General features: G+C 38.2%; 3 protein-coding genes across 3 annotated transcripts; 1 reads left to right on the forward strand and 2 right to left on the reverse strand.

Annotated features, from left to right (window-relative positions):
* Positions 1 to 1,523: 1,523 nt before the first annotated feature.
* LOC115949645 lies at positions 1,524 to 4,022 on the reverse strand. The gene is made up of 3 exons (XM_031066933.1): positions 3,935 to 4,022; positions 2,686 to 3,315; positions 1,524 to 2,198 (listed from the first exon to the last, which is right to left on the reverse strand). Exons 2-3 carry the CDS (start codon positions 3,028 to 3,030, stop codon positions 1,680 to 1,682), a joined length of 864 nt encoding a protein of 287 aa, XP_030922793.1. The 5' UTR covers positions 3,031 to 3,315; positions 3,935 to 4,022; the 3' UTR covers positions 1,524 to 1,679.
* A 3,977-nt stretch (positions 4,023 to 7,999) lies between these two features.
* Positions 8,000 to 32,027, reverse strand: LOC115950570 (phosphatidylinositol 4-kinase beta 1-like). The gene is made up of 17 exons (XM_031067760.1): positions 31,613 to 32,027; positions 29,716 to 31,404; positions 21,623 to 21,814; positions 21,454 to 21,502; positions 20,010 to 20,142; positions 19,369 to 19,888; positions 18,206 to 18,286; positions 17,993 to 18,112; positions 17,412 to 17,481; positions 14,773 to 14,870; positions 14,584 to 14,688; positions 12,664 to 12,717; positions 10,056 to 10,199; positions 9,859 to 9,912; positions 9,672 to 9,746; positions 9,078 to 9,161; positions 8,000 to 8,997 (listed from the first exon to the last, which is right to left on the reverse strand). Exons 2-17 carry the CDS (start codon positions 31,387 to 31,389, stop codon positions 8,896 to 8,898), a joined length of 3,555 nt encoding a protein of 1,184 aa, XP_030923620.1. The 5' UTR covers positions 31,390 to 31,404; positions 31,613 to 32,027; the 3' UTR covers positions 8,000 to 8,895.
* Positions 32,028 to 62,237: 30,210 nt separating this feature from the next.
* On the forward strand, positions 62,238 to 62,822 carry LOC115950080. Its single transcript, XM_031067331.1, has one exon. The coding sequence runs from the start codon at positions 62,238 to 62,240 to the stop codon at positions 62,820 to 62,822; it is 585 nt and encodes a 194-aa protein (XP_030923191.1).
* The last annotated feature ends 9,267 nt before the right edge of the window (positions 62,823 to 72,089 follow it).

Raw genomic sequence — 72,089 nt, forward strand, 5'->3', positions numbered from 1 at the left:
TACCAAATTTAGTAATGATAAGGGAAATTCGTATATTACTAATTAAGTAAGAGAAATTATATAGTCCTCTAGTAGATTACGTTATTTGTCTATTATTCTACTAAAAAACTCACGCTTGTTTAAAATTGCTGAATCAAATCCCACTGGTTTAAAATTATTGAATCACTAATCAGTTTCTGTTTAAAAAAAAAAAAAAAAATTTGGCTTAGCAATTTTAAACAGGTGTGAGTTTTTTAGTGGAATGGTAGACCACGTCATTTGTCCACTATGTGGACCTTATAATTTCTCAATTAATTAGGGAGTATAGCTTGATTAAATATATTAGTTATTTTTTAAGGAGTGCAATTAATCCTAGAATCCATTTTTCCATTTTACCCATTTTGCATAACTTCTTTTGTTTTAAGGACAAACTTTGATAACAAACTTAGTTGTAGACTAAAGGCTATAACGCCACTTAATACGTTTTTATTGAATGTGAATTTTGACAAATTCATCATTAGATTTTATTTTTTTCTTATATTTTTCATGTTTGCAAAATTTCAAGGACATAAAAAATCAAGAGTTATGTCATCAATTAAATATTTAAATTTCAAGTTTTTGTAGTCTAAAATTATACATAAAAAATAAGTTTATAAATCGAATAATAGATAACATCCGATTTGCATGAAATTTGATATGTGTTTTAAGAATATAAAGAACATACAATCCAACTGTTAGATTTTCAAAATATATATTTTTTTATAGTTGTGGCCTAAGGTTTCAACTAAGTTTGTAGCCAAACTTTGTCCTTATTTTAATTCTTTCTTTACATTTTTTTTAAACATACTTTAGATGCGGAGGATCATGATAATTTTGACCACATTTGTAAAAATTGCTAACAATGTCAAGCAATTATTATATAAATTTTCAGTATAATCAATTTACATCATAACCATATTCCTCTATGGTAATTTACTTACGAGTTCATATCAATTTTTTTTTTTTTTTTAGTTTCTTTTTAAGATAGTATATTGGGGAAAAAAATGAAAAAAGAAACATGAGATCTAAAGAAAAATGACACGTATCTTCTTCTTCTTCCTTTTTTTTTTTTCTTTCTTTTTTTGCATAATGTTACTATTTTTTTTTTTTTTTAAGAGTAAAATATAAAAATCACCCATAAGGTTTGGGACTAACCTTAGATACTATCAAGACTTTTCAAAAATATCTATTTTTTCTCATTAAGGACAAACAACACTTAACATTGTTTTAAAGTTTCCTAATTCTCAAAGTCTACTACTTCCTTTTAATAGCTTGTCTTGACTACACAGGTCTCATGATGATTGCATTATGACAATCATAAGCGCAAAAGACTGTGTGAGTAAGAAATTGTAAATAAATAGCAGCCAAAGATGGAAACAAAACCAAAGGAGTAAGACATTTTTCAAGCGGTATTGAGTGGTGTTTGTGGTCTAGGTACAAATTGGATTTATACTTTTTGTGTTTTATAAGCAATCAAAATTGTCATATGACCAAAAAGAGAATGATAAAGATAAATACTACCAAAATTTGTTATAAATTCGAAACTTTTTCACCATATACAAAATTATAAGATCTTGTATGTAATAGATCAAAAAAAAAAAAAAAAAAAAGTATGGGCAAAACCGTAAGGATTTTAGAGCTACTGCACTTCTTTGTAAATATCAATTTCTTTCTTTCCTTTTCCTTTTTCTATCTTTCTTGGTTGAACAGACCGTTTGTTGAGATTCATCAGCTTCAGCAAGGCAATTCAGTAGCTTCTCGAGATCCTCTATGTTAATACAATCATCCAGAGAACAAGTGGAGAAATTATGTCCAAGTCCAGAGGTATTGCAAAGATCTCCCCACTCTTCTAAGATTTCAGATACATCAAATGGTGATGCTGCTTCAATAGTTCCATTATGAACAAGTACAGATGTATTTCCCAGATCTCCCAACTCATCAATAATTGCAGATACATCAAAAGGAAATGCAGTGTCAGCAGTTCCATTATGATTAAGTCCAGATTTATAGCCTAGATCTCCCAACTCTTCAATAATTTCAGAAACATCAAAAGGAAATGCTGCATCAGAAGTTTCGTTATGACTAAGCCCAGATGTATTGCCCAAATCTCCCAACTCTTCAATAATTTCAGATGCATCAAAAGGAAATGTGGCTTCAATAGCTCCGTTATGACTGACATTCTGCAAATTTGTAAAATTCTACATTAGAAAAGATTAAAACTTCAAAGAACATTTGCTAGCAAAGCTTCAGAAAAATATGTTAAATGCAATCATAGTAAAGGGAACTCAGCAGCTTCAGCCTCCCAAATTATATTATAAATTAAGGTGAAGCCGTTTAGTTCAACAACTTTTCGTTCATAAATGATATTATCAACTTTCAGGGGCAAAGTACACCTTCTCTCCAATTGACAAATGTTTTAAAATGTAAATTCAAATTTTATATGGAAAATAGCACATCAAAAGTATAGAGGGTCAATTAAAGGAATTCTTGCATCAGAAGCTCTTTTTCTGGAAATACAAATTCAGAACCTTGATAACCATTATTTGTTTATTCACAAGCAACACTCTTTTTATTGTTCAAAAATACAAGTGAGGAACAAGCAAATATGGGAATGGAAAAGATATGAAGCTTTATGTAAAAAGGTCAGTAGAGATTTCAAAAGCTCACCATAAACCCACAAGGTCTCTGTGGCAGTGGATCAGATAGATCTGACAAAGATATGAGCTGAGCAGCACCACAAGGATTGCTAGGAAACAGCTCTGCATCAGTATAATCATTGTATCCAGCATAGAGGCCATTACTTGGAATGTGATGAGATTCACCAGCTTCAGGAGCAAAATTCAGAGGCTTCTCGAGATCACTCATGTAAAGACAATTGTCCGGAGAACCAGTGGACAAATCATATCCATCTTCACTTGGTCCAGCTGCGTAGCCCAAATCTCCCAAGTCTGAGTAAATGGTAGATTCCTCGACAGGGAATTCAAAATCCAAACCGGAGTTACTTGATTCCATAACTTTGATTCGCAGTATCCAATTTCCTCACGAGGAGTGAAGAATAATAATTCGTAATCTGCTGTACCTTAATCAACAAATAGCCAATCCCTTTTCCCAACAATGCAATGAGAATGAAGCTAAAATTGACACAGTAACAAAAGAAATCAGTCAAGTCCAATGCCGAAACAATATCTTCCAAGAACACCAGAGCCTCCCCCGGTTCACGAAGTTAAAATTGCACCAAATGATTGATGCATGCTTGTTCTTGAGATAAACTGAAGGCATTTGGTGCAGAATATAAACCTGAAATTTAGCCACACACTGTTAATAAACAGCCCCATAAATTTAGAAGCAAAAATAAAAACCCAAAACAGAAAATGATAAGGGGAAAAAAAAAAACAACAATCATTAACTGATCATATCTTAGTAAAGAAACCCCCCTGAAAAATCTATTTACATTAAAAGGATATAATATTAAACAAAACCCAAAACCCAGGTAAAGTGAAAATTGAAACAACTAATAGATGTTTGACTAAATCAAAACGGACCCAGATAATTATTTGATAAATAAAACAGACCCAGATAGTTAATTTCTTGATAAATAAAAGAGACCCATATATTTATCCCAAAAAAAAAAGAAAAAAAGAGAGACCCATTAAATATTAACACGAAAGAAGAAAATAAACCAGAGAATTAGTAATAGAACTAACCCAAATCGCCCACAATAAGAACCATATAGAATGAAAAGCAACAAAATTTCCCTTTTGTTTGGCAAATTAAAGCAAACCCAGATAATAAAACGATCAAGGCTACCCTAATTCTGATCGCATAAACACAATAAGCGTAAAAACCCTAAATTTGAAACTCAGATGATATCATCAAGCAAAAAAAAAAAAAAAAAAAAAGAGCGAAAGAAACGTACCTGAACAGAACTGAAGCGAGAGAGAGAGAGAGAGAGAGACACCGAGACTATTTTTTTAGTTTGAAAAAAGAGCGAGTGAGTGTGACTGTGAGAGAAGGGTTACCGTTATATAGTAGTACGATAATGTGCGTTTTTATTACGCGTTTTTATTTTTATTTTTATTTTTAATTGTACTTTCCCTCTTAATTAATTAATTATGGGTTAAAATTAAATTAGTAATATATACAAATTGTCCCTAATCTTTAGAAAATTAGGTTAAATTGAATTTTTTTTTTAAATGTATATTCTGTTTCTCAAATTAAGATGCTCAAACTCACTTTCAGTAATTAAAATTACACAAATATTAATTTTAATTTGAGTTCTAATGGATCAAATTTAAAAATAAAAATAAACCAAAAAAAAAAGGAAAAAGGATTTTTTTTTTTTTTTTTTCATTCCCTTTTTTATGCCTACATTCATATAGTATCAAATGAGTCAAATCCCCCAGGCTGAGGCGGCTCCCTATGAAAATTGGTTTTTGAGTCGGCAATCAAAGGAGTTGGTGAAGTTGATTGATTGGTATATTTGGCTTCGGTCCCATCAATATCATTCAAAAGAATACCCTACCCTATCCACCACATCACTAACCCTAATGTCCCCTTTCTGTCTAACAACACGTATTTGTGATCTCACGTTTTTTTTTTTTTTTTTTCCTCATCACTTTAAGATTTTTCTTGGGGGGGATTTTTCATTTATTGAGGAAAAAATATATATTTCACATGAAATAAACTAACGCTAAAGGCACAATTTTTTATTGATGATCTTGATAAATTTTTTGAATTTTCACGGTCTGATGGGTATTACAATATGAATAGTGCACAATTTTTAAGAAAAAAAATCTGTTAGATTTTTTTATTTTACCGAATTTAGTAATGATAAGGGAAATTTGTATATTACTAATTAAGTAAAAGAAATTATACAGTCCTCTGGTGTACTACGTCATTTGTTCATCATTTCACTAAAAGACTCACACTTGTTTAAAATTGCTAAGTCAAATCTCACTTGTTTAAAATTGCTGAATCAGGTTTATGTTTAAAAAAATTTTCTAACTCAGTAATTTTAAACTGGTGTAAGTCTTTTAGTAGAATGATGGACCACGTCACTTGTCCACTATGTAAACCTTATAATTTCTCAAATAAATAGGGAGTATAGCTTGATTAAATATATTAGTTATTTTTTAAGGAGTGCAATTAAACCTAGAATCCATTTTCCCATTTTACCCCTTTTGCATAACTTCTTTTGTTTTAAGGACAAAGTTTGATAACAAACTTAATTGTAGACCAAAGGCTATAACGCCACTTAATATTTTTTTATTTTTTGAATGTGAATTTTGACAAATCCATCATTGAATTATATTTTCTTCTTATATCTTTCATGTTTGCAAAATTTGAAGAACATCAAAAATCAAGAGTTATGTCATCAATTAAATATTTAAATTTCGAGTTTTTGTAGTCTAAAATTATACATAAAAAATAAGTTTATAAATCGAATAATAGATAACATCCGATTTGCATGAAATTTGATATGTGTTTTAAGAATATAAAGAATATACAATCCAACTGTTAGATTTTCAAAAAATATATATTTTTTATAGTTGTAGCCTAAGATTTCAATAAAGTTTGTAGCCAAACTTTGTCCTTATTTTAATTCTTTCTTTACATTTTTTTTAAACATACTTTAGATGCGGAGGATCATGATAATTTTGACCACATTTGTAAAACTTGCTAACAGTGTCAAGCAATTATTATATAAATTTTCAATATAATCAATTTACATCATAACCATATTCCTCTATGGTAATTTACTTACGAGTTCATATCAAAATTTTTTTTTTTTTGGATTCTTTTTAAGATAGTATATTGGGGAAAAAAAAAATGAAAAAAGAAACATGAGTTCTAAAGAAAAATAACACGTATTATCCTCTTCTTCTTCTTCTAAATGAAAAAAGAAACATGAGCTCTAAAGAAAAATGACACGTATCTTCTTCTTTCCTTTTTTTTTCTTTTTCTTTTTTTGCATAATGTTAGCTCTTTTTTTTTTAAGAGTAAAATATAAAAATCACCCATAAGGTTTGGGACTAACCTTAGATACTCTCAAGACTTTTCAAAAATATCTATTTTTTCTCATTAAGTACAAACAACACTTAACATCAAAAATATCTATTTTTTCTCATTAAGTACAAACAACACTTAACATTGTTTTAAAGTTTCCAACTTCTCTACCTTCTTCTGTCAAAAAAAGGTTTCCTACTTCTCAAAGTCTACTACTTCCTTTTAATAGCTTGTCTTGACTACACAGGTCTCATGATGATTGCATTATGACAATCATAAGCGCAAAAGACTGTGTGAGTAAGAAATTGTAAATAAATAGCAGCCAAAGATGGAAACAAAACCAAAGGAATAAGACATTTTTCAAGCGGTATTGAGTGGTTGTTTGTGGTCTAGGTACAAATTGGATTTATACTTTTTGTGTTTTATAAGCAATCAAAATTGTCATATGACTGATTCTCAAAAAAAATTGTCATATGGCCAAAAAGAGAATGATAAAGATAAATACTACCAAATTTTGTTATAAATTCGAAACTTTTTCACCATATACAAAATTATAAGATCTTGTATGTAATAGATCAAAAAAAAAAAAAAAAAAGTATGGGCAAAACCGTAAGGATCTTAGAGCTACAGCACTTCTTTGTGTTCAAATTTGCCTAAGGGCTTAAAAAAGAAATAAAAAATAAAATGAAAAACTGGCAAACCGAATGGATCGGCCGACTGCCCGAACTTAATCTTTTTTTCTTTTTTTTTTAGATTTTTCTTGGTCCGATTCGGTTTCGGTTTGTATTTTTGAAAAACCGAAATTAGTCAGTTTGGTCTTGGATTCAGAAAATATTAAAATGGAATTGCACCAAAACTGACCATATTGAATATTAATATATACAATTTTTACCAAGATTGTATTGGTAGGATAGTGGTAAGGACACGTGAGTTGCATGCATTTATCCTAGGTTCGACCCTGCACTGTTCTCCCTTTCTCTCTCTTTTGTTTTGGTCACGCCACTCCTCACCTTCTCCATCGTTCCTGCCTTTCTCTACCTCCCTCCTTATCACCTCTCTCTTATTTTGGTATGTTCTTTGAATCTCATTTTCTCCTTTTTGTTTAATTAATTGTCACTTGTTTGTGTTGATTTTTGTGTTGTTTGTTTGCTGAAAATACATGATTTTTAGTATATTTTTGTTGTGTTTGCTTAGTGCTTGGCATTTGGGTGCAGAGAAAATATGGGAAAACAAAGGGAAATAGGTTTTCTTTTCTTTGACTTGTTTGGTTTTTAACAAATGAGAAGAAACCGAAAACTGACCGACCCGAACCAATTGAAAACCAATTAATTTGGTTCAATTTTCCTTACTACGGTTCGATGTCTGACAAATACGGCAAAATAAAAAATTTCGGCTTGGTGGAAAAATTGCCCTTCTGCTTGACCGATTTCACCCGTAACACCATTACTTCAATAGAACTGCATTTTTTGAGCTAAGGATCTTTTCTTTCTCTCTTTTTTTGTTATGGGTAAGTATTACATGGATGATGTGTCTAGAGTCTAGAACCCCCCACAGCCTTACCCTTCATTCAGTACTTTGGGAGTCAAGGATCTACAAGATAAAATCTTTAAAACCCTGCTCTTAAACATAATGTATATAACCATCCCACTCAGGCTACAGTTTATACCACCTTTTTCAAATGTTCTTCTCAGAGTCCGAGCAACTTCTACTGTAATTCCAGGTACAAAACAGATTTCTGTTCATAGCCTAATATCAATTTTTGAATGAGTTGCGTTCTCCAGGGCCAAAAAAAAAAAAAAAAAAACCCTCTGCTCTGCCCATATAACAGTTTTTTTGGCCCCCTTGCATCCGTCACTGAGTCTGTGTCACTTGCTAAACCTCCATCCACAATGCACAATCCCATAGGAAACAGCGCACCTGGGCTGGTAATAGCAACAAGATTTTATAAAAGTATCCCTTTGGATTTCAGCAACAATTAAAAAAGACGTCAAAAATTATATTTACAAAAAATAATCTTGTACATACATGCGCACAGCTTTTGCTCAGTGCCACTCATAAAGGGACACAAAAACTGATGAAATCAGTGCCACAAATTTCTTTTATATTTGAAGAGTTTCAACCGAACAAATTTCACTGTAGAAGACAACTGGATCAATTATACATGATTCAATCATATACCATCTTAGAATAACTTTTCTTGTAACTTCATGATGAAATGATAGAAGAATAACGACTCCAGGAAGACAGATACTAGCAAATAGTGGCGCCCAAAAAGGAACAGCAGGTCACCTATCAAATGCTGAATCTTGTCTACGCTCTTATCAGAAGAATATAACTTCAGATGGAAATGAAGTTGTAAAGAACCCAAACAAGTTGGATGCTTCCGAACACTTGGTGCAAAATCTGTAGCAATCAAAATCTCACCCAGCAAACATGGTCTCTGTAGCTATTTCATGTCTGATCTGTTTTCTCCATTGGAGACATCCTGTACAGTGTGTGCTCCCCGACGATGGGTAGGAGGGCTATACATCTCCAAACAAGTTAAATTGCCCACCAGCCAGCAGAGTTCCATATTACATGAAACAAGGGGAAAAAAATAAAAATAAAAAATAAAAAAGCCCGCTGAAGTAAAATCTGCATGCTTGGGAAAGAATTTCTGCCGATACAGTTACAAATCTCTTGCATTGAGAAAAAGCATGCCATAAATTGCTACCCCATACTCCTTTCTGCCTCCAATAAAACTCCAAAGCCATCCAACAGCGGCCAAATGTCCTCAAATCACACAGTGACTGAAATTCAATTTTATTTGAAGTGCCTAAACTGGGCTGGCTTTGTCAAATGGAACATCCATGTAATCAATGAGATTCAATTTCACAATATTCCGTTCAAAACCCTCTGATAATAATCATACTGCCTTGTCCGCCATGCATCTAAGCTGCTGCTTATTAGCGAAAGCACCAGTGACACACATTGCTGCACAAAAGATACCAATATGAAAACAATAGCAACGAAATGTTGTACAGTTAAGAAGGGTAATCAGATTAAAATCAAACCTCTTCTGTTAAACTTAAATGGTATCGTTTTCTTAAGTTCTGTATTGTCCGAGGACCACCTTTAAAGCAGGGGAAACCAGAGTCCTGATCCATACATAGAAGAATAGGAGCTTAGTAAACCAGGCATCATCAATACAGACACTTATAGTAAGTTATCTACACCCTCTATCTCACCATGTGCATGATCACACGATTCACACCACATGCACCAACCCACCCACGTACATGCACACAGGTATATGAAGTGTAATCTAAAGTTGGCCAACAAAATGAATCAGAGCATTCCAATTTGAGGTGGCCTTCAAATTTATAGTTAAATGGTATTGTTTCCATGCCATTATCCGTACACAAGTCCTTGAAAACCTTAGATGTCTGAGTTGTGTCCAAACCAGACATGAAGAATGGTGGTGAAACTAGGGTGCAGGCCAAAGAAGAATTTCAACCTGACCATCCACAAAACTACTATACCCACCAGAGGATTGTACACTTCATTAAATGCAAGCCCTTAGGCCCATAAATCACATAAACTAGGTTTGTAAAACAAAAGTAAATATTAGATGATATTGGGGTGCAGAAAGCTAAAATTGGTTTTACCTGCAACATCTCAACAAGAAGAATAATGCGCTCAGCATGCTTACGACAAGTAAGAAAGCCTTGAATGCATAAAACCTGAATTTGAAGGGCAAAGACCATAAGTGAAATATAACCCTAAAAAATTTGACAAGCTGATTTGAAGACTTCTAAAAAAACAAACCCAAAAGTTTTTTTTTTTTTTCAGAACCTTAAAATAATCAAAGAACTCGCTTGGAACTCCCTCAGCATCAGAATCCATGACCTAGAACAATCACAAGATTCCAATCACTTCAGAATTAAAAGATAAATTTATAATAAATCAAGATAGTAATAATAAGCCCAACAAAGATTGTTACGAAAAACATAAGGAAAAAAAATGTACGTCTCGCAACACCAACGCCTAACCTCAAGAAGTTCACGCGTTAATTTAAAAGGTGCACTCTCAAAATTGACGCCTCCAGGTGAATTGGAAAGCATGAAGCCAAAATCAATATGTATGATATGACCTTCTTCATCCAATAAGAGGTTGCCATTGTGCCGATCCTTCACCTGGACATGGTCTAATGAGAAGCAGATACAAAACAAGCCACTTAAACAGGCATATGCTATAGAAATTCCTTCACTGTAACCTAATAAGTTTCAAACCAAGAGGATGGATGCACAAGCATATTAAGTGCAAATAGAGACATTTTGCTGGTGATCATCTGTTTATGGAACCACTTCTGCATGGCATTATTTGGTCCAAAATAATCGATTGTTATTTGACCAGTTGGTCATCAGTGTCAAACAGAGTTGTATGTAAAACGTATGTACAATTACAGATACTGCTGTTCACTCTCAAGATGCAAGCTACTTGTTACAAGACTCACAAAAGAATAAAACTTATTCATGGCAATTCAGTACCATCCAAAGAATTACAACTGACTAGTCTACCAATAAGAAATAAATGAGAAAAGTACGTAATAAAAAATGTTATAAGAAATTTTCATGAACAGAAGAGAAATTCAATGGGAAACCTAAAAACACAGAGACACATCTGACATCTTAGAAAGGGTAAATTATGTCTAACTATTGGTAGAAGTTACTTCAGCATTTCCTTTATTTAAGGAGTTAAGTGTAATGGCAATGCGTGAAAATTTGTATTCTAAATTTCTTCCTGACCCACATTTTACTAAGATCCAATTGTAAACCTTAGGATTGACAATATCAATGTGAAGCCTCAAAAATCAATAGATATACAACATCATAGTTCTGTATCACATTTTCTCCACCAAAGCAGACAACTCTCTCTCTCTCTCTCTCTCTCTCTCATGTAAGAAAAGTCTATCTATAACAGGATCATATCATTAATACATTCAAAGTGCTGTATTAACTTTCCAGTTCCCATTTGGCTCAAGTTCAAGTTGTAGTTTCAGATTTAGTATATTAAAATTTGTATCTCCCTTATTTCACTTACAATGTCTCCTACCATACTTGTTCCTATTATCTTAGTCTAATCTTTCATGAAACTTCCGCTTCCTCTCCCTAAACGAGAGACATGGATTTGTTGCTGGTTGGCTCATTTTTTGAGTCTTCTATTTCTTTTGCCATGCTTCACCCCTTCAATCTCTGATTATTCTTTCCCCACTTATCCCTAGCCATTGGTTATGCAACCGAGCCCTTGATCATGAAGGTAGGCGAGATGGCAATGGGCAAATGTGATTGTCTTGTCAAGTTTTGGAGCTTTGGCTGACAAATCGCCATTTGACCTCCACTAAATCATTTATCACATTGTTAAAAACCTTTCCAACCCCTACATATCATCCTTCTAGTACAATCACCAACCCACAGACTGCAGTTGCTCTTCCCTTCAAACACGACCGTGTATAAGTACTGACCCCAACCATTACTGCATTTTGGATTAGAAAAGATTTGCCTAATTCCCTCAAATTTCTGATGAAAAATTGTTTCAAGGGCATAACAATTAAATCTGAAAGTGTTGAACAAAGCCGAAGTGCTCCTTCTTGCTCTAGGAGCATGTGATGCATAATTCTTTCCCCCTTTTTGATAATTGCAAGCCCATAAGCCTTACCTCCTTCTAAGACTATTTCGAACAATTTAGATTTGATTTAAATTATTTTTTTTCCTCCCATGGGTTCTGATTAATTGCTGTCCCCACCAGTTGGCCTCCTAGTTTTGCAATCAATAAAATTGCTGAGGAGGTCCAGTGAGATGCTACCTACACAGAGAATTTAAACCCACAAGTTGACACTCCATGGAGGGGAGGAGGTGCTATTTGAGCTGGCTCAATAGGTTGAAACCAAAAGAATATATATGATATAATACCTATTAGGGGTTTTTTGCCCATTATACCCTGAGCAAACCAGTGTAGGGTAAAATAACAAGACTTATAGGCTAAAAATCAATGCATTAGCAATTTAGCATAGATATGATGTATACAATATAAATCAATCCCTTAGTTTAAGCAAACAAAAAAAACGTGGGGAATTATAGTTTTATATTTAAGTAGAAATTTTTTAAAATAGACAATAAGCTATAATTCCTTACAAACAACATCCAAAGAGATCAATTATCTAATATGTTTCTTTTCTAAAAGCAACTAAAAAACAATTTGATAAGTAATAAAAAAATTTATTGATATGAAGACTACTTCATGCAATAAAAATCATATCTTAAACACTATAGTCCCTCCAAATCATTGAAAATAATTTACTTATCAAAATAAATAGCTTCATAATCTATTAATTGCATTGCAGTGGAAAAGCTATCTCCTCACACCGCATTATTTAAGAAGAGTTTATTACATGCAAACAAAGCATAAATAGCAACTGTCACAAATAGTATTGTAAGTTCACAATGCAGAAGAGACCTACATAAAACCTCCAACATCAGTATCCTAATTCATGACACATCATTTCAATTTGAGAATGCTACTCTGAACAACTCCCACATGAGCATCCTACTTATGTGGGGTATGCATGTGTGTGTGTGTGTGAGAGAGAGAGAACAATACCTGCAGAAGGTAGCACACAAGGGAATATCCAGCCATACTCTCAACAAAATTCCTCTGCAGAAAAAAAAAATGGAATGATATAATCTTTAACTGAAAATAAAAACTCAATTCTACTTCTTCATCCTTCAAAATAAAGTTTTTTTTGTATAGAGTAATAATGAGCTAAATGAGTCAATCAAGTGAGGAATCAAAAAAATTCATCCAAAAATAAAGCTTTCCAGGATGCTCCCTCTTTCTTTCTTTTTTGGACAAGTAAAAGGAAATTACTACAAAACACCAAAAATCATGAGTGCAACCAAGTGTTGGTATTTTGCAAGAGAAAAAGCCAGAAAATTGTTTTAAATGATATTTTGCAAGCCAATGTTGTTAAAAGTGAGCTTAAAACTCAAAGCTTGAAGCCCCAAGGTCTCAGCACTTCTCTTGGCCAAAAAAAAGGCTCTTTTAATGAAGCGCGGTTTTTTATTTTATTGCTAAAAAAGATATTGATCATCAAAATTAATTGCACTGAATAACATGGACTAATGATTTATTATACAACCACTATTCTTAAGGTGCTGCACTACACAAACAATTTTTTTTTTTTTTTTTTTTAACACTTTACATCAGAAGATATAAAAAAGATTAATTTCCCATTCTTGTGCTTGTCTTCAACTTTTAGAAATATTTTGATTGAACCATTCAACCATATACATCATTTGATCACAACTATCATGGTTATGTATTTGATAAAGTACAAGAGAATTATATAAATTGCAAGGCTTAAACTTTCTACAACTAGATTTTTATGATATTTTCCACTGATAATTGTTTTCAATTTACTACATAAAAAGTTTAAGAATTGAAATAAGTTAAGTAAAATTTGAATAAACATTATAATTTTTTTTTTAATAGGTAATAAGACTTTTATTGAGAAAAATTGAACATCATGTTCACGATGGTGAACACTTTGAACAAGAAAACAAATACAAAAAGATCAAGAGCTAAAGCAAATAGAAACAATAAAATCAGATACAGCAGTACAGTTCATACACCCCCAAACACGAGCCCAAAGAAACAAAGTATGAAAAAGGAGACAAGTTATACAATTGCACTTACCTAATAGGTAAAAAATATACAAATTTTGAGTTTTTATATATATTTTTATTATATGTTACAAATATTTTTATTAAATGTTGTTAGATATTAAATTTGAAAACTGTGTGCTTTACTTCAATCAAGCGTGCACTTGCATTTCGCACCTAGCCTCCAAGAGGCCTATGCGCTTAAGTGCGCTTGATGCTTTTACCAACACTGGATCAACATACCCTATCACCCTCAAACATATAGTTATCTGCTCTAATCACTTCTCAACATCAAAAGAAAAAGGTCCAGTGCCCCATGCTAAAAGACTCCTACATTCCTTATATCTCCATTTCCTGCCTTCTAACAAAAACAACACCAGTAAGGTATCCCTATTTTACATACATACATGTATATAACTCTCTCTCTCTCTCTCTCCACTTCCAGCCTTCCACCAAAAATAACACCAATAAGGTATAATTCGTTCATATACGTACTTGCGCATATAAGTATAAATGCGTGTCTGTACACATTCACATACACCTCTCTCTCTCTCTAACTACCTCTTTTTTTAGAAAATATTATAATAAAAAAATCCTAATTTAAGTAATTCTTTCTTTTCTTTTTTTAAAGATATATCACATGTGCACCATAACTATACTACCAACAAAACTTCTAAGCAAAAGGAGAGGGAAGGGCGGGACTTCATTCAAGTCAATATTAAGTCCATTTACGGCCTAACTTTGTTTTAGTACCGATACACCCCCTCATGTTAAAAAGCTCTTAAAACATGGGAATGAGTAAATTTCCTAAAGATAACACCACCTGAAGGATACCTATATAATTACAACTGTAAATTACCTGGGCAAGCTTAAAACTCGGAGAATTTTCTTCATACTTGGCAATGAAAAATTCACGCAAACTCGTGATGTCAGGATATCTACTCTTTATAGAATGAAGTGAAGCCTAAAAATAGCAAAGACATTAATTTGGAGATAGCCTGGAACTTAAATTGCAATTCACTTAAAAAGCATGAATGTACAGGATTACCGTATCTGGAATAGTCTCAATCAGAGCTGTGTAAGAAGAAGTAACTAGAACTTCATAAGGTCTCAACCAGAGAGGGAGACCAGCTTCTTGGAATATATCTGGCATCAAAATCCAATGATTACAAGCTTCAACTAACTGGTAAAACAATGAGAGAAAAAACCACAACCAGCCTTGGTCCCAAAATTTTGGGGTTGGCCATAGATCCTTAATAGACTAGCCAAGGTCAGCCACATGTACAAAACGATGACAGAAACAGTTTTTTACTATAAATCAGATAAGCATGATAGTACAAGACCCAGCAAACTATGTGGTATTAGAGAGTCAAATTTAGATACAGCTTGTTCATTATGTTGACTTATTGAGTCATAGGCATTTGTGTTAATGTACTGTCAACAGAAGAAAGTAAAATGCACTTTTGGGTGCATTTGGTCACAATTAAGGGTCAACAGTTGCATAAAATGAATAGTTGCTTGCAATAAACAAGATAAAGGGGCTTAGAGATGCCATAAGTAATAGTAGAATCATTCAGACACTAATGCAATCGGAGGTTAGCTGTGTGTAGACTGGCAATTATTAGAAAAAGCATATGTTAGGTTATTAATCACAATTCACAACACTATAGAACTATCATGAACTGGACACATTTTCTCATAGAATGAAAAGTGTTATCAATTTACTACTAAGGAAACAAATGAAGAGAAGAAAAGCAGAAGGGGGTTTCATTTTATCTGGGGAACATTGATTACACAGACAGCACATTTCACAGACACTAACATTAATACATACATTTTTCATTTTCTTTTAACATTATTTTCTTTCCTTTTTCCTTTACTCTTTGCTTTTAAAAGACTCTTTTTTATTTTGAAGAAGAGGGGGGGGGGGGTGTTGAATAATTGAGCCTATGGATTTCCCCAACATTTGGTAATCCTCCCATATCTCATAAACTCCTCCTGCAATTGGTCAGCGGTATCTAAGAGACTTTACCAACTAGGAAAAGCTACAACTTTCAAATAAACCCTACGCTAGAGGTACTTCTGCTATACCTAATGACCAACATAGCCAAAATAACATGCCTGGGAATTAAAGTACAGAACAACTTGTATTCAAAAGGAAAGTAACAGTCCACCTTTGAGACTAATATTGCAAATTCTTTATTTATTTATTTTAAACAAGGAAGAAACGTCAGACTGCTAGCAATGCAAACTGTAGTAATATGACTAGCATACCCACTTTAATAAACTCAACCCAAACTAATCACACCATGACACAGACATTCACAGTTCTGAGAACCAAAAACTTTTAATTGAAGGAACATCAATTAGACCATGCAAATAAAAATAATTAAATCTAATAAAGATTCTCCCATTGACTCAAAGGCCTTGTATCTATTTTTGATAAGCAAATACAGCTCACACACCTATATGTGATTGACCCCATTCGCCATCCATTGTTTGATGAAAGGAGATGCCTTTTGGTGCAAACTTCAAAACTATTGGCCTCAAGGGCAACAAATTATAGGCTCAAGAGTATCACATCTCCATCCAACCATAAGGGTCCATTTGGTTGGAGAGATTTTAGGAAAGATGGAAAAAATGGGAGAAAAAGTTATTTCTGTGGGTGTTTGGTTAGAGAGAGGAGAGGATGGAATATTGGTGGGGTCCGGTCGCTTTCTCCCCAGGCCCACCAAAAACCAATCTCTCCAATTTGGAGAGAAAATGGGAGAGAAAAGAAGGCTTTATTGCAAAGGACAATTTTGCCCCCTTTTCACATTGAGTTTCACTTCCAGCCAACCTTTCTCTTCTTCTTCTTTTGTCCAGCCTTGCTTCTATCCTATTATAGTTAACTTTAACTTCTTTTTTTTTTTTTTTTTTTTTTTTTTTCGTCTTTGTCAACCAAAATCTACGTGAGCAAATTACCAACATTTTTTTTTCCTTTTACCAACGTTCTCCACAATTCATTTGGGATTTTTTTTTTAATATTTATTTTAACCAATTTAATTAATCACATTATATATATAAAGAGAAATAAGTTAAATAAAGTAATAATTATATTGTGTCACTGTCATAATGTGTCCAATTATTTCTTATATACTATGTAATTGGGGCATAAGAGTATATTCATACAAACTACATTTTTGCATCCTCTTGCTTTTCTCCTCAACCAAATAAATGAGTTTTCCATCTCTCCACTTTTTCATCCTCCCAACCAAATACATATGATAGAAAACTAAATCTCTTCTATCCTCCCACCTTTCGATCCCTTCCCCATTTTCTCTCCTCCCACTTTTCCATCCCTCCAACCAAACAAATCCTAAATGAAATGGCAAACATTGGGCACCATGTTTTTCCAGTCATTATACAAAGCAACAATGTCACCCAAAAAAATCTAATTCTTACTTTATTTTAGCACACATTTTAATTTGACTTGCAGAAGCAATATGCAATTCCATATTTTAATGGTATATCTTACTTGAACTCAATAAACAACAGATTAAAAAAAAACTACAGATATAAAGAACAACGGTTCTAAGAGGACTAACCAGATAAAGATGGAATCAAGTAACAAGACAAAGACCTACACATAAGATGAAATTATATATATATATATATATATATAATAATTAAAGAAAGGACACCTACCATAAAAGTGCGAAATAAGTTGCACGGCAAGATGCTCTTGCCTACAATCATCACCACTCTTCACAATAACCTAAGTGAAAAGCAAGAAAACGAAATTGTCATTAGTGTCAAAGGCAGTATAATGACCACCACAGGACATATAGAACATATATACAGAGTCCAAGACATGACAGCTATACAGTAACAGACATGAAACCAAACACCGCAACCGTCATGAATTAAAAATGACATACAGCCAAAAGGCAGACACAAGAAAACTTTCCACATGTCCAACAACCGCTGATTCTCCTAATAATGCTGAACATACTGAAGCAAGAATCAAACACATACACAAGGGGTAGTACTTTTAGATAATTTACTGTAACAAGAGGTAGTAGTTTTGTAACTTTTTCAAAATAATCAACATCCAACAGCAAAGAAGGTACATTGTTTTGGTGACAATTTTGTTCCCCCCCCCCCCCCACCAGGTAATAAAATCCATAGGTGAAGACCTTTTTTTTTAAAATCAATTTTCTAGTTAACATTGCTCAAAATCACTACATCCGCTTTTGTTTTTTTAAGGTTTAATAAACAGAACTTACAGAGCGCAAATCCCAACCAGGTAAATTTCCATGAACTGAAGCTCTGCGTATCCTTTCTTTTTTTACCTCCCAAAGTTCACCAGATAAGGCATCACTGGCCTTGGGAGAACTCCCATTAAACTGTTGAACAATTCGGAAAATGTTAGATATAAGATTCTAAATTTCCACACTAAAACAGAGTGTACAAAATAATCAATTATCATAAGTGCTCACCCTTGGTTGTGCATCTGTTGAATCTTGACCAGCTCCTTTGAGAGGGAGCCCAGGAGGTGCTTCCCCTTTGGCTGCAGCAGCCTGCAGAAAAGTTCAAAATCCATTAACATCTAAAAATATACTAGCATGAAAGAGACATAGAAGGAAACTAATTTCAAGAAATAAAGGCCCAATCATTCACCAACAAGAATATTACCCTTTATTGAACTTGAAATTTTAACAGCATGACAACTTTAAACAGCACAAATTCACAGATATGAGCATCTTATTATAACTAGCATATTTATGTATTAAATGTCTATCTTTTTTCTTTTTTTAATGATTGATAGAAATACAGCTATCATTTCAAGTACTGGAACTATCTTGTTTTTCCAAATCACACTTGTTACCAATCAGTGCATAATTTTTGCATCCAAATTGACTTCAACATAATCTTTGTCCCCAAGGCAACCATATAAGAAAAATGGATCCATCTATTCTACAAACAAGATTCTAATTGATGCAAAGTTAGATTTTCTTATATCACAAATATGAACTTTGGTCTATATAAAAAGCAATCAAAATATTGTCTGAGAGCATGTCATTACACATCTGAGGCAGCAGACCTTAACAGAAAACCCCACGCATCATTGGTGTATCATAAACATACTAAATCCACCTAGCTAAAGAGCATCCAGATCATAATCCATGAAAGAAATTTTCATAAAAATTTCAAACCTATGAAATTCAGGAAGATTCTGTATATATTTCCCATAGAACATGCCCAAAAAATTGTTTCCCAAGTCTAAAAGCTTCAACTAAGGGAACCCTGAGACCCCCAACCCCAAAAGCCACAAAGTCCTAACTGGCTGACCTTAAGCCCTACCTCTTGTTTAACACTTGCAATAAAAAAAGATGATCAGTAATCATTCAACCAGTGGCCTGTGTTGTACTAAACAGTTAGATGAACTAATAAAAGATGACATTCACTATAAAATTACTAATTGGAGTAAACAAAATCAACTGATAGAACACTTTCTTTTTGTAATAAGAAATTCATATAAAGAAATCAGCAAGGGGGAGTGCAAGCAAAGTATGCATTAACTGACATCAATAGATCGAAGTAACACTACAAAGATGGTGACTAATGCAACATTTGTAAGAACGCTAAGTGAAGGGCCCACCTTTACTGCCTCTATAGCTACTGTACTTGGAACACGGCGGTGTTCCTTCCGACGTGGTGGTCCTTGATCCTCAATGTCTTCCATTCTAACTCCTGGATCTGCTGTCAGCACTACCCTTACCCACTCCAAATCACTATTATGTGCTGCTCTTGATGTATGAGTTACAGATTCATCACATTGACAACTACTTGACAAAATACTGGCAGAAGCTGAAGTACACTGCAGACTAGCACAATGGATGCCACTGTGTTCAATGCTCTGTAACTGGATGGGCGATCGCTTCTCTAAAGTAAGACTCACATTAACAAACTTCGTTTTTGCATCTGACTTATGCGTCATTGCCTGATCAATTGCTTGAGCAGTTGACCTTGACATTCTATCATTACTATTACGATAAGCCTCCTGGGCAGTCCACAATGGATAAGCCCAAGGAGGTGGCTTTGGCAATAATGCATCTCCATTTGCCAGAGGAATTCCCGCTCTAGAAAGCTTTTGTGAACCAGATGTGTCCTTTGTATTGCTAAAACAAGTTTTGAAAAGGACACAGAAAGAATGAAACAGTTAAAATCTCTTCATTCACGCTTCTTGTTCTAGTAACCATAAAAATTAGTAACTATTGTAATTCATTTAGATTTTGTAACCTTGGCACTTCACTTTTCAAAACTTCAACGCATATCAGATAAGGTGCCTTTTCCCTAGAATTCAAAAGAACAGCTTCATCTTCAGGTATATGAAGCACACGATACATCCCCTTTCCCATTGGGAAGCAAACTCCTAAAAAATATAAATCAGTATTATTCAACTAAGACATAAAAGCTATATAACAAATACCCCAGCTAACAGAAAACATATATCAATAGTGCTCTAGAAAAAGTGCAGGGTGAAGGCCTTTCATTTGGATAAATAAAGCACAGGGTGAAGGCCTATTAGTTAAAGCAGAAAGGATATCAAGAACAAGCAGTGACAAAATAACTCCAATCTTTGATACAAAATTTTCTATGCATGTGGGTATTAAGGGTCCGTTTGGAAACAGCTTATTTAACTGAAACTGAAAACTTTTTGCTGAAAGTACTGTAAATAAAGCTAAAAGTTAGCTAAAATAGTATAGTGGGACCCATAAATAGTATCAAAAAGTGCAATGAAACCCATGAATAGTAGCAAAAATAAGCAAAATAGTAAAAGAAGCTGCACAATATAAGCTTATCCCAAATGCAACCTAATATAACAAACCCCATGAAAGAACATGAAGAAAAAAACAACACACAGCTTGCTAAAGGCCAATTTTTTTGTTAGCAAGCCTCAACCTAGAGAAAAAATTTGCCTCTTCAGTTTAAGACCATAGTAATAAGAAAAATATATTCCTGCACCCTTGGCCTTGTTAGTTTAGATCGCAGTCAAGCAACTAGAGAAGAAATTGTATGTTCACCTGGGACCTCGGAAAGCAGGGAGTTGCTAACATTTAAGTGAAACAGCCGACGGACATAACAACAGTTGCACTGACTTAAAAGTGCCTTCAAAAACATCAGCTTATTAAAAAGCAGAATCCCATCATCTTTTTCCCCCCCAATAGTAATAAGGACATTAGAAGTTTCTACCCCTCAAAATTAGACCCGAGTATATATTCGTTGAAGTAACATTATATATCAATCTGAAGAAAGATGCATTGTATATCCACAAGTTAACACACCAAACACTTCTGCATATACTTTTATAAGAATAAAGAAACCTTCTAAAGTTGCCCCTTTCTGAAATGTCTTAGACTTGTTTCCAACGGGCATTCCCAACATCTTCAGAAAATGGAATAGAGAAATAGAAACTATATGCAGAACATACTTTTCTCAAAATTATTGTCATTTTCATAAGTTAAGATTTATGCAAACTTTTACATTAAAAAAGCACATTTTTAGAAACACACCCCTGTTCCTAAAACACCTAACTTGGCATTATTTCATCAGAGATTTTCAGACCAGTATATAGAAAATAATATGCCACTAGTTAAATAATTGCACATGGCAAAATACTCAAAAGCACCATATCTCTAGATAAGCATCCCAGAACTCAAATCTACGGTGATTAAAGAAGTACCTCCACTATTGTGAGCCTCAGCCACATGCATATTCATATCTGTGAGAGACTAGAAACACATAAATGACAAACACAATAAATGTATTAGAAAAATATTCAAGCAACATATATGTATGCATTTATGTATTGTAAGTAATCTGGACAAAGCATAAAAAAAAACATAGCCAACCTCACGGAGAGCACTCTTGCGATCTTCAATTGGAAATACATCAACCAAGCCATATGATGTCTCACATAATGAATGCACGAAGTCCAATGACTCATGATAAGCCCCTTTTCGGTACTGCGATGTAGAATTATTTGGAAGTGGGGGCTTTGCATTTGACTTATCGATCCGTTGCTTTGGTGAACCAGGACACTTCTGCCAAATTAAGAGAATGGCAAATCAATTAATCAATGTGTGTGCAAGTAAGCATCTCTCTAATAAACCACTTAGATCAACCCATGGTTCTCTCGACAAACTAAATCAAGGAAAATGTCACCATATCAAAACCTTTCGTCCATGATCCTCATCATGTTATCTACATATCAATTAAATTTAAGGGGGGAAAACTAACTGGCAAGTATAATTGGCAAAACATTTCATGACTGACTGCAGTTCTGCCTAAGTTACTTCGCTGATAAATTAATCTAATCATCTTCTAAGGATTGCAAACAGGCGCTCCTAAACAAGAGGCTATAGGGAGTAGCTAAGAGAGAGCAAGCTAATGGATAAACTTCATCTTGCTAATCGGGACATAGTTTGTTCCCTATTAAATCTGGAGGGTTAGGTATTTGGAAGCTTGGCATTTTAATCAAGCTTCCATGGGGAAATGGTTATGGTTGCTCCACTATGGGCAGGGATTCTCTTTGGAGAAGGGTTGTGGGGGACTAAATACAAACAGATGAGGGGTCACTGGCATTCAGTGGAGGTCACAGGAGCTCATGGGGTGTGCATGTGGAAACATGTGAGAGGCGGGTGGGAGAGATTTTTGAAGCATACAAGATTTTTGTTGAGAATGGAGTGGGATTTTTTTTTTCTTTTATTAAATCTTTTCATGATATTTGGTGTGATGGTACTTATCAAAAAAAAAAAAAATTTGGTGTGATGATATGCCTTTGAAGTCTTTTTTTCCTCAATGTAATTTCCATTGCGGTGAATAAAGGTACTACCATATATGGGAACATATGTAGAGGGGTTTTCCCTTTTTTTTTTTTTTTTGGATAACTTAGTTTTGGCCCTACTCTGTGTTTGATTGAGGTGAAAAGGGGAAGGATGGAAAAAGGAGGAAGAAAAATGGACAGCAAAAGGGGCTTTTCTCCTGTTTAGTTAGAGAGAAAAGAGGATGGAAAATAGTAAGGTCGGGGATTTTCCACCCGGGCCAACCATTCTTTTTCTCTACAAATTGAGGAAAAAAGGGTAGAGAAAATGGCCATGAACATGAAATTATAACATTATCCCTATTATCCTTTTTTTTTTTTTTTTTTTTTGGATAAGTAAGAAGAGAATATTATTAATAAAAGAATAGCAAGAAAAACACAAAGGGTTCACGGTAGTGAACAAAGGAAACAAGAACTAAAAAGACAGGAGCAGCCCCTAATCTATTCTAATTTAATTTCCATAAGGGCATAATAGTAATTTAATTTTTTTCCCTTCTACTTTTTCATCCTCTCTACCAAACACACATCATGGAAAACTAAAATATCATCTATCTTCCCACTTTTTTATCCTCCCAACCAAATAGAGCCTAAAAGGAGGAGGGAAAGGAAGATTCAAACTAGTGACCTCCCTTTTAAGAGGTGTAGTCCCCAGCCTCTTAAATCACTGATTATCTCAAAAGCTTAAGCTTAAAATTTTGGAACAATCAATAATTTGACGTGGTATCAGAGCAAGAGATCCTGAGTTCTATCACTCAACCTCCTATTTAGAATGTTATAATCTCAAGTGTTGGGCTCCACTTATTAAGAGGGAGTTTAGGCCCACATGCAAAGGGGAGTATTGAAACTATGGTTAAATAAGTAAATTCACTATTTCCTAACAGCTTACGCTTTTGGGACAATCAGTAATTTGACATAGTATCAATGTAAGAGGTCCTAGGTTCAATCCCTTGTCACCACCTCACCTCCCACTTAAATTTCCACGTGTTAAGCCCCCACTCAATGACAGCTCAGGTGGCCCATGTGAAGGGGGGTGTTAGATTAAATAAAGAAATTCACCATCTCCCAATAGTTTAAGCTTTTGAAACAATCAGTAATTTAACACAGCCAATTAATTATCTACTCCTTGGGGATTAGAATCCGTGGAAAAACTCTTGGTGTCAATGTCCTCTCATGCTTTGCAAGATTGTGAGTTAGAATATGTCTGAAAAATTCTTTTGAGGTCCTTTATAAGACCCAAATAATTGGGAGACAAAGGGAGAAAATGGGTTGGTCATTATCCATGAACAGGAAGTCTAATGTCAAATCATACTATTGGTGTTAAAGGGGGATACTAAATCAGATTTTCCTAGGAAGGCAAATATGGACAATAGACTCCAAGGAAGGTAGCTTTCTTTGTTTGACCATCAATTCATGCTATAATCTTGACTATGGATAACCTTCATAGACATGGCATTACCATGTTAATAAGTTGTATGTGCAAGTCTACTGGGGAGACGATCAATCTTTTTTTACACTATGTCATAGTTAGGGAGCATTGGTCAGTAGTTTTTGCCTTGTTTGGAGTTCATTGAATAATGCCAAGCTTGGTGAAGGATCTTTTAGCATGTTGGGAAAAGAGGAGTGAAGAAACATCAAAATTCCACGTATGGAATGCTATTCCATTACGCTTTATGTGGAGTTTATGGATGAAACAGAACTCTAGGACATTCGAAAAAGTGGAGACCTCAGAGCCTAACTTGAGTTTTTTTTTTTTTTGATATCTTTGTTTGAATGGCTAAAGGATATTGGGAGTCTAGAGTGTACTTCTTTTATGATCATCTAGAGCTATGAAATTTTAGATGTTACTCCTTTGGTGGGCACCTGTATAGTCCTAGTATACTAGAGATGTACTCATTTTTAATAAAATTTTACCACTTATCATGAGAGAGATAGACCTTAGTTAGAGGCTAACTAGGTTTTTACAAAATTGTTATTGGTACTCTATATGCATGAATACAAGATCCTGTATGTTGAATAGTCAAGATGAGTAGTAGGATCCTACTTTTAACACCAGAATCAAAAGCCCCAGTAATTTTAAGTGTTGACACCAAAACTGAGGATGAAAATTCAGTGTGTAAAGGAGGCAGCTCACCCTCAGATAACTCAATCGTGGCACCATTGGATGATCAAGAAATGTTGTCCGACTAAGTTGTACATGCTAGTTGCACCTACGACCCATTCCAGTTAGTGAAGAAGTTTTATGTTTTCTTTTGGTTCCCCTCAAAAGAAAAAAAAAATTATGAAGAAAAGTAAATCAAACAGTAATGAATGAACTACTTTGCTGACGTTTGCACTTTGATATGTTAAACTCCTCACTTGTTATTGTGAACATTTGATATAAAACATCGCCTCATCGGATTACATTATTTTTCGGAAGTTGCCATTGATCTATTATTTATTTAAAGTTCACTTTGAAGTATGAAGCATTTTATAAGGCAAGCTTTCATCACTTAATCTTTCCATATATATGAAATTTGTCTTGTAAAATTAGAATCTGGCTTCAACTATAAAGGAAATTGTATGTCTCAAGGCCCTGGCCCTAAGACCTGCCAATTGACTAGAATGTAACCCATCTTACATCTTGGTGGAGTGGGTCAGTACATTCAACAACTTAGAATTTGACCCCCTTCTTGTTTTTAATATGCTGATCTTAGACCTTTCAAATGTTTTTTTAAATGCTTTTAGGACTAGTGATAGAGGAGTCCCAGGATTTGCAAACGAACCTGAATCTTATGAGTGATTTGAGTTGTAGCCTTGCTAAGATGGTTCATGCTTTGTCGGAGGATCAGAGGTTGTGGACGAGGTTCGCTTGTTTGGGACAATTTTTTCGACGGAAGAGAGAAATTCAGTTCTGGGCGTCAAGAGAAAAGGTGAAGACCCTAATCTGTGGGGCTTGGGCTTATTGATGTTTTAAAATTACAGGGACTTCTGATTCCGTTCAGTCCAAATAGCCCACATTAAACAACCTGGAACCAAATCCCAAATATCAGAGCTATGCTTCCCTAGCCAATGATACCAGCAAAATAATAAGCCCACAACTGAACCTGGCATGACCCATTCAATCCCAAACAACTGAAGCATATACATCCACAAAGCATGAGCTATCGGACAAAACAATAACAGGTGATCCACAGATTCCGCATTACTACAACACAAACAACAACGATTTACCAAAAGGCGACCACGAAGTATAAGATTATCCAAAGTTAAAATCTGACCATGGGCTGATGTCCACATAAAAAAAGCCACCCCTTTAGGAACCTTAACTTTCCAAATTCCTTTCCAAGGGAAGGAGCTACATTCCGAATCTTATGCTAAAAGGACCGAGTATTAAACTTCCCACTGCCATTAAGATCCCAACAAAGCCTATCACACCCTCCATCCCTAGGAAGACGGGTTTGGATGAAATTAAGAAAGGAGTAGGAAGTCGCCAACTCCCAATCATTAAAGTCCCTGTGAAAACTTAAGCTCCACACTCTGTCATTATCACCCACTGGAGGGCTTAACACCTCAGAAATACAAGCCTCCTTATTAGCTGAACACAAAAATAATTGAGGATAAAGAATTTTGAGAGGAACATCACCAGTCCACTAATAATACCAAAAAAGAATACGAGAACTATCCCCCACTACAAAAGAGACATGCTTTGCAAAAATTTCCCACCCTTCATTAATACTCTGCCATAACCCACAACCATGAGCCCTACTACAAGCTCCAGTGCTCCAACCCCCTATTCCTTCCCCATATTTCATGGCAATGACCTTACGCCACAGATGCAAGGTTTCATGGCCATACCTCCAAAGCCATTTCCCTAATAGGGCCTGTATAAGGCACCAACTTCCGAATACCTAAAGCACCCAATTCACGCGGTAAGCAAACCTTTTCCCAAGCCACCAATAGATATTTGAAACACTCAACTAATGAACCCCACAAAAAGTTCCTTTAAATGCTTTCCAATCTAGATGCCACAGCTTTAGTGATAGTAAAAAGGGAGAGGTAATACATCGGGAGGCTTGAAAGGGTACTCTTCAGCAAGGTAAGTCTACCACCCTTTGACAAATAAAGCCACTGCCAGCCTGAAAGCTTCTTTTCCATTCTCTCAAGGATTGGATTCCAAATAGAGGCTGTTTTGTACAAAGTACCCAATGGCATACCCAAGTAAATCATAGGCAAACTGCCCACCCTGTACTGAAGGATATTAGCCAAAGGCTGAATGTTACGCACCTCCCCAATAGGGACAATTTCACTTTTCCCTACTTTCACCATCAAACCGGTAAAAGCTTGAAAACAAGTCAAAACCAGCCTAATAGAAAGAATCTGCTCTCTAGAGACATCATAGAAAAAAATGGTATCATCAGCAAATAGAAGGTGAGAAATACGAATACCAGTAGAATTAACAGGGCCCACATGAAAACCCTGAATGAAACCCCCTTCCTCAGTTTTCTTCAAAATACGACTTAAAACCTCCATGATCAACAGAAACAGAAGGGGAGACAAAGGATCGCCTTATCTGAGACCTCTAGAGCTACCAAAAAAACCAGCAAGAGATCCATTAACCAGAACCGAGAAGCGAACAGCAGAGACACAAGTCTTTAGCCATCTCCTCCATCTGTCTCCAAAGCCCATCCTCTCCAACAGATAAAGCAAAGCATCTCAATTCACATGATCATAAGCTTTCTCAATGTCTAACTTACACACCACCCCCGGAGTACGACATTTCAGTCTACTGTCTAAACATTCATTAGCAATAAGCACTGAATCCAAAATCTGTCTGCCACCAACAAAAGAATTTTGTGATTCCAAAATAAGTTTATCCATCACCCGCCTCAATCTGTTAGCTAAAACCTTAGACAACAGCTTATACACACTGCCCACTAGGCTGATAGGCCTAAAATCTTTGAAATTTAAAGCATTATTTTTTTTTTTTTGGGAATCAGAGAAAGGAAAGAAGCATTCAGAGACCATTCAAACCCTATACCTTGTGGACTTATCCCTTGAAGGGGCTTCGTTTACTTGGTTTAGAGATTCGAGATCAGTTTGTATGTCAAGAATTGATAGAACCTTAGCATCGGTGGATTGGGTAGATCACTTTGGAAACGTGTCTCAAAGGGTACTCCCTCGTGTAGTTTCTTATCATTGCCCTCTTTTGGTGGTGGTGGGTAATGTCAATAAAGGTCGGAGTGCCTTTAAGTTCGAGAATATGTGATTGAAAAAAGAGGGTTTTGTAGAGAGGGTTCAGCAATGGTGGAATGGGTATTGCTTTTCGAGTTCTCCTAGTTTCATTTTGGCCTGTAAATTAAAGCTCTTAAAGAGGACTTGAAAAAGTGGAATAAGGAGGATTTTGGGGATCTAGCCTTTAGGAAGAAATGTCTTTTATCTGAATTGCAAGGTTTGGATGCTAGGGAGGACTTGTCTGGTCTTTCTCAGGATAATCAAACTCGTCGTATTCAGATTAAAGATGAGATTGCTCATCTTGCCTCTTTGGAGGAGATTTCTTGGAGACAAAAGTCCCGGATTTTATTTGTGAAAGAGGGGGACAATAATACTCACTTCTTTCATCGTGTTGCTAATTCCCATAGAAGAACTAATCATATTCGAGGTATAGAGGTGGATGGTGTTGTCTATGAGGATGAGGAAGAGGTGCGGTCTAAGGTGGTCAATTTTTATCAGAGTTTGTACACTGAGTCAGATACTTGGCGCCCTTCTATGGATGGTTTAGAGTTTGCTAGAATTGAGGAGGATGCGCAGCTTGAATTAGAGAGGGATTTTTCTAAGGAGGAAGTGGTAAAGGTTCTTCATGAGATGGAGGGTGATAAAGCCCCAGGTCTTGACGATTTTACTATGGCTTTTTTTCAAAAACGCTGGAGTGTAGTGGAAATAGATGTCATGGCTACTCTAAATATCCTCTCTCACTTTTTTATAAGTAATCAAATTTCATTGAAAAATAGGAAATACCTATTCTCTCTATCCCTATATTAGTAGTTTTTTTTTTTGATTGGCACCAGGTGTCCAGAGCAAAGCCCCGGCTAATCCTAGGGTGCACACGCCGTCGGCAAGGAGTTTCTAGAAAGTGCACGCATGGCTGCTCGAACCCAAGACGTCCGGGTTTCACAGCTCATCCTAGTGTTGATATATTAGTTGAATATTATCAACACCACCTTATAATTGTCCTTAATACATTCATTTGGTCGAACTTCAAACAAACATGAGCTAAAAGATATTGAACACATTTTTTGGCATAATACAAGCTTATGTTTATGATACCATATCCTTTTCAAGAAATAGCTACAGTTTAAAACTTTTGTCCTTTTTTTTCATTTTATTTATTTACAACCATCCCTATTCCATTCCTACAGCTATCAATTGCATTGTAACAGATTTGAGTCTCATAATCCTATCTGCATTTTACAATTCACAAATTTTCTTGCAGACAAACTTACTACACTCCCACTAATCATTTGCTAAGCCAACTCAAACTCAACTACTTGGATCATTACCATATTTCAAGTTGCAAATCTAAGCCTACTTTCTAGTGCTAAATTATTTATCCCCGCTAAGACATGACATTCAAGAGTCAATGTGCCAACGCAAACCAAAAATGAATAAATAAACCAACAATGGCAGATGGAAATTTGAAAGGTGGCAACTGCAATGTACACAGTATGTTGCTAGTAGAACAACCTTCCCATTGGGGACATCTACAAAACTAGCAAATTTACATTCTGCAATTACTTTCATGATCTATTCTGAAACTTTATTAATAGCCTGGCCTGAAAATTGGAAAAATGTGTCAAAAACTAGAGTACATGTGATAATACTAGCTTTCATATACTACACACACAATAGAAAGTATAATTGGGAATTCCACATGAATTGAAGAACCTAGTAGAGTGCACACAAACATTAAAGAGTGTCAATCATCAAATGTTCAGATAACATTCTACAACTACAGAATCTGATAAAACCAAAAAGGGAAACATATCTTCTATTCTGATGCCAAAACATAATTTGGAAAGATAAGAGTGCTGGAAAGTGAAGGTCATGCTTACAAATTAACAAGAACAAAACCAATTCTAAACTGACCTCTTTGGGCTTCTTTGAACCAAACAGCTCCGAGTCCTCAACTGAACGGTCACGATCCCTAAACAACTTGCGGAAAAAATTCTCAGTTCCTGGACTACTTTCAAACAAGCTACCGACGTTGTTGTTTTCATTTGCTGCAGTACTTTTGGAATCTTCTGGGTGCACACGAAACACTCTTCGGAACAATGAAAAGTCAGAAGGCTCTTCCTCCTCAGCATTTGCACTCCCCTCATCAGTTTTATCATGTGCATCTTTCTTGTCATCAAATTTATCTTTAAAGAATTTCCGGAAAAACCCTTCTTTTTCATCATCATCGACTGATTTTGAACTTTTCTCTTCAGAATTCGCCGTATCTTCATCTTTCTTGTCCTCAGATTTATCTTTAAATAGTTTCCGGAAGAACCCCTCTTTTTCATCATCGTCAACAGATCTTGAACTTTTCTCTTCGGAGTTCACCATATCTTCATCTTTCTTTTCCTTATCTTTAAATAGTTTCCGGAAAAACCCCTCTTTTTCATCATCTTCAACAGATTTTGAAGATTTTTCTTCAGAGTTGACCATATCTTCATCCTCCTTCCTCTCACTCCCGTCCTTCTTGTCCTCAGACTTATCTTTGAAAAGCTTACGAAAGAATCCTTCTTTTTCATCGTCTTCAACGGATTTAGAAACCGATTTATCCTCAGCATCACTCTTGCTATCCCGAAACAACCTCTTAAAAAACCCGTCTGAGCTCGATGTCAAATCCTCGCCTCTACTATCCCTCAAAAGCCTCTTAAAAAACCCATCCTTTTCAGAGTCATCATCATCCTTCTCTGAGGACTTCCTAAAAAGCAACACATCTCGAACCCTTGAGCCCCCCTCATCCTCACCTCTACTACTGTCCCTTAAAAGCCTTCTAAAGAACCCATCCTTTTCCGACTCATCCTCGTCTTTCTCAGCAGACTTCTCAGCAGACTTCCTAAACAACAATGCATCTCGAACCTTTGGACTTGGAATAAACTTCTTCAAAATGTTGTTCTCCTCAGAAGACATGTGACTACCATCCTCTTGCAAGTTGCTTCCCGAAGAAGGGGAGAAGGATAGAGATATAGATAGAGGCTTTTGGGTGGGCGGTGAAGATGTTAGTGACAACAAGCGCTGTTTGGATGATAACAACTTATTCAAGACTTGACTTTTACTTCCAGGGCTGGAAGATGTGACAGTTAGAGGCCGAATCAAAGGAGGCCACTCGCCCATCAAAGTGGCTGCAAGCTGACACTTCTCTTGAATCCTACTAATCCCTTCATTATCATCTGAATCCTCAATCTCGGCCATCAAAAACCAATGCACCTTCAAAGCAATCTTCAAGGACTTGGAGCATATATCGATGACAAACTTATCCAAAGAGGGGCTGGGCTTGTGCACCATGAGGTAACAAACTTGAAACAAATAGCTCTCGATACCGGGTAATGGCAGAGTGTACATTCTATTGCAGAGGTAATCGCGAACCCCGGGGTGATCATGCTTGTACAAATAGCTAACCGCGATCCATTCGCAGAAAAACGCGGAGTCGAAGAAGCGAATGAGCCAGCCGTTCTCGCCGGACTCACTCGCCCGGTTGATTTGGGAGGTGATCGTAATCTCACGCGGAGACTCATCGGAGTCTCGTAGACTCAGTCCTAGAAGTCTCACCATTTCGTTTTTCTCAATCTACAATTATCATTTTTTTTTTTTAACCAAAAAAAAAAAAAAAAACCCTAACACAACAACCACACCTCAAATCCAGAAACCCTAGGTTCCTAATACTCAAAAACACATATAAAACTAATCACAAGCGAATCAGAGCAGAAACATCAAAGAAATGAAGTTTCTAGAGAGAAAGAGAGAGAGAGAGAGAGAGAGAGAGAGATTTGCTTACGCGGAGAGGGAGAGAGAGAGAGTCGAATCGGATTCTGGAGAGTAGAGATACGAATAGAAGAGAGGGAATTTGAAAACAGGTGGAATGAGTGAACGACGTCGTATTGGTGCTAGTTACTGCGGTGATGCAAGGTCGTCTTGGTGCTGGGCCTTTGCTTTGCTTGTTGAATTGAGAAGGGAAAGAAAGGAAGAAGGTGGTGAATAGTGAATGGGGATTGGTGATATTAATTTACTTATTTCACATTTTATTTTATTTTTGTTGGGAAATTACTACTATTATTTACAAGTAGTAGTTGAAGCAAGCATCAGATCAGATCAGAAAGAATAAAAAAGTTAAAAAGTAAATAGTGAACAAAAATAAATAAATGCTGCTAACGTGCACTGACGTGGGGGTGGGGGTGGAGGTTCCTTCCTTCAATTTCCCTCCAACAAGGGAGAAAAAATGTGTAACGTAAAAGCATTTTTAGGAATTCCAATTCCCCATTGTCAAGAGATTTTAAATTTTGAATTCCCTCATCATTCATTCGTCAGCCTGGTTCGCTTTGTGGGCTCCGTGGGATATGTTTTTCTAATCTTCCTACTCTACTCTCTTTTCTTTTCTTTTTTATAAATCATGATAAAATTATTTGTATTTGAGTTTTTTTTTTATGGGTTTAAATAATATTTTTATAATGGTTCATAAAATATTTTAGATCAAATTATAATGGCACTTAAAAGAAATAACATTTTAAAATTTTATATATAAGTTAAATAACTTACATAATTTTATTCTACTAATATCGCTCATCCAAACGAATACTTTTTTTTTTTTTTTTTTAATATGAGTGAGAGTTTAACAGTTTTGTTGAATAACATTAAGAGATTACTCCATCTGCTACTAGTGCATCACTGAGAGTTAAAAAGAAGATTCTCCAACCATACCAAGTCATCTGCATGAGTCTCAAAAAATAAAAGTTAACTTATGAAAAACACTATTATAGCCACTACAAACAAAATAGGAACTTCATAAATGAGTTTGAGCAGGGGGGAAATGAAAATAATTAAAAGGAGGCTAAAGGCATTGTGTCAATTGTCATTGAGGGTGCTTTGATATGCACCATACCATCTGGTCAAAGTGTTGATTTAAACTTTGACTACGATTTTTCAATTTTTTACATTTTTGTTTTTTTAAAAGATAAATAAGTGGTTTTTTATTATGATGGATTTTTTTATTAGATTGACCCTATTGGGACATTTGTGTGTGTGTACCACTAGAAAGGGGCCTTGATAAATTTGGGGGGTTTTTTTTTTTAAGAAAGCCTAAAACTCCACATCAATCTAAAGATGACCAATGGCTACCAATGCACTGCTTAAAGCATCCACAGCAGTGAAGTTATTTTTTTAGATATTTGGCATCACAAAAAACTATTTTATCTATTTTTACCTACTCATTTTACAAAACATTCAGCAGTAATGGATCTATTTTAGTTTTCAACATAATAAAATAATATATCTACTACAATAAAATAATACATCCCTACTACCAAAAAAACACCACAAACGACATAATCCACAACCACTATCAACCAAGAGCAACCACCCAACTACAACTAGCAATCAAAGACCACCCACAACCACTGCCAAAAATCCAACAAATCTAACCAAGAGTGTTGAGCTAGCACTCCAAACCACCATCAAACCCACCATTTGAGCTTAATCAAGAGAGAGAAGAAACAAGACCAAGAGGCACAAAACCCACCATCAAACCTAGACCACCGTTGAACTAGACCAACCATCACCGATCACGCCATCGCCGACCCGCTAACCCATGCCATCGCCGATCACGCCATCCACGAAACCCATCGACCCACGCCATCGCCGATCACGTGAAAAGAAGAGAGAAAAGATAGCGAAGAGATAGAGAAGCAAGAGAGAGTTCTGAGACTCTGAGTCTAGCGAAAAGAAAGAGAGAAAATATAGAGAAGGAAGAGAGAGAGAGAGAAAGAGAATATTTTAATGGAAAAGAGAGAGAAAAATTAAATAAATTTTTTTTTTTTTTTTTTTTTTAGCTTTGGAGCTACAATGCACAACTATAGATGGCTATGCACTATAGCTGAAGAGGTAAAAATTTTACCTATAGCTCCACTGCTGCAGAATGGTTTTTAGGTATTTGAAGTGCTAAAAATACCAATATGACTTTTTAGCACCACTGTTGCGAATGCTCTTAAAGCATCATTATTGCTCTTAGAGCATCATTATTGGTGGAGGCATATAGCTATAAGAACAAAGTTTATCTTCAAACTAATTTGGAAAGATACCCTACAAACTCATCATATATATTTATATTGAGCATGAATTTTGAAAATCTAACTGATGAAGTGTAAGTTCGTCAGTCAGAGAAGGCAGATGGAACCAATCTTCAGCCCAGGTGATTGTATCCTCAAGATTGTCACTGGTGTGGTGCCTGCCACAAAGTCTCCGATGCCAAAGTCAATATCAAGAAGTTCATTCAGAAAGAATAATGCAATATGACAGAGTAAGAAATATAGCTGAGTTTGTCTATGTACCTTGTGTTGGTAATGTGAGAGCTTTATATATGTTGCCTTGGATTCTAACCGTTGTGGTTAATAATAGGACGTTAATGATTTTCTTGGTAATGCCTCCTGCTTAGTAATGGGGCTTAAATGTGCTTTCAACGGTTTGCATAGCTGTTGTTGTAACCGTCCGAGGTGCTACTGGCAGTATTGAATGGTCCTGATACCTTCGTCGGTGATGGTGGCACTTGTTTGGGTTCGTACATGAGGATGGTCTCGTCTGTAATACTGGGTTCGTTAGTAGTTGATTTCGTCAGTCCCATCAGCTGCCCTCGAATTCTGTGGTCGTCTTGACATGTCATGACGACCATGGAAGGTGAATTTTTTTTTGAAACTATAAGCAACTCTTTGGGATTTCGTGCCGTATTAAATGCATAGTGGCGGCTCTCCGCAGGGAGTGGCCACGTGGCGCTTTTTGACTGGTGGAGTTAATGCTTTGCTTCGTGGGACTATTAGGCTTCCCGCTGGTTTTCAATCGTGTGCTGCGTATTGGTGCTTCTTTTTCTCGCCATTTGTTAAGGTACGTTTTTTCTTTCTTTCATGTTTTTACCTTTCCTTTTCATCTTATTGCAATATAGCCTCTGATTCTCTTCTTCTCTTCTTCTTTTTCCTTTTGTTTGTCTTTGATTTCTTGGGGATTTAGCTTGTGTTGTTTCCCTTTGCACTTTTTTCTGTATTTCCATGGTTAACAGCTTTGAGATTAGGATAGTTTGCCCATCAATTTCCTTTCTTTTTGCGCGCCTAGGAGGGTCTTTGGGTGTTTTCCCACATTTAGAGGATTTTGTTTTTGAGGGTAATTGTTTGAGTGTTGTATTGGCCAACCTGCTGCCTTTGCTTCGCCAATCGCTTACCTGGTTTGAGGGTCTGGTGAGAGATAGAGAGGTGATGTCTGAGATTAGGTCTAGCAATCTCGAGACTGGGTTATCGTCTAACGGTGACCCAGTGGAGGGAGATACAGCCGTCTCTGCCCCTCGAGAGGTTAAGGCTTTTTATGCCCTCGGGGAGGTGTGCGAGTTGGATGCCGACACTGTGAGTAGATTTAAGGATAGGTTTCAGTTTCCAGAGCGGGTTCATGTTCGTCGACCTAATGATGAGGATAGGGCTTGCCATTTTTTCCCTGGTGAGGTATGCTTTTATGAGGCGGCCTTTACTTGTGGGCTTAGGCTTCCCGTCCACCCATTCCTGATGGAACTTTTGGCCCATTTTGGTATTGCTCCCAGGCAGTTTATGCCCAATTCATGGAGAATTGTGGTCAACTGTATGCAAATATGGTTGGCTGCTAACGGAGACATGATTAAGGTAGGTGAACTCACCTATCTATACCGTTTGAAAGAGTCTAAAGAGTATGGATACCATGAGTTAGTCCCTTGGGAGAGAAGAACAAGGATTGTCAAAGGTTTACCTTCGTCGTTCAGGTATTGGAAATCAAGATTTGTCTTTGTGTCCGGGGATGATTTTGAAACTCAATCCAATAAGGATTGGGCGATATCCCGAGGTTGCTTCGTCGGTGGGGAACCTCGACTTTAGGTGCGTCAGTATTTCTCCCCATCGCTTTAGCTTTGTTGTATTTGTTGTTTATTGCTACTAACTCCTTTATCTTTTGTTTTGCACAGTTAAGAGACGACCTAAGCTTAAAAGCAAGCATAAGGAGCGTGTTGAAACCGCGATAGGATACGCACAGACGATCGAAAGTTGGGACGATCTGGTTGATCCATGGACCCTTGCCTTTTACAACCTTGGACCTGACCCGTCTCCTTACGTTCTGCGCAATATTGGTATTGAAGGAAAAAAGAGTAAGTATTGACCTCGTCAGTATCGACTCTTCTCATGTACACTTGGATTTTCTTTTAAGTGTTTTTCTCTTGTATAAATGACGACTAAGTTCAATAAAGATATGTTCGCGAAAATGAGGTCTAAGAAGGATGAGCCGCTGTCAAACATTAGGAAGAAGACAGTGCGTCTTACCAGGAAAGGTCCTTCCATCGCCCCTCTTGTCTCCTTCAATCCCATAGTTTCTGTTATCGAGACGACAAAGACGGCTTCTCCTGCCACCTCGGTTGAAGAGATCCTTACTCCAGGTTCCAAAAGGTCGCACGTATCTGGTAAGGAGAAGGAGAAGGTTGATTCTCGATCGTCCACTATATGGGATGATGAGAGATTGGCGGTGGACAGGGCTCATGAGGTCATGACTGCGGCAAACTTGAAGGCCCTCTCTGACGTGCCTCTCAATGAGGTTGCGTCTCGTTACGTCCATAGCCTCGTTCAAGTAGGGCGTTCACGTACCCCTTTTCTTTTCTTTTCTTTTTTTTTTTTTTTGGGTACTGACGACTTAAAACTTCTTTCTAGGTGTTGGGGGAAAGTCTTCACATCGCCTCTAAGTATTTTACTCAAGAGGCTAAAGTGGCATCCTTAACATCTAGAATGGAGGCCTTAGAAAAGGAGAATTTTGAGCTGAAGAAGAATCTTATTGTTTCTATGGATGAGGCCACCACTTTAAAGGAGAAGGTCAAGACCCTGGATGACGACCTTAGAGTTGAGTGCAAGTTGACTCTAGAGAAGGACGAGCAGCTTCTTAATGCCAAGGAAAAGCTTAAAACTATTGCTGCCAGATCCGCTGAGGCCTTCCAAACAACTGACGAGTACAACACAGTACTCTTTAGTTGGTACTTTAAAGGTTTCGAGCTTCTCAGGAGGTATCTAGTTAAGCATCCTACTGGAGTTGACATGGAGAGCTTGGATTTAGAGGAGGTTGACAAAGAGATGGCGGTTGACGAAGCTGCTCAATCCTCAGCTTCTGAAGGAGATGTCCTTGAGAATGCTACTAACGCTCTAGCTGGTGAAAATTCTGCTATTGATGCCTGATCTTGTTACTTAAGAAAATTTATTTTCATTTTTGTGGACGCCCGTCATGTTTTGGGCCCCTTTTTTTGTAAATCCAATTTCAGAACAATTGCTTGTTATCCTGTTTGTTACTTGTATCTGTGGTTGCACGCTTGTTGGTTCATGATATGTTTGTGGGATTCGTCCATACTTTGTACTTAGCAGAAGATTTCAATTGTGCCTTTCTTCTTCATCAATGATTTTGCTTCTTGTTACTTAGTTGTTTTCCTGTAACCTGAACCCCTTCAAGGGGTCTCGTCGAAGGTTCTGGTGGACTGGTTGTCCCCTTCCCTTTGGATTTTTTTTTTTTGTTTGGGTTCGTCAGTAACTTACATCTGTCAAGACAGAATCTTATTACTTGGCTATTTTATGACTTACACCCATTTAAGGGATCTTGTCATGTTTGTTTGGCTTCGTCGGTAACTTACATCCATCAAGGCGGAATCTTGTTACTTGGCCATTTTACGACTTACACCCATTTAAGGGATCTTGTCGTGTTTGTTTGGCTTCGTCTATAACTTACATCCGTCAAGGCGAAATCTTGTTACTTGACCATTTTACGAGTTACACCCATTTAAGGGATCTTGGCTTCTTCAGTAACTTACATCCGTCAAGCGGAATCTTGTTACTTAGCCATTTTACGACTTACACCCATTTAAGGGATTTTGTCGTGTTTGTACGGTTGACTAGACCTGCTTGCATAAAGACATTAGATGAATAATTATTTTATTAATTTCAGGAATGAATATATTCATTTGTTACATCTATTGGTGATACTTCTTTAAGTGCTCAATGTTCCATGGCCGAGGGAGTCTCTGCCTGTCTATGGTTTCCAGGTGGTAACTGCCTTGCCTAGAGTAGTGGATGACTCGGTAAGGTCATTCCCATGTGGGGCCAAGCTTTCCTTGGGCAGGGTCTTTAGTTCCTGTGGTAACCTTGCGCAGGACGAGGTCACCTATGTCAAGTCGTCTGAGTTTCACCCTATTATTGTAGTATTCGGCCATCTTCTACTGGTACTTTGTCATTTTGCTGGAAGTTTTGTCTCTTACTTCATCCAAACAGTCCAAGTTGAGTCGCAGTTCATCGTCATTGCCCTTTTCGTTGAATGTTTCTCGCCTGATGCTTGTTACTCCTACCTCGACCGGGATTACTACTTCAGTGTCATAGGTAAGCTTGAAGGGGGTTTCTTCTATTGGGGTTCTCGCTGTGGTTCTGTAAGCCCACGGGACATTAGGCAATTCTTCTGGCCAGGCACCCTTCGCGTCGTCCAGCTTGGCTTTGATAATCTTAAGCAGTGTCTGATTCGTTACTTTCGTCTGTCCATTTGCCTTGGGATGAGAATTGGTTCTTGATTCCTAGGTTTGAACAGAAGTCTCTAAAGCCTTGGTTGTCGAACTACCTCCCATTATCTGATATAATCGTCAATGGAATCCCGAACCTGCAAATTATATTCTTCCACACAAAGCTCCGAATTCTTGCCTCGGTGATTGTTGCTAGAGCCTCTGCTTCGACCCACTTTGTGAAGTAGTCAATAGCAACTAGTAGGAATTTTACCTGACCTTTACCTTGGGGTAGTGGACCGACGATGTCGATTCCCCATCGAGCGAATGGCCACGAGGAGGCTATCATCGTCAATTTCTCTACTGGAAGCCGCTGGACATTCCCGTATCGTTAGCACTTGTCGCACTTCTTGACGATCTCTACTACGTCTACCTGCATAGTAGGCTAGAAATAACCTATTCGTATTACCTTGTTTACCAGGGACCTGAGGCCGACATGGTCGCCGCAAATTCCTTCGTGGATTTCTTCCAGTATGTACTTGGCTTCTTCTTCATCAACACATTTCAAGTAAGGCATAGAGAAGCCTCTCTTGTATAAGTCGTCATTAAGGATCATAAATCTGGCCGCCCTTTTCTTGGTCTTTTTGGTCTCTTCTGTATTCTAAGGGAGGTGCCCGTTCTGGAGGAAGGAAACTATTGGTGTCATCCAACTGTTTGTGCTCTGGATTGTGAAAGTTGGGACTTCTTCAATGCTGGGGCATTTCTAGACTTCCATTGCCAAGCCCATGCTTATCCCCCCTTGATGATGCTAGCTTTGAGATTTCGTCCGCCACCATGTTTTGGCTTTTGGGGATCTGAACAAATTCCACTTTATTGAACTCCTAAGTAAGATGTTTCGTCAACCTGAGGTATGTCTGCATTCTCTCTTCTTTTGCTTCGTACTTTCCCTTAATTTGCTCGATCACTAGCTTTGAATCACTTTGGACTAACAAGTTCTTTGCTCCAAGCGCCTTTTCGAGTCTCAACCCCGTCAATATTCCTTTGTATTCAGCTTCATTTTTGGTAGCCGGAAATTTCAGTTGAACCCCGTATTTGAGCACTTCTCCATCCGGGGCAGTTATGATGACCCCTACTCCCCCCTACTTTTGGACTGACGAACCATCAGTCTGTATCGTCCATTGTTCGGCTTCTTTGGTGAGACCGTCTTCGTCTGAAAGGGTGAACTCGGTGATGAAGTCTGCTAAAGCTTATGCCTTGATGGCTGTTCTACTCAATGTCAAATTGGCTGAGTTCAATTGCCCACTGGACCATTCTTCCGGCTGCTTCAGGTTTGTTCATGGATTTTTTAATGGGTTGGTCCATCATTACCAGGATAGGATTTGCCTGAAAATATTGCCTTAGTTTTCGTGAGGCTATTATTAACGCGAACGCAATCTTTTCAATCCGGGGATACTTGGACTCAGCCCCTTGGAAAGCTTGGCTGATGTAGTAAACTGGGAGCTATGTCTTGTCTTCTTCTCTAATCAAGGCTGCACTCACTACTATAGTTGATACTGCCAAGTACAAATATAGGTTTTCCCCCTACTTGGACAGACTTAAGAGGGGTGGGTTACTCAGGTCACGTTTGAGTTCTTGGAACGCTGTTTCGCATTCGTCGGTCCAGGTGAAAGCCTGCTTCAAAGTCTTGAAAAATGATAGACACTTGTCCGTCGCTCTAGAGATGAACCTGTTTAAGGCTGCGATCCTTCCTGTGAGTTTCTGGACTTTCTTGACGGTTCTGGGCGATGCCATATTGATTATGGCTTGTACTTTCTTCGGATTTGCTTCTATTCCTCTTTGGAACACCATGAAGCCCAAGAACTTCCCCGAAGCTACACCAAAAACGCACTTACTTGGATTCAACTTCATCTGGTATTATTTGAGGGTAGCAAACGTCTCCCTTAGGTCATCCAGATGCTCAAGCTCTTCTTTACTTTTGACGAGCATATCATCCACGTATACTTTCATGTTCCTGCCATCTGTTTGTTGAACATTTTGTTCACTAGTCTTTGATATGTAGCTCCGGCATTCTTCAGTCCAAAAGTCATTACCTTGTAACAATAGAGTCCCTTACTCGTGATAAAAAGCAGTCTTCTCCTGATCTTCTTCAACCATCCTTATTTGGTTATATCCCGAGAAAGAGTCCATAAATGATAGCAACTTGTGTTCGACCGTAAAATCCACAAGCTGATCTATCCTTGGTAGAGGAAAACTGTCTTTCGGGCATGCCTTGTTCAGGTTTGTGAAATCCACGCACATTCTCCATTTCCCATTTGCTTTCTTTACTAGGAAGACGTTTGCGAGCCATTCAGGATAGTGTACTTCCCGAATGAAACCTGTCGCCAACAGTTTGGTAATTTCGTTTGTAACTGCTTGGTCTCATTTTGGGGTGAAGACTCTTCGTCTTTGTTGGACGGGTTTTCTTTCCGGGTTCACATTCAACTTATGCTAAATGACTTCTGGAGCTGTGCCTAGCATTTTTTCGTGGCTCCACACGAAGGCGTCTCGGTTTTCATTAAGGAATTGGATGAGCCTTGTTCTCATCTCAGGGCTTAACGTCGTCCCTACCTTCGTGGTCTTGGTTGCCTCTCCTTCGACCAGTTCTACTGTTTCCAAGGCTTCCATTTTGTTCTCGTCATTCCCTTCGATCATCCATGTGTGATTCTCATTTACATCCAAGACGGCTTGATAACACTCCCTAGCTAAGACTTGATCTCCTTTTACTTCGCCAACACCGTTATCCGTTGGGAATTTTACCTTCAAGCAATAGGTTGACGTGGCCACTTTCCATTTGTTAAGTGTGGGCCTTCCAATGATCACATTGTAAGATGATGGGTAATCTACTACTAGGAAGTCTAATTAACAGGTTAACTGAGCCGGGTAGGTCCCCACTGTTACTGTCAGCGTTACTATGCCCTGGGATATACCCTGTCTTCGCTGAAACTAACGAAGGGGGAGTCAAATGAACGCAGTCTCCTTGGATCTAGCTTCAGCTGTTGGAATGCAGGGAGGTAGATGATGTCTGCGGAGCTACCGTTGTCCACGAGGATCCTTTTGGTGTTGAATCCCTCTATATTCAGCATTATAACCAAAGGGTCATTGTGGGGCTGCTTAACTCCCCTGGCGTCCACTTCATTGAAGGAAATATCCCGGTCCGTCCGTTGCTGCTTGAACGGAGGTATCATGTGGACGCTATTCACCTGCCTCTAGTATGCTTTCTTGAGGGATTTAAATGACCCTCCTGTGAAGGGCCCTCCTGTAATCGTCTTTATCTCCCCAATCACGTCCTGTGTAGGTTGGAACGACTGATCGTCACTTCTGGAAGAGGACCCATGCTGACTCTTATTGCCGTCCCTGAACTTATTATATTCTCCCTTCTTCACGTATTTCTTTAATTTGCCTTTCCATATCAACTCTTCTATCTGTTCCTTTAGGTCCTTACAATCTTCCATGTTGTGGCCATGATCCTTGTGGAATCGACAGTACTTGTTCTTATCATGAACGTTAGGAGATGAGTGTAATGGTCTTAGCCATTTGAGATAGTGCTTGTCCTTAATCTGCATTAAAAATTTGTCAACATGCATAACTAGAGGGGTAAATTTTACCGTCCGAGGACTTTTGTCTTCTTTTCTTCTGTTCCCATCATTATTTCGACAATCTGGGCGTTCCCTCTTTTGACCCTTACGCTCGTCATCCCTTCTTCCTTTGTCTCCTGACTTCTCTACGTCCTTTATGGCTACTAAAGCGTCTTTGGCATTCATGTACTTCTGTGCTTTTAGAAGCATTTTCGCCATCGTCTTTGGAGGATTCTTCGCGAGTAAAGCCACGAGATCTCTGGATCTCAGTCCTGCTTTGAAGGTCTTCAGCTGTACTTTGTCATCAACTTCGTCTTACCTCGAGGGTCTCCCGAGTAAAGCATTTCACGTATGACCACAAGGTTTCCTTTTCCCCTTGCCTAATGGTGAGTAAGTGGTCCGTTGGCCTCTTGAGATGCTGCCCCCCAATGAAGTGACGCAAGAAAGCGCTGCTTAACTGCTCGAAGTTGTAGATGGACGATGTGGGCAACTTTGTGAACCATTCCCTTGCAGCCCCTTTGAGAGTGGTGGGAAAGGAACGACACAGTATCTCGTCGGGTGACTATTGAAGGCCATCGTTTTGAGCCCGTCGAACAGCTCAAGTTGAGGTAAACGAAACTTTGATGGCACGGGGCATTCAAGGACTATTGTAGTGAAGGGCGAATCTGTGGCCCTTACCATTCTATCTACGCTTCGGTCTGTCTTTTCCTTAATAGCATTCCTCAATTCGTCCATCTCCTTCCTCATCTCTCGAAGGAGATCTAAGTTCTGCTCGTTCAGAGTAGTAGGTCTTTGATGAATACTCCTCCCATGGCTATCCCCTTCTCCCTCCATGTTATCCTTGGACCGATGCTCTTCCTGTTGAGCCTGTTGAACCTGTTGAAGCCGTAGCTTCATTTCCTGATTTTGTTTAGTGAGTTCTTCAATGGTGGCCACAAAAACTTGAACTTGCTGGGCCAAGGCTGCGGAATCTGGATAGGATTCCATCTGAATGTAGAAGTTGATGGAAACTACGTTTTCAAATATGAATCTGAAAATGTCGTCAAATATGAATCTGAAAATGTCGTCCCCACAGACGGCGCCAAAATGATGAATCGTAATTTCGTCAGTCAGAGAAGGCAGATGGAACCAATCTTCAGCCCGGGTGATTGTATCCTCAAGATGGTCACTGGTGTGGTGCCTGTCACAAAGTCTCCGATGCCAAAGTCAATATCAAGAAGTTTGTTCAAAGAGAATAATGCAATATGACAGAGCAAGAAATATATCTGAGTATGTCTATGTACCTTGTGTTGGTAATGTGAGAGCTTTATATATGTTGCCTTGAATTCTAACCATTGTGGTTAATAATAGGATGTTAATGCCTTTCTTGGTAACGCCTCCTGTTTAGTAATGGGGCTTTAATGTGCTTTCAACGATCTGCATAGCTGTTGTTGTAATCGTCTGAGGTGTTATTAGCAGTATTGAATGGTCCTGATACCTTCGTCGGTGATGGAGGCACTTGTTTGGGTTCGCCCATGAGGATGGTCTCATCTGTAATACCGGGTTCGTCGGTAGTTGATTTTGCCAGTCCTATCACTAACCGTTAGATTGCATGTTCTTATTACATACTTAATGCTTACAAAATTTTGAGAAAATCAAAGATCAATTGCTATGTCATCAAATAAATGTTATAATTTCAAGTTTTTGTAATCTAAAGTTGTATATAAAAAATAAGTTAATTGATCAAATAGTAAATAATATCCGATTTGAACGAAATTTGATATGCATGTTAAGAACATAAGGAACATGAAATTCAATGGTTAGATTTTCAAAATTCACACCTAAAAAAGAAATATATGAGAAGTTTGAAGAGTTTCTCTCCAAACTAGCTTGAAGAGAAACTTTGTTCTAGCAATAATGCTATTTTTGCCTCCTCAAACTACAAAATATGGTGCTACATTAGTGGTGCCATAGCTAAAAAAATTTAGCTACATGCTACAGTAAATAGGTACTAGTACTAGTTTTAATATTTTTTTATTCTTTTTTTTCTTTCAAATTCAGCTCATATCTCTCTCTCTCTCTCTCTCTCTCTCTCTCAAATCAGATCATGTCATAGGTCATAGCGTGGGTCATGACGTGGATCACATCCTTACCACCACCCTTTAATCCATTTCTTTTCTCTCTTTGCTCAGATCAAAATTTGGGTGTGTTGGTTGTGATTGGGTTTTTTTTTTTTTTGTGTGTTCATATGGTTTTGGTGGCTATGGTGTTTAATTTTTTTTTTTTATCCTGTGGATTTGGTGGCTGTGGTGGTGGTGATGGTGGTTGTGGTGGTGCTTTGGTGGCTATGGGTTTGGTGGCTGTGGTGGTGATGATGATGGTTTGGTAGCTGTGGTGGTGGTGATAGTGGTGGTTTGGTTTTTTTATTTTGTTTGTGGGTTTGGTTGTGACTGTGGGTTGTGGTTGAAATGGTGGTTTGGTGGCTATGTTGGTTGTGGTTGAAATGTTGGTTTGGTGGCTGTGGTTGTAGTTGCCATGGGCTGTGTTGGTGGTTGTGGTTGTATTGGATTTGGTTGTAATGGTGGGTTATGGTTGTGGCAGCGGTGGTGGTGGTGGTGGTTTTATTTTATTTTATTTTATTTTTTTGTCTTGTCTTAGGCTGTGGTTGCCGCATGAAGGTTGTTACTGGTGGAGGTAGCTGTGGCTGATTGAAAGGTTTTTGTGGTGGATATTTTTTATTTTATTTTAATGAGTTCTTTATATTATTTTAGGTTGCGTTTGTTTTGGCGTAAAACCATTTCAGGAAATGATTTTACACCTCACTGTGTGTTTGGTTGCGCATGGAAAATAAAATTTTCTGGAAAAGCATTTCATTAGACCGTGTGTTTTATGGCTTTAACTCGGAAATTGGTTTACATTTCTATTTTCACTTTAAAACATTTCTGGCTCTCAGACGTGCAAAGAGAAAGAGAGAAAGAGAAAGAAGAGAGAGTTGTCGATCCACCCAAAACCGATCGCACCCTAGCACCGGCGCCACCAGCTAGATTGCACCCCAGCACCAGCGCCACCATCTAGATCGTCACCACCCAAAACCGATCTCATCGGCGTCGACGTTACCGACCTCGTTCTCGTTCTCGACCCAAAGCTCATTGGCACCGCCGATCTCGTCGTCTCAATCTCATTGCACCAATGATCTCGTCGTCTCGATCTCGTCGCCCATGACTGATGACCAATCTCTCCCTTTCCCTCAATTTTCGATCACTCTCTCTTCCTCCCTCTCTCAGTTTGATTGAGTTGTGGAGTTTAACGAATGGTGTTGTTTTGATTTTTGTTTTTTTAACTTTATATATTGAAATTTTCTATTATAAAATTTGTTTGGTAGCTGAGAAAATGTGAGAAACTAGTAGGAAAATAGCATTTTCAAAATGCAACCAAACACATGAAAACATCTTTTAGAACAATTTTCATAATGCAGCCAAATACTTGAAAATATTTTCATTTCCCGAAAATGTTTTACACCTGAAAATATTTTACACTCGGAAAATATTTTACATTTAACCAAACGCAGCCTTAATCAAATAACTAAAAATATAGATCTATTGATGTTTGGTGTATTGTAAAGTGAATAGATAAAATAGATAAAATGACTTTTGTAGGTGCTAAATAGTCAAATTTTTGTTTCCACCAGTATGGATGCTCTTATGCCCATAAGAGAAGTCAGGCCTAAAATCTAAAAAGTGAGACATGCACATATAATAATTGGGCTTTGATATGTCCAGTGGTAAGGCAAATGTCAAAATAATATAAATCTAGCAATGTGAAGAAAATTAAAGGGTAAAATACTATTTTGATTCCTAAACTTTGTTAAAAGTTTGTTTTTTATCCCTAAACTTTAAAAAATTCATTTTTCATTCCTAAACTATTGAAAAGTTCTTATTTCATCCCTAAACTATTGAAAATTTTTTATTTATATCTTTAAACTTTACTAAATGTTTGTTTTTATCCCTAAACTATTGAAGAAAAAAAATTCTTTTTTCATCATATTTTTGTCTCCATACTATTCAAAAAACTCTTTACAAAATTTAGGGATGAAAAAAGAACTTTTTAAAATTTAGGGACGAAAGCAAACTTTTAGTAAAGTTTAGGAACCAAAATATTATTTTACCCAAAACAAAATAGTTCTTGCTAAGTGATAGAATGAGACCAATTATTACACTACCAGAGGTCAGATGAAAATACACCTCTAACGATAAGCTAAAACAAATAAGTTTTAGAAAACTGTACATTAATGCCCTCTAGTCTGGATTAAAGGGGTTAAATTGGAGTGTAGTAAAAGGAGAAAAGTATGTTCAATCAGTTGTGCACAACAATGGATTCACCGCATTTTTTTTACTTTTCAACCAGCTTAGATCTTCTCAATGATATGTATTTGCCTTCTTTAGTGTAGTGGAGTGAATGATGGAAAGTAAGGTGTGAAAGAGGATTTTCTTACATATTTTTTTTAATATGGATGGGATGGTGAAAGTAGTATTAAGGAATGAATCCCTTTGTTAAAATAAAGGACTTCTTCTATATAGGAGTAAGAAATGTCCAATAAACCAAGTTCTAAAGGCAAAGCCAACTCACAAGACAAAAGAAAGAAATGTTTTAAGTCAGTTGGTTCTCTAATAAAGGGTGTAAGTTGTCTCAAATCCTAAAGTCGGTTCAAGTGGTTGATGAAGGATATTAGCCAGTGAGAGACTTGTTGTGCACTAGCTTTTTAAGAGACTAATAAGTGACTATTTCAACATGTCAAGTTTCATGTGAAGGTTTTTCTTATAGACTACTAGAGCTATTAAAAATACCAAATTGACCCTTCAAAACATAAAACCCAAGTTTTCCCCATGAAAGCTCTTGTGCTTATGTTTGGATTATGAGGTAAAGTTTTGTGATGTCTTTCTTGATATGTAATGAGTGATAAGAAGTAGCAGATTTCCTGAGCCTTTCTAGGATTTCGGCCATAGTTTTTTTGAGCTTTAATTGTGTATCAAAGTCGTTCTATTGCCTTCAATATTTGTTTGCTAACGAGGAACAAGAGGTGTCTTGGCAAAAAGATAGACTTGTACCCGAACAAAGTTTCTCCAAACTACTTTGAAGAGAAATCTTTCAAACTCCTCATATATTTTTATATTAAGTGTGAATTTTAAAAATTTAACTGTTAAATTGCATGTTTTATTATATCATTTATGCTTGCAAAATTTCAAGAAGATCAAAGATCAATTGTTATATCATCAAACAAATGTTAAAATTTCAAATTTTTATGATCTAAAATTTTATTTAAAAAATAAGTTTATTGATCGATGTACATAGCACCACTAAGGCATGGGGGAATGCATAAGTGGTTGAATCTTGACCTTACACGTGGAGTGGTTGTGAGCAAGGGGAGAGTAAGCGTTGGCTAAAGGATTTTGTCTTGGTCCGTGCTAAAGGTGTGACTGCCTTGGAAGGAAGTAAGATTTACACCTGACATGGTACTTAAGCACACAACAAAACATGCGAGTCTTAGGCCGCATTTTAAAAAACGCGGCTACATGCGGGCTATAGCCGTGTTTTTAGAAAACGCAGCTTAAAGTATTGAACAAAAGCCACGTTTTTTAGTGTTATAGCCGTGTTTTTTGGTTTGGAGATATTGCCACGTTTTCTATAGCACCTTTTTATTTTATTTATTTATTTATTTTAATCTGAATTGCAGCTCTACCTTCCTTATAGCCACGTTTATAAAACACGACTATAAACTTAGTTTGTAGCCATGTTTATAAAACGGGGCTTTAGTTTAGGAAGTGGCCGTGTTTCTTACATGAGGCTTCAACTTTGCCTATAGCCGCATGTTAAAAATGTGGCTTTAGGCTTTGTATAAATAGCATACTTAAAAAATTCTCAGCCCTATCTCCCATCTCTCAAGCCCTCACCCTCACTCGATCAGCCTCCATCTCTCAAGCCCTTACCCTCCATCTCCAATCTCAACCCTTACCCTTCATCTGTCACTCTCAAGCCCTCACCCTCCATCTCCAATCTCAAGCCCTCACTCTCCATCTCTCTGATCTCAAGCCCTCACCCTTTGTTCACCTCCAATCTGTTACTCTCACTCTCAATCTCTCTTCATCACCACATTCTCCGCTCTCCTTGAACTTGATCTTCTTCCCTTTTTAGCTTTGATTTCCTGCTTGACCAATCCGATTCGGTTGTCACAGGTTTAATCACGAACTAGGAGCTTCGAGGCTGAAATACGCACTACGAGAGGCTCGAGAGTTTCTCTGCCGAGCTCCTTTCCACTCGGAGGAGCTTCAATCCATTGTTCGAGAAGCGCCTGAAGTAGTTTGGGATCGGTGGGGCTTTGCCACGGAAGAGAGATTTGACCCGATTCGTCAAATGGCCTAAGATTGTTCAGATTCAGAGGAAGAAGAGGATCCTCAAGCAGAGGCTCGAGGTCCCTCTAGCTCTCAACTAGTTCACCAAAACCCTCGACAAGAACCTTGGTATGTATACTATTTGATTCTTACTTTTTTTGTTTTTTTTTTTGTTTTACTGCTCCAATTATTTGAGATTTAAGGAATCATATTGTTGTAACATGATGGAGGTTTTATGTTTGGTTTGGCCACTTTGAATTAATTCATGAGATTTATGAGTTATTATATCATTGATTAGAGTTCTTCAATGTCTCTGTTTAAAATGGGCTTATTTTTAAGTGCTTCATAAGTACCATAGATTAGTTTAAATAATCTGGGGCATATATATATATATATATATCTGTTCATATATTGTATGAGGCTTTTGGGGTTTGCTTTAATGGTTCATTGAGTCTGAGTTCTGAGGTCTTGCAAAAGGTGTGTCGTTTTAATGTATCAATTCCAGAAATTTTTAGTACTGAGAAATTTCGCATGTATTCCTTATTTGATCTTCATGTTTGTGCTGTAATATTAGGTGCAAATCCAATTTATTCTCTTCCAAAATGTACAGTTGAGCTTCTTCCTAACGATATTATCAACTATTCTGCACAATAATGGTTTGAGCTACTTTTTTAGGTGTCGAAGATATTGGAGTTTCTTCTTCTTAGTTCGATGATTTTTCTATTGCTCCCACGAGTACTAGTAAGGGTAGAGAACTAAAGGTATGCTAGAATGTGTGAGGGTGTTTTTTCTTTAGCACACAGGCCCAAGGATCTTGGGCCAAATGATTATAGTTTGGTGGACTGGGCTTTGGTTCACCGCAACTAAAGGGCTGTTTAAGAACCAAGTGGTGCACATGGCATACTTCCTACAATACACATAAACTAGCAAACAAGGATATTAGTATTGAGCAACAATCAAAACAGCAAAAGTAAGGCAAAGCAATCAGTAAATGTACAGAGTAACGGTTAAGGATCCTCAAATTAATAAGAAATACTTCATTAAATTTTCTTTATTATGATTACAGTGTGCTCACTAAGACGTGATACAAGATTCAAGTAAGCTCAAAAATTACAGACTTAGATGGCTATTCAAGCTTCTAAGACTTGCAAAGTTTGAATCTTTTTGAATTCGAGTATGTGCTATAGTGGCTATTTCTAGGATACCGGGAGATGGTTTACTAATTTCTCTGAGTTTTTCTCGACAGAGCTTTCTCAATGATTCTGTTGTAATCTCTCTTGCTTTCTTCACGATCCTTCCCCCCTTTTTATAGTGTTATTTTTAGGGTCCCGGGGAACTACTGATTCCCCTGTTTTGCCCCCTTGGGTACAAGAGCCCGTTTTGTGCCCATCGCCCAGAAGGTTGAGTTTTCCCTATTTCTCATTTTTTTCTTCCTTTTGGTGCTATTTCCCCGAAAGCCTATGGCTGACTATCTATTTCGGAGTGCACTAGTTTCTGATGTCACGTTCCTCATGGTTCAGATTTTGGTCATCTTTCCTCTTTATCTTTTTCCTTAAATGGGCGGAATCCCACTCTGCCGGTTCGAAAGTTCTTTGCTGCTACTTCTGTTTTTATAGCCCTTAATTTTGGTTCCCCGAGGTACCATCCACTTGCACTGTGAGAGGTCACTCCAAGCTTTCTTCTTTTTCTTGCTGGATCTGGTACCTGAGAAGGACGTATCTATCCTCTATTTCTTGTGTTCTTTTGGCTTTTCCTTTGAGCTGTCTTAATCCTCTCTTGACTGTGCTACACGCCTCGGGGATCCCGTGGCAGCCTCTGGGGATCCCAACTCAGCTTTCTTTTTACGCTGGTTCTTCTCCAATCTTCTAATCTGGGCTTCTTTTCTTTTTCTTCTTTCTTTTCTTATAGGCTTTTGGGCTTGTCCTTTTTTTTTTTTTATGGTTTTTTGGGTTTCAAGCCTTTTGGGCTTACCACCTCTTTTCATTTTCTATGGCCCCTTGTGTTTATTTCTTTAGGCCTGGGTGCTGTGATTTTTTGGACCTCAACAGAATGTTTTTATTTTTGGTAGTTAGTGGTACTAATGATGATTTGAAGAAAGCTATTCCCATATTGTTATAGAGATCACCTTTGTTCTGTTTAGTTGTTTTTTTGGTGGATTGACAAAATTGTAATGCATATGTTCATAAATAGTCTTTGCATTTTGCAATTATTAAATTTTGGCAACAAATGGTATTTGTAAATTTTACTACCAGATAAGTGTTGAGGTGTTGACCACAAATTATATTTGTAATTTTTGCCACCAGATAAGTGTTGAGATTTTTGGTGCCAAAACTCAAGCAATTTTTGACAATGTTTTTGACAAAATGGTTGCTACAGCACAGCCAATACCCGGCTTTCGAAGAGTAAAAAGAGGTAAGATTTTCAATTTGATGTATATTTTATCATGGAAAAGCTCATTTCTTTTGTCTTTTGTTTTTATTTTCTAATTGCATATGGTCATCTATGAAGAGTTACAGTAGTCAAATAGAAGTGGCTCCCAATCATCTAATGACTATTTAACTATCCTTTGTTGTGGTTGACTAGTTTAGAGCAGCACTCCATGTACTTGTGGTTTTTATGGAGGGGCCTCCACATTCTCTAACCATGCAGGTAATCAAGGAGGTGATTAACTCTACCATAGTTGAATATGTAGAAAAGGTAGGTACGATATTTTATTTTATTTATATATTTATTTAAATTACATGATTTTTTACTTTTTTTTTTTTTTTGTCTCCTTCATCTAGACAATGCTCTCTATTTACTTCAATATGTTAGCTTCATTAATGTGGTCGATAATAGTAGGTGAATGCTTTCAAATGCCTACATTTGATGGTAGGAAATTGAAATCATGGTTTCAAATGCTCTCTTATTTTTTCCAACAAATAAATGATTTGTGGGTGTGCTGTTAATGCTACATATGGGCCAAGATAGTAGCAATTGTGTGTGGCCTTAGGCAGTTCCATGCAAATGGTAGCATGTCCAAGGCCACAATTTTAATAGAACCCTTTATATATTTATAATATTTATTAAATCATATTATTTAACTTTCTCTTAATATACTTTTTTTCAACCACTTAAAATTTATTTTTCTTGCCTTTTGAAAAGCAAAATTATTAATTGCTAGCTTTTGTTAAAATTTATTTATTAGCTTTTGTCAAAAATGATAATTTGGTTCATTTGTCAATGTGTTTATTTGGTTGAGTTATAGAGAGGTGTCATCATTTATTGTTCTGAAACACACTCTCTCTAGTCATGTGATGAGGGACAGATTGTTTAGGGCTAGTTTAGGAGTGCTGTAGCTTAGGGCTAATAGGTTGAGTGTTAAATCTCAACAAAGATGACTAGAGTAAGCCTTTCTTTGAGTTGGGAAATTTTGTTGGGTTATTGTTTTTCTTTGAGGAAAATGAAAAACGGTAGAGATTTTAGTGTTTTTGGGTTGTTTTGGTTATAGTTGTGGTAAAAAGTTAACAGTTTTGGGTTGTTTGGTTTGTGAGAAAAGGTTGGGGGAAACGAAGTGATGCATTTTTGTGTTGTTGGCTGTTTTGCATTGTTAAGAAATTGAAAAGGGTATCAAAATTTATGTCTTTGATATACAAAGTGATTTAGCTATGTTTTGGCATAGAAGTTTTTAACTTGAGAGAATTTCAGTAAGTTAAAGATTTTTTATTTATTTATTTATTTTAAAGAGTGGGTTGACTTTGGAACTGTGTGATGTGCTTCAAATGGTTGATGACAGAATGGAGGAAAAGAAAAGGAATGGAATTTCTGGGTCGTGTGTGTTTTGCTGCAATTTGGGTCATGTTTGTTGCTTCAACCAATCCAAATAGTATGTGAGCTGGGTTGAGTGTTAAATCTTGAAAAATGGGAAAATTAAGAAGAATTTATAAGGGGGAAAAAATAAATAAAAAGAAGCTTAAATGTCTGTAGAATATGCTGTTTTGATGTTCCAAAATTGTTATGCATTAATGTGGTTCAGTTAATCTGCTAAATCTTCATTGGAGTTTTAGGAAATCTGAGGAGGATAAAATCTCTAACTTGATGAACTTTCATGCCTTATGCCGATTTGACTTCCTTGAACTTTAGTGTTGGAGAGAGACTACTACTTTTCCCAGAAGTGCATAATTTTAGAGAATCACAAGTTAAAGTTTTTCTTTTTTTACTTTTCTGAACACCCAGGCTAAGAAAAATGGTGGTAGGTTTATACGATCTTGTTGCTATGCGTTGCTAGTACACTACTTGCGTACTATGTGTTGTTTCCTTTTCTTTCTTTTGGTGTTCTAGTGAAATTTACTTGTAAAAAAAGGTTTATATGATCATAGTTGTCACATTAGTTTTTTTTACTTATTGCTTTAGTCACGTTTCACTCGATTTGTTGTAGGTCCTGTTTAGGGCTAATAGGTTTATGAAATTCAAGGATTTTTTTCCCCTAAGGATTTATTAGTGTTTTGTATTGTTTACATCATTTTTTCAGGGAAAGGTCCCACTGTTATCTCTTACTACACTACATCATCTTCACATATTTATCTTTGTGTTAGCTGTTGGGCATGTGACAAAGGTTAGTTGTCCCTATTCTTATAATTATTTGTATATTGTTTTTTTTTTTTGAATTATAACCAAGAATTTTTATTCTTTAACCTTGGATTCAATTTTCTTCTATAATATGTTTTAATGGGGTACATACGTCAATAGAAACATTGGGAGGACTCTATCTTTAAAAAGGAAAACCATCCAGAAGAAGGTAATGCTCAATTTCTCATTAAAAGTTAAAGGTACATACTTTCCTATGTTATATTTCCTTTCATCAGAAGACTAAAGATTGATGTTTTCATTATCACTTCTTTCTTATATTAAAATTTTCTATGTCTTAAACGTGGTTAAAGGTACATACTTTCCTATGTTATATTTCCTTTCATCAGAAGACTAAAGATTGATGTTTTCATTATCACTTCTTTCTTATATTAAAATTTTCTGTGTCTTAAACGTGGAAAATGGAATGAGCAATCATCTTTCCTCATTGTCCCATCACTGATACCATTTTTATTATACACTAATCATGACATGCCACCTCAACAATTTTGAAAATTCTTGTATTACTTGACTTATTGAAATTGAATGGGGTTGACATTTTATAAGCACTTTAAAATGTTTAGCACTAGATAAGTTATCTATGCTGGCCTAATGTATGTGTGTATGAATCCCTTTTTCTTTTAACTTGTTTCGAGAATATGTGTCCTTAAGATATATTTGTATGTATTTATGTGTTTTTTTTATTTAATTTTTTTATGTGTTTATATATCCAATATTTTTTGGGGGGAATGTTTGTTTTGCTAAGAATGTATGAATTCTTGGTTGTAGTTATGTTGAGATTAGAACTTTTACCATTCAACTCCGATTGTATGTTTGAGGAATTTTAATTTTATGTCTTTGCGAAGGATCTTTTATTTTGGAGAATTATGGATGTAATAAAAGTTTATGAGAAATTTAGACTCAATGGAAATGGGCTGACTTGCAAGCAAAATTAAACAGTGAGTTGCTAAATAACTTGGGCAACTTTATAGAGTTTTAAGTTTCATTGTTAAACCTCCAGGTTGGTTGGCTGTGTACCTCCAATGCATTTTCCATCAAGCCAAAAAAAAAAAAAAAAAAAAAAAACCAAAAGGGTTATAGTTGCATTTTTAAGATGTGGCTATAGCTGTCCCCTATAGCCACATTTGAAAAATGCGGCTATAGTATGTCTTATAGCCGCGTTTGCAAACATGGCTATAGACCCTTCAGGACTATAGTTACAGGTTTTAGGTTATGGCTAAAAAAGCAGCTTCAAAAAATGCGGTTATAGGATGTTTTTTTTTGTAGTGTACTCACAAAAAGGAAGATAGTGACTTTCTAAGGTTAGAGGCTGTGAGAGTGCTTTTTTCTTTAGCACATAGGCTCAACGATCCTAGGCCAAATAGTTGTAGTTTGGTGGACTGGGTTTGGTTCACCACAGCTAAATGGGGGCTGATTACGAACCAAGTTGTGCGCAAGTCACATAAATCTCCGCAAGGCAAAAATGCGATTCCTCCTAAGTAATAAAATACCATTATAAGTGTTTTAGTATCATAAAATGACCCTTTACTCTTACAAAATAAATAAAATAAAGATTCATAACATTTACAATGAGAAAGAGATTGAAATAGAATATTTAAGGCTTATCTTTTATCGTATAAACATTTAAAAGAATTCCTTCACTTGGTACCCCGAGCGTACTGTCGTGGGATCTCGGGGCGTATTAGGCCTGTAAGAACCCAAAATATTGATTCTTTGCACTATACAATCTTTTTCCATGCTTGTTATGCAATGGAGTTTTGTCCTTTCCCTTTACCTCTATAGGTCCTACACAAGAACAACTATACAATACACATATCTTCAAATAATTGTTAGTTTCTTAGATTAGGATATATATTTTAATACATATACATATATGTAAATGAATTTCATGAGAATGATTCAACCACGAGGATCCTGGTCCCAATTCTCACAGACTTAGTGCTTTTGCACAAGACTTTTGGGATTTGGAACTCAAGTCCAAGTGGCTTTGCTTGGGCATTACCTTCCAAGATGGTTAGGTGAGAAGGATTTTTGTGGGGGAGAGAGATATCTGATGTGTGTATGTTTTGGCATATATTTCTTTGGAGGCTAAGTATGTCCAAGGCCCAAGTTGAAATGAGGACCTCGGTAAAAGGACTCAACTTTTGGCTGAGTAAAAGGAAAAACTAACAAGCAAGAATATATGTATTGAGTAACAAGAAGCAGTAAAGGAAGATAATATAATAAAGAAATACTCGAAGTAATTGTTAGAAATCCTCAAATCAATATGAGATATTTCATTATTTTTCTTAATTGTGGATTACAAATGTGCTCACTAAGACGTGATACAAGGTTCAAATAAGCTCAAAAATTACAGACTTTGATGGCTATCCAAGCCTCTAAGACTTGCAAAGTTTGAATCCTTTTGAATTCAGGTATGTGCTATAGTGGCTGTTTCTGGGATATCGGGAGATATTTCACTATTTTCCCTTGAATTTGACAGAGTTTTCTCAACGATTCTGTTGTGATTTTCTATTTCCGAATCCCTTTTACTTGTTGGTTGTCTTCCCCTTTTATAGTGTCATTTTAGGGTTTGGATACCTCTGATTCTCCCCCCTTGGCTCCCTGGGTACCAGAGCCACTGTTATGTCAGCCACTTAAATGGCTGGTTCTTTCTCTGTTTCTGATAGTTTTCATCTTTTAGTGCTATTTCTCTAAAAGTCACTTGCTGACTTTCCATTCCGGGGCGTCCTTGGGCAGCTAACCTTCAATCCCTTTTTTTTTTTTTTTTTTTAAGGTTTCTTACTTTTTAGACTCAGCTTTTGGTTGTCTTTCCTTGCTGTGATTTTTCCCAGGTGAGTGGAATCCATTTCTGCTGGGTTGAAGATTTTCCCAGCCACTTCCCCTTATAGTTCTTCATTCTGGATTCCCCGAGGTACCAGCCTTTTGTTCATGAATTGTCACTCTCCAAGCTCTCTGTTTCTTTGCTGCACCTCTAGGTACTTGAGAAGGACATATCTGTTCTTCGTTTCTTGTAATTCGTGGTACCCCTCTTAAGCTGTCTTAGTCCCATGTTAGCTGTGCTGCACGTCCCGAGGATCCCGAGCCTCTGGCAGCTTCTAAGTATCCTGACCCAATTCTTTTACTGGACTTTGCTGGGTTTTTTAATGGCCTTTTTGCTGGAAATCTAAACATACATAGGGCCTTGATGTTGATTCTTCTTACTGCTTGAATTGGGCCTTCTTAAATTAATGAATTGGGCCTTCTTTTGTTAAGGCCCATGGTCTTTCCTTACTTTTCATGGAATAGGCTTTCTTGTGAAATTTTGGCCCTCAACAGAGGCTATGAGAACACCCCTTATTGGTTGAATGCACAATGAGTCATCTCAGAGACATGTGTATCAATCATAGTACTCCTGATGTCCCTCTCAATGTCCAAGACTTTTCTCCTAAATAGTGGCAAAGCTACCTACTTACAGGTCCTAGTGCCACGCTGGCGTAGTTCTAATCCCCTAGTCAGTAGATAATATCATAACTGTGAAAATGTTCAAAATAGAAAATGATGACTTGACACCTGTCCTTGTACTCAACCACATTCCTTAGAGTATAAAAGGAACATGTAGCTATGCTATTAGGGTAAGAACCCAAGTAGATATTTTGAGATAAAAGTGGAGAGTTGGTAGGAAAGAAAGACAACCTAATTGTAAACTGATCTTTTCACACATAATACAAGCAGAGCCAAGTAAGAATGTTACCTTCTTGCTTAAACCGTGGTTTTTTATCCCTTCTTTAGAGTTCTCCACATACATCTGGTGTCTCTTTAGCAATCAGTTTCTTCTTTTTGTTTAAATATGCATCTTTTTCATGTCCTATTATCACTTTCTTTTTCTTGTTTGAGTGTCATGTCAAAACTTGAATCTTTTCGAGTTTTCTCATATAGATGTACTGTTAAATAACTTATTTCACTTCTCTATATAAGCTTAAATCTAACTTGCACTATTAGATGTACTGGTCCCATTTTTTATTTATTTATTGTTTTGTTTTGCTGAGAAGTAAGATTTGAGCTTTGAACCATTTATGTGAAGTAGTAAAAGTTGGGCTTTAAACTCATTTCATGAAGTGAGAAAAAATAATAGTCCATGAGTCTAATATATGATCTAGAGAAAATAAAGATTTTATGCCCGATTTGTGAATTTTTTTTTTTAAAATACTGAGTATTTAACCTACATACGGAGAGAAGAGAGAAGGTCTTAAAAAAATTGATAATAGTGTATATCCAAAATATTGATAAGTAATGTGGGCATTGAATCCATTATGTGATATGGAGAAAATATTAGTAGTGAGCCTGTCCCTTGAAGTGAAGAGAATTTATATGGTATGAGAGCCCAATCCAAAAATATATATGAAATTCTTGGCAAGAAAGCCAACCTGTGTAGTTCGATCAAATTTAGGCATTTTTGGGCTTTAACGGAATTTAATGCAAGATCCATTATTCTTTAGTTGTGTTAAATAATGTTGATGTCGTAGGGTCGTCCAATAAAATTGTGCCATGTGACATAAGGAAAAAAAAAAAAAAAAATTGACATTGAACATATTCTATATTTGATACGTTTCCAATTTATCAAATTAAATATTTATTGATGTATTATTGACTCTAGGCCTAGTCCTGTTGCCCTTTTTATCATAAGGCCCACTTGAGTAGATTTACTATTATTCATTGAATAAGGAATTTCAACAAAATTTAAACACAAAACTTAATTAGTAATTTTTCATCTCAACAAGCTAGAAAATTGATTTTAAGTTTAAAAATTTATAATATGAAATGTTAAATAAATGTTATTTATAATGTTTAAATATTAAAAAAATTCACTTAAATTTGTGGTTTAAGGCCTCAAACATATTGGACTGGTCATGTATTCATGAGAAATAAATTAATAATTTAGGAATTCAATAATTGTCCTTTTAGTGACCCATTAAAATAATAAACTTTACTATCGTGTATTCTTGACGTGATGATCTATACTTATAGAGTGGGGAGAGGTAAAGGTCGGAATTCAAGTTTATAAGAGGGAGTTTCACATACATATACACTTAAATTAGGTTAAAGAGCAAAATTTCTATTTTGTACAAAAAAATTTAATACTAATAATCAATTTTAAACCTATGCTGCTATGCATTCATGTTTATTTTGAATAACTTAAAATCGTTCATTCTCAAAAAAAAAAAAAAAACATAATTTATTAAAAAAAATCCTTGATTTTCATTTAGAAAAAGAGCAAAGCGAACAAACTAATTGTGGGTGGATCTTCCCCCACAAAAATTTGCTTTTGAGGGCAGTGCCCATCAAAGGTATTGTCTGCTTTGGGTGGCAGTTTTTGAGACTTGCTCCGACCGCACAGATTTGTTACCTCAAAGGGCACGCCTCTACCACTACAATATGTGTTGTAATGGTACACTCTTGTCTTTAGCTAAAGCTTATAAAGCATGAGTGGGGCGCATCTTTCTTTGATGTGGGAGCAAGTCTCAAAAATTGCTCACGTCGCTTGTAAAGAAGAAAGCAGTGCGGGTCCTTCAGCCCCAAAGCGGACAAACTAACTGTGAGTGGATCTTCCCACACAATTGTGATGTCCAATCCTACTCCTTTATTTATTTTATTAGTATGTCTTTAATATAAAAAGGCACATTGACATCATAAAAAATATATATATATATATATATATATATTTGTAAATTTAGAATATATGAATTGAACAGGTAGCTCCTAAAAAAAAAGAAAAGAAAAATAAAAGAGAGAGATAGGACGTTTCCAATTCTTCCACCAAAATCTAGGAATTTCATTTCACAATAACCTCTTTTGCCAAATCAGAAGCTGCATGATTACACATTTACACCTGGTTCCTTTTTTTTTTTTTTTTTTTTTTACAAGATAAAAATTCCACTTTACCCTAATCTAAGTGTATATGTATGTGAAACTCTCTCTTAGAGACTTGAACCCCAGTCCTTGCCCCCCACACCTTAAAAGCACTTATACTTGTAGAGTGACTATCGCACTAAGGATGTGCGGTGGTCATTTACACCTATTTCTAATATGCCTAAACCTGATTACACATTTACACCTAGTTCTAATGTGCACAACCTCGCTTAAAGATTAATGTTTCTCCTAGTTTTGTCATAGCATTGCAACATTAATCTTGAAGCATTTTATATTGTAATTGGCTTCCTTTGAATATTTTATAACATCTAATACTTTGTGTTGGTTATATATAACCAAAAAAATATTTTTTTATTTATTTATTTTAAATTTTGTTTTCCAGTAAGATTTTTATAATTCAACTGACACCTTTTAGTATATTCCATAGAGCGTCAACGATTTAAATCTCTCTCCTCCATTTTAACTATATAATTAAAAAAATTATAAATCTCTTTCAAAACTAGTAGTTAAAAATTTTGCCATTTTCATTCTAAATTTTTGTAAAGAGAAAACATGTTTTTTTTTTTTGAGAAGATAAAGAGAAAACATGTTAAACCCTATAATTTAGGTATAAAAACATAGTGTTAATAGTTGCAAATCTAAAAAAAAAATTAGAAGAAGTTACAAATTAAAACTTAAAGTTTCAAAAATAATAAATTAATTATTACAGTTTTAAATGCGACAAATAAAACTTGAGGTTACAAAGGTAATAAATTAAACAGTTAATTGACATCAAATTTCAAACACAATTCATTTTCAACTGAGATTTAATATGTTACTTTTGCAATGTTTAAGTTGTTAATTTTTTAAATCTTAGAATTTAATTTATTACTTTTGGAATTTAATTTATTACTTTTGAAAGTACATGGTTTATTTTAGATTTTAATCTATTTCTTTGGATACCACATTTTATTTGTTACAGCCCTAAACTATAGGTTTAGAATGTAATTTAAGCAATTGTTTTTTACTTAGAAAATAACACAAACACACACAAGGGAGAGGAAAGGGAGTTCTAACACTAAGGCATACCACAACTCCACTTAAAAAGTCATGGTATCTGTAGGGGTAAAGGCCCAAGATCATACAATGGGCCTTGTGTCCCGTATGAAAATTCGACCATGTCCGAGGAGAAGGTGTGGGTGCAAAAAGGGCTCCTGGCCCGATTCTTATGGGCCTGAAGATGTTTAAAAGGCGGTCCGAGGAGAAATGTCTCCTTGGACGTACCAAATATGGCTCAAACATGCACTCTTCCTGCTAGAAGGATCCACCCCTACGAGCATTAGTAACAAGGATGAGTCCCATAAGCTCGTAAGGAGGAAGAAAGCGTACAGATGCCAAGGGAGAGGCTGCAGCATGCCACATTAAATGCATGACAGCTACTTTTCTGGCCACATTAATGTAGAAGAGGACTTGTGAACAGTGTTGCATTGACTACCACAACTCATAGAGAGATGGAGGGGATGTCCGATGGGACAGACACTCAAATGAAAGTCCGGATGATCAACAAATGTAAGGCCCTGATGACTTCAAGAGGGCTATATAAGAGAGGGGAGACCCCATGAAGTGGGGGACGGAGAAAAAAGGAACTAAAAACAGAAGAACAGTGCTGGAACCATAGCCTTTGAGCAGGGACTGATATATATCCTCCACGTCTACTCGGACTGAATATCTAATGGACGTGAAGGGGGGTTTTCTTACTCTCGATTGTTGCATGGCCCAATTTTAGCTAGTATACACTTCGTTAAGGCCTAGTTCTGTAGCTCATTCTCTATAAATTCATTGTTTCGGGCTCCTTAGGCTAGAACCCCACACCTGTTGGGCCTGGGCCCTGAATCGCGACCCTACAATTGGCGCCATCTGTGGGAAGAACTTGTGCCTCAGCAAGTGAGACCGTTAGAGATGGAAGGATCAGGTTTGCGCCAAACGGGACACGCAGACTCCTTACGGTAGGACAACTTCTTGAACCACGAACGGGAAAGAGATCAAGACAAGCGACGAGAGGGTAGCGTAAATACCTCCCACATGAGCAGAAGTCGCTCGAAGGGGAAATGTCACGCATCCCAAAAGCGGGACGATCATCGGGCTCTACAGTAAGAAATCGACGACTTGAAGAAGAGGTTACGCCGAGCGCAGCGAAGGCGTCCTTCCCCCAGTCCGAACACCAGCGATGAGGAGGACAATGAGTACAAGCGGAGATCGAGAACCCCGGCAAGTGAAACCTTCTCCTATGAGGAAGAGCAACCTTACAAACACGGCCACAAAAGCCCGTTTTACAAGGGCCTAGCAAACGACACTAAGAGCAAGGCCCTGGACCGCATCTCTCAGTCACCCTTCACGTGTAGGATAGAGGGGACTAAGCTCCCTCGGCGGTTCCACCAACCCACCTTTTCCATATGTAATGGTCGGACGGACCCCGTAGAGCACGTAAGCCAGTTTAACTAGAGGATGGCCGTCCATTCCTGGGACGAGGCGTTGATGTGCAAAGTGTTTCCGTCTAGTTTGGGACACATAGCGATGAGATGGTTTGACAGCCTCAAGCCAAACTCCATAAATTATTTTAAGCAGCTAACATAGGCTTTCGGTTCTTGCTTCATAACAAGCAGCAGGGTTCCTCGGCCCTTAGACTCCATTCTGTCCTTGTCCATGCGAGAAGGAGAGACCCTGAAGGCCTACTTGGACAGGTATTGGGAAATGTATAACAAGATAGAGGGATATTACAATGACGTCGCCATCAGCACATTCAAAAGAGGCCTGCCGACAGAGCACGGTTTAAAAAAATCCCTGACTGGGAAACCGGTCACCAGCGTGCGCCAACTCATGGACCAAATCAACAAGTACAAGAGAGTCGAAGAGGACCAACAGATTGGAAAGGGCAAAGCGAAGGTTGTCCTTCAGGAGAGGAGGGACTTCAGGTCAGACTGCTTTAACAACAATAACCGACCGATAAGGGATTACTCGGAGCAGTCTGGATCCACCGGGGCACAGGTGGTCCATGCTGTGTTCCGAGAACCACTACATAAGATCCTAGAGAAAGTGAAGAACGAACCGTTCTTTTAATGGCCAAATAGGATGGCAGGCGACCCCGCGAAATGTAACCAAGATCTATATTGCGAATATCACCAAGAGCCGGGCCACACCACTGATGACTGCAGGAATCTAAAAAACCATTTGGACTGACTGGTTCGAGAGGGAAAGCTGAGACACCTCTTGCATCATCCTGGTGGACGGCAGGAGCAAACGAGCTTCGAGGCAAGGCAAAGCACATTGAGACCGCCCATTGGCACGATAAATGTAATTCTTGCCGTTCCAGGAAGAACCGGCTCCTATCCTTTCAGAGTGATGTCGGTGGCCCGACTCCCTGTTGAAGTTGACGATCGGGAGTCTAAGAGGGCTAAAGGGATGGCCTCACCCATAATCGGATTCTCGGATGATGATAAAGTTGGAACCATCCAGCCCCACGACGATGCTCTAGTCGTCAAACTCAGGATTGGAGGATATGACGTGAAGAGGGTGCTAGTCGATCAGGGCAGTGCTGTGGAAGTAATGTACCCCGACTTGTACAAGGGGTTGAAGCTGAGACCAGAAGACCTAACAACATACGACTCCCCTTTGGTGAGTTTCGAAGGGAAAACTGTCACTCCAAAAGGCCTGATTAGGCTGCTTATACAAACAGGCTTGGACATAGTGGAGGTGGACTTCATAATGGTGGACGCATACTTGCCCTACACTGCCATTGTAGCCAGACTGTGGCTTCACGCCCTAAGAGCTGTATCATCAACCTTACACCAAAAGGTGAAGTACTTGTCGGAGGGTCAGGTCAAAGAAGTGATAGGGGACCAACTCGTAGCCCGACAATGCATGGTATCTGCCATCTCGCGACGACCGAGTATTGAACCCTCTACCATTGCCGAGGACAACTTATAGCAATTAACGACCCCAGCTCTGGCCTCGGGAGATGGGGGACCCGCCAATAAAGCGAGTTGTGAGGATTTGGAAAAAGTTCTTGTGGGCTTTGATCTGGAAAGATTTTTTCAAGTCGGCTTAGAACTGCCGCAGAAGGAAAAGCTGATTGACTTTCTCAGAAAGAATGTGGACGTGTTTGCATGGGACGCCTATAAGGCTCCGGGGGTCAATCCGAATTTCATTTGCCACTACCTTAATGTTAGCCCGGCCATGACACCTAAGAAACAACCTCCTCGGCGACCGTCGAAAGAGCACGCGGATGCGGTGAGGGAGGAAGGAAATTGAAGAAAGCAAGGGCTATCAAAGAAGTTTTTTACCCCGAGTGGCTAGCCAACACAGTTGTGGTGAAGAAGAAGAGTGGGAAGTGGCGAGTCTGCGTGGACTTCACAGACTTGAACAAGGCCTGCCCGAAGGATCCTTTCCCTATGCCTCGGATAGATCGATTGGTGGATTCGATCGTGGGACACCCTCGAATGAGCTTCTTGGACGCCTTTCAAGGCTACCATCAAATACCCCTAGCTGTCGACGACCAAGAAAAAACGGCTTTTGTCACCCCGTTGGAAACTACCCCTATAAAGTGATGCCCTTTGGCTTAAAGAACGTCGGGTCGACCTACCAGAGGATGATGACCAGGATGTTTGAACTATAGATGGGAAAGAGCATCGAAGTCTATATAGAAGACATGGTGGTGAAGAGTAAGTTAGTGTCCAATCACGTGAAGGACCTTGACGATGTCTTTGAAATTCTGAAAAAGTACAGGCTGCACCTGAACACGTCCAAGTGTTCATTCGGAGTGGGATCAAGGAAATTCTTAGGTTATATGGTGACCCATAGAGGTATTGAAGTCAGCCTCGACCAAATTAGAGCTATCTATAGCCTGCAGCCTCCTCGGAACCCCAAGGAGGTCCAAAAGCTCACTAACATGATCGCCGCCTTGAACCGTTTTATCTCTCGGTCGGCGGATAGGTGTAGGCCTTTCTTTCTCTTATTGAACAAGTGGAAAGGGTTCAAGTGGATAGAAGAATGCGCCCTGGCCTTCCAACAGCTTAAAAAGTATCTGTCTCGGTCGCCAATCATGTCCAGTCCCAAAGCCGATGAGGTTTTATTCGCCTATATTGTCGTGGCCCTTCATGCGGTCAGCTTGGTGCTGATCCGGGTGGACAATGGCATACAATGGCCTGTCTACTACATGAGCAAGTCGTTGCATGAGGTAGAAATCCGTTACTTCCCCCTGGAAAAGGCCATCCTGACGATCGTGCAAGCCACGAGGAAGCTCCCCCACTATTTCCAGGCACACACCGTTGTTGTATTAACTCAACTCCCGCTCAGGTCAATACTCAGGAGTGCCGATTACACAGGAAGAATAGCCAAGTGAGGGACCATTCTTGGGGCCTTCGACATTAGATACATGCCTCGCAGCGCTGTGAAGGGTCAAGTCCTCGCAGACCTAGTAGCTGAGTTTGTTGAACCCTCACCAAAAGAAGGGGAAGAGATACCAATCACGGACGAGAAATTGGTCGGCACAGTCTCTCAACCAATTCTTGCCTATTGGAAAGCATATGTGGACGGCGCGGCAAATTAAAGGGGCTCTGGGGTGGGGCTCGTCCTGATTTCCCCCGATGGGATTACCATCGAAAAATCGTTAAGACTGGGCTTCTCCGCCACGAATAACGAGGCAGAATATAAGGCCTTGTTGGAAGGAATATCTATGATCCATAAACTGGACGGGAAATCCATAAATATGTTCTCGGACTCAAGACTTGTCATAGGACAAGTAAATGGGGAATTGGAGGCGAGGGATGAAAGAATGCAAGAGTACCTAGTCTAAGTCAAGCGCTTGCAGGCGCGTTTCAACTATTTCAGCCTAATGCATGTATCCAAGAGCAGAAACACCCATGCTAACTCCCTTGCCACGCTTGCCACCTCCTCGGCGCAACCCCTCCCTTGAGTTATACTCGAAGAAGATCTATACAGGCCCTCGATGGTGAGAACCGAGTTGGTGCATGTTCATAGCGTCAAGGTAGGGCCTAGCTAGATGGATCCTCTAGTACTGTTTTTAAAGGAGGACATCTTACCCGAAGAGAATATCGAGGCCGACAAGATTAGAAGAAAGGCTTCTTGATTCTAGTTGTCCGAGGACTTGAAACTGTATAAGCGCTCATTTTCAGGACCGTACTTGCTATATGTACACCCAGATGCCACTGAGGTTATCTTAGAGGAATTGCACGAAAGAATTTGTGGAAGTCAAATAGGGGGTAGGTCTTTGTCCCACAGGGCCATAACGCAAGGTTATTAGTGGCCGAGCATGTAGAAGGAGGCGCATGAATACGTGAAGAAGTGCGATCAATGCCAGTAGTTTGCCTCGAATATACATCAACCAGGCAGGGCCCTTAATCCGCTGTCTAGCCCTTGGCCATTTGCACAGTGGGGCCTGGACATCCTAGGACCATTTTCTAAAGTAGTGGGGAACAAAAGGTTTCTTCTCGTCGACACGGATTATTTCACAAAATGGGTCGAAACTGAGCCGCTGGCAAACATTAGAGACGTTGATGCTAAGAAATTTATTTGGAAGAACATCGTTACCAGGTTCGGAGTCCCTCACACCTTAATCTCGGACAACGGTCTCCAGTTTGATAGTAAAGCTTTCAGAAGGTATTGCAGCGAGTTTGGAATTACGAATAGGTACTTCACAACGGCTTACCCACAGGGGAATGGGCAGGCCAAAGCCGTCAACAAGGTCATAATAAATGGGTTGAAGAAGAGATTAGATGGCGCGAAAGGAAGGAGGGTAGAAGAATTGCCCCATGTCCTGTGGATGTACCGCACCACGCCACGTAGGTCCACAGGAGAGATCCCATTTTCAATGACCTATGGAGCTGAGGCCGTTATTCCTCTAGAGACAAATTTCCCAACACTAAAGACCAGCACATTCTGCCCTAATGCTAACAATGGGCTACTAGAAAAAAGTTTAGACCTCATCGAGGAAAGAAGGGAGAAAGCAATGGTCCAACTCACCTACCACCAACATAAGCTCAAGCAAGATTATGATGCTAAGGTGAAGCTAAGACCCCTAGCACCTAGGGATCTGGTATTGAGGAAAGTCTTGGGCACTGCAAGAAATCCTGTGTGGGGAAAGCTCAAACCAAATTGAGAAGGCCCATATCGTATCACCTCGGTGGTCGGCATAAGGGCCTACTTTTTAGAAGATTTGGATGAACATGTAGTACCACATCCTTGGAATGTAAATAACCTGAAAAGGTACTATTATTAATGAAAGTTCGTATTCTTGGCGCCATACCACTGTGCATTTTTATCTAAGTATTAACCACTACGCAGTTCTATCTAAGTGTTAAACAAAACCCAAGTCTTGCCTGGCTCCTCGGACTACAGGCTAGGGGGAAATTAACCACTACGTGGTTCTATCTAAATGTTAAACAGAACCCAAGTCCTGCCTGGCTCCTTGGACCACAGGCTAGGGGGAAATTAACCACTACGCGGTTCTATCTAAGTGTTAAACAGAACCCAAGTCCTGCTTGGCTCCTTGGACCACAGGCTAGGGGGAAATTAACTAATACGCGGTTTTATCTAAGTATTAAACAGAACCCAAGTCCTGCCTGGTTCCTCGGACCACAGGCTAGGGGGGAAATTAACCACTACGCGGTTCTATCTAAGTGTTAAACAGAACCCAAGTCCTGTCTGGCTCCTCGGATCACAGGCTAGGGGGAAATTAACCAATACGTGATTCTATCTAAGTGTTAAATAAAACCCAAGTCCTGCCTAGCTCCTCGGATCATAGGCTAAGGGGAAATTAACCACTACGCCGTTCTATCTGAGTGTTAAACAGAACCCAAGTCCTGCGTGGCTCCTCGGACATAAGCTAGGGGGAAATTAACTACTACGCAGTTCTATCTAAGTGTTAAACAGAACCCAAGTCCTGCGTGGCTCCTCGGACCACAGGCTTAGGGGAAATTAACCTCGATGCAGTTTTATCTAAGTATTAAACAGAACCTAAATCTGCGTGGCTCCTCGGGCCACAGGCTTGGGGGAAATTAACTATCATTCTTTCATTCATACTTAGTCGTATTGCTTAAATTTCGAGTAACGGTTGGTCCTCAGAAGTTTAGTAACATAGCCGAAATTCATTCATAACAAAGGCAAAAAAGGAAGCAGTAAAACAAGATTCAAAGAAGAAATCATATCATTCATTAGGCTCCGAAATGTATTTTCTTACAAACATTGGCAAAAACTAAGGAAATGAAAGATAAAAGAAAACAACTACAAGAAAAGTCCTACACTAATGTCCTAGGCTTTATCTTGGGCTAAGCTCTTTGCAGGGACCTCTGCCTCGGGATGATCACCTCTTGTCGTGGGCTTGGGTCCGGCCTCCTTGGCTTGCGCAACAACGTCCCTTGTAGTCAGGGCGTCCTCAGGCGATTTGTCCTTAGCGGGTGGCTGCACCTCCTCGTTCCCCCCTTTGGCTTTAGGTATGAGGGAATCTGGAACAGTGATCGGAGCAGAGGGGGGCTCCTCAGGAGGAACCGAACCTGGAATCTCGCGAATATCTTCAGGAAAGAAGATATTCTCAATCTTCCTAAGGTCGGAGTCTGCAGGAACTGCCGCCCGGTCCAAGGCTACCCCCCAGGACATGGTGATGTAGTCCTTGTAAACTGCAGCCACCTCCTCGGTCAGCCTGGCCTCAGTATCCGCCATTTCGCGCTCGTAGGAGGTTGCCATCGCAGCCTCAGTCGCCTCCTTGGCCAGGCGAGCCGCCTCTTTTGTTTGTATTAGCTCTGCCTTGAGGTCCGAGACCATTTGCTTCTCGATCACGAGGTTTATTTCAGACAGATGAAACTGTTAGCGCATGTCCTCGGCCTGCTTGGTTGTAGTCTTAAGGCCCGCCTCAGCACTGTCTCGGGCCTTAAATGCTTCTTTTATCTCCTTGTTCAGGCGGTCTTTTTCCAGCCTGAGGGCACCCATAGCCTTCTCCACGGTAAGGCGGGACTGAACCTCAGTGTTCAGATCTTCCCGAGATTTCTTGGCCCACTTCTCAGCCACGAAGATTTGTTGAGTGACTTGCACGGGAGTAACGGAAGAATCATTAAAAAGAAAATAACGAATAGGTAAGTGTGGAATAAAGAAACTGAACAGGGAGAAGTCTTCGTTTTACCATGGCCAGATCTCTCTTCAGCGACATGAAGAGATCCGGTTGCTGAGTAGCCCGGAGCCCCTCCATGTCACGAGGCAGAAGGAGGGGCTGTTGCAGGGCCTCGGCGAGATAAGACGCCTGCCCTCGTTGGGACTCCCAGAGAGTTGCGTCCCACAAAATAGGGGCGCCTTCCAGCTTTAGGCGGGGGGACCAGATGCGCTGTTCCCTCCTCATAGCCGCCTCATCTCGACTATCAACGAACCTTGTTCTTTTTTCCTTGGGCTCTTTACCTTTCTTCTATTGTTTCGCCTTTTCAGGGTTGACCTCACCCTCTTCCAATTCTTCCACTGGCCTCTTCCGCCTCAAATTGGGAAAGGGTTGTAGCGCGGGGTCAGTAGAGGGAGGAAGAGGAGGGGGAAGCTTGGCTGGAACTTGCTCTTTGGGGGCATCCTTGGAAGACTGCCTCTCATTTCTATTGGATAAAAGGCCCCTCAGACCGGACCTCGGCTTCAAGTCCATGTCTTCCTCTTCAACCTCTTGGCTAGTGTCAATCTGAGCAATTACTAAGGCAGGAGTGTGAGCCGCCGAGAAATGATCAATGTCCGAGCCGGAATCTAAGAGCTCTACAGGCCTAGTTGACACCTCTCCCTCCTTTACGAAGCGGAATTGGTCGATTTCAGCCTCAAGAGATGAATGCGAGGAGTCAACTCCTTCTCCTGGGGTGGCTACCTCTTGGAGAATGCGTTGAACGGGCAGTTGGGCTGGTGGTAGGTCTCTCCGAGCAAGAAAGCCTGGTTTAGAAACGTCGATGTGGGATAATCGGGGACTTCCAGCCCTTATGGCTTGACTCACATCCACGAAAGCACGAGAGAGGGGCTTGTAGTCCAAGATAAGGGGAGCGGCACGTAGTTGCCTGTCCTTACTCACAAAGATCTCAGACCTTAGGAGGAAGTTGAGGGCTTGGACGTTGACCAAACTTATCCTCGGAGTTGTTTGTTCTTTGTCTGCAAAATACCCAAAGGGAGGGTTATGTCAGTTCGAGAAGGCAAATAATCAAAACCAAAACTGAAATAAGTGAGAGGAAAGCTCAAAACTAAGATCCCCGCTGAGGGATCTGACCTTACAGTGCCCCACCTGGTGTTCCCGCTCTAACTGGGCAGTGAAGACTGTCGTGCCATGCTCCGGAGACGATTAAATGGTCGTCCTTCAAGCCTTTGTTGGACTGGGAAGACAGGATATCAGCCTCACCTCGTCGGACCTGGATTTCAGGTAATACGACTCATTGAGGCAATGGCATTTGTACAAGTGAACTACATCGTGCCATGAGAGGCCAAGGTTCATCTGTTCGTTCAGAGTGTCTACGCACCCCAGGATCCGGAACATGTTCGCGGCACACTGGTGAGGAGCCAGCCTATGACCACGCAAATAATCCCTAGTTATCCTCCCTATGGGGATCATCGTTCCTTCTTCTCTGAAAGCTATCATTGGAATGGCGACCTACCCCGTCCCTCTCTTGATTAAGATCTAGTCCGAGGAGCAATATTCTAGACCTACTCCCAGCGGGATACGGTATTTGGCCCTGAAACCCTCCATACCGACCGGAGAATCTACCAGTTTCTCAAACTTACTCATCCTACTAACCCTAGGTGATACAAAGAAGGTTTACTTAGGGAAGGAAGTCGGGAAAGGCAACAGAGAGGAAAGGCTAAGGAATACGGGAAATGAACACTTACGGAAGCGAAGATCCTAAACCTCTCGAGCTTGTGAAGAACTCGTCGGAAATCCTCACGGGAGTGGCTATGGAGTTTTGAATGTTTTGCAAAAGGAAATACTGGAGTGCTCTGGGACGTTTGAGTGCTTTTTCTAAAAAAAAAAAAAGAAGGGGAGTAATTCCCCTTAGAAGCCTTATATAGCAAGGAGGAACTGAACGGTCTTACTCCCGCCCAAAGGATTGGGGAAATGTTAACCGTTGATTAGGCGCCCCACCGTTGGATGCGGGGGACATAAAGCCACCTAGCGCAATTAATAGCGCCTTGTGGGTTACGAAACGCAGGTAGCAGTAATGAGGCACGTGAGGCTGTATCTCCACATGCGTGAGTTAAGAAATTATAGTAAGTAATCTCATGAGTATCAAAATCCCGCCTTTTCTCCTCGGATAAGAGGGAAAACCCGGAATTTTGAGGGGCTATTGTAGGGGCAAAGGCCCAAGATCATACAATGGGTCTTGGGTCCCGTATGAAAATTCGACCACAACCGAGGAGAAGGTGTGGGTGCAAAAGGGGCTCTCGGCTCGATTCTTATGGGCTTGAAGATGTTTAAAAGGCGGTCTGAGGAGAAATGTCTTCTTGGATGTAACAAATATGGCTCAAACATGCACTCTGCCTACTAGAAGGATCCACCCCTACGAGCATTAGTAACAAGGATGAGTCCTACAAGCCCGTAAGGAGGAAGAAAGCGTAGGATGCCAAGGGAGAGGCTGTAGCTACCACATTAAATGCATAGCAGCTACTTTTTTGGCCGTATTAATGTGGAGAGGACTTGTGAACAGTGTTGCCTTAGCTATCATAACTCACAGAAAGATGGGGGGGATGTCCGATGGAATAGGCACTCAAGTGAAGGTCCGGATGATTAACAAATGTAAGGCCCTGATGACTTCAAGAGAACTATATAAGAGAGGGGAAACCCCGTGAAGTGGGGGACGGAGAAAAAAGGAACTAAGAACAGAAGAATAGTGCTAGAACCATAGCCTTTGAGTAGGGATTGATATATATCCTCCATGTCTCCTCGGACTGAATATCTAATGGACGTGAAGGGGGGTTTTCTTACTCTCGATTGTTGCATTGCCCAATTTTAGCTAGTATACACTTCGTTAAGGCCTAATTCTGTAGCTCACTCCCTATAAATTCATTGTTTCGGGCTCCTTGGGCCAGAACCCCACACCTGTTGGACCTGGGCCCTGAATCGCGACCCTACAGTAACTTTTAAGGAAAATTTAAGCACTTTTTTGTGCCATAAGACTTATTAATTTGTAGACATATATAAAACCACTTTATCAAAAATGCTATAGTTACAATATATTATTGTAACTATAGCATCTTAAATTTTGTAAATAAAATATTTATAACAATGATATTGTTTAAAATTTATGCCGGTCGGTCCATACACATTGTTAATTATCCCCACCAAAAAAAAAAAAAAAAAGTTTTATTAGTTTCACATTTAAAGATAGAGTTAGATCAGTTTGTGATTCTTATAGCCATGTTATAGTAATCCATGTACTGTCAAAATAAATATAGATAAATTACTAACTCTTAAAAGTTTTCTATCAATACATGACCTGGCAAGGTACCCTTGAAAGAACTTTCTAGTTTCGCCGTTATCAACATAAACTTTCATTTCTCCAATAGTAGAACAAAAAGAACATAAAATTTTCCTATATATGAAACTGGGAAACATAAGTGCGTTGTAATGAGCTAATTAATGTCTGAAGATGGGGGTTGCACGCGGTAGAGTGAGGCTTATATGAACAAGTATATATTAACGTACAGCAAGGTGAAAATTTAATCGATGTTCGATCATATAATTTAATCGGAATTCTGATGATGATTACCAAAAGAAGCGAGTCCTGCTCAGTGATTTCAGCTTCCTTCACTTTCTGTGCTACAGCCTGAGGAAAACGATTACGATACAGTGAGTTTCTAAAGCGAATGATCAATTAGAAATCCAAATAGGGAAATCAATGATGAGCTCAGTTTTCTGAGAAATGTGAAACGAAAATCATGGGGAAATTGATGAAAAAGTGTGGGTAAACCAAAAAAAAAAAATCAAAGATGAAATTAGGGTTTGTGATTTGTACCTAATCGGAGTTGAGAAACACAACGCCAAGAGAGATGAAGAGTGACAAAATCGAGATCATACCTAATCGGAGCTGTGCGATTACATACCTAATCGATGATCGTCGAACTCTATGGGATCGCCATGATCGTCGAGCTCTATGAGATTTCCATGTGCTCTGTGAGATTTCTATGCTTTCTCAGTTCAGGCTTTCAACGAAAGAGTGATAAGAGCTCTATGTGTTTGTT

This window comes from Quercus lobata, chromosome 6, assembly GCF_001633185.2.
Source record: "Quercus lobata isolate SW786 chromosome 6, ValleyOak3.0 Primary Assembly, whole genome shotgun sequence".
In the NCBI taxonomy this organism is placed as follows: domain Eukaryota; kingdom Viridiplantae; phylum Streptophyta; class Magnoliopsida; order Fagales; family Fagaceae; genus Quercus; species Quercus lobata.

Coding starts and splice junctions, on each gene's coding strand:
- LOC115949645 (XM_031066933.1), bottom strand. CDS start 3,030: ATGGAATCAAGTAACTCCGGTTTGGATTTTGAATTCCCTGTCGAGGAA. Junction 2,199..2,685: donor AGAGACCTTGTGGGTTTATG/GTGAGCTTTTGA, acceptor ACAAATTTGCAG/AATGTCAGTCATAACGGAGC.
- LOC115950570 (XM_031067760.1), bottom strand. CDS start 31,389: ATGGTGAGACTTCTAGGACTGAGTCTACGAGACTCCGATGAGTCTCCG. Junction 18,113..18,205: donor CAACAGATGCACAACCAAGG/GTGAGCACTTAT, acceptor ATTGTTCAACAG/TTTAATGGGAGTTCTCCCAA. Junction 14,689..14,772: donor TTGAGACTATTCCAGATACG/GTAATCCTGTAC, acceptor TGCTATTTTTAG/GCTTCACTTCATTCTATAAA.
- LOC115950080 (XM_031067331.1), top strand. CDS start 62,238: ATGTCGGTGGCCCGACTCCCTGTTGAAGTTGACGATCGGGAGTCTAAG.